Source organism: Strongylocentrotus purpuratus, unplaced genomic scaffold (assembly GCF_000002235.5).
Source record: "Strongylocentrotus purpuratus isolate Spur 01 unplaced genomic scaffold, Spur_5.0 spur5_scaffold_4, whole genome shotgun sequence".
Lineage (NCBI taxonomy): Eukaryota > Metazoa > Echinodermata > Echinoidea > Camarodonta > Strongylocentrotidae > Strongylocentrotus > Strongylocentrotus purpuratus.
The window spans coordinates 34,855,689-34,927,777 of NW_022145610.1; the positions used below are offsets into that span (position 1 = coordinate 34,855,689).

The 72,089-nt window shown below is 37.0% G+C and overlaps 1 protein-coding gene across 3 annotated transcripts; it reads left to right on the top strand.

Annotated features, from left to right (window-relative positions):
- The first annotated feature begins 15,269 nt into the window (after nt 1-15,269).
- LOC579018 (retinoic X receptor-like) lies at nt 15,270-52,008 on the top strand. 3 transcript variants are annotated; one of them, XM_030997392.1, is made up of 9 exons: nt 15,270-15,400; nt 16,397-16,444; nt 17,215-17,374; nt 18,129-18,276; nt 47,120-47,299; nt 47,705-47,856; nt 48,870-48,996; nt 50,122-50,346; nt 51,621-52,008. In XM_030997392.1, exons 4-9 carry the CDS (start codon nt 18,219-18,221, stop codon nt 51,869-51,871), a joined length of 993 nt encoding a protein of 330 aa, XP_030853252.1. In that variant the 5' UTR covers nt 15,270-15,400; nt 16,397-16,444; nt 17,215-17,374; nt 18,129-18,218; the 3' UTR covers nt 51,872-52,008. The 3 variants fall into 3 exon arrangements, with proteins under 3 accessions (XP_030853252.1, XP_030853250.1, XP_030853251.1); XM_030997390.1 differs by lacking the exon at nt 16,397-16,444 and having other exon boundaries at nt 15,295-15,400; nt 47,687-47,856; XM_030997391.1 differs by lacking the exon at nt 16,397-16,444 and having other exon boundaries at nt 15,295-15,400; nt 18,162-18,276; nt 47,687-47,856.
- Nucleotides 52,009-72,089: the final 20,081 nt, after the last annotated feature.

The following is a 72,089-nucleotide window of genomic DNA, read 5'->3' on the forward strand; positions in this document are numbered from 1 at the left end:
ATGTTGAGCTGAGGTGTATGTTATGTAATCGTTTCTATTAATAACTGTAGGGTGGACGGCGATGCAGAGGCCTAGATTTTAATAATTACATATATAAATGAGTCATGACAATTGAAGGAAAGAATGGCAGGGACCTATAATGAAGGAGTCTGAGAAAAAATTCTGTTCTGATCAACATCCAAATCATTACCAACATTACACCAAAAAAATATAAAAAAATAATGATCTCTGGGGACTTGGTAAGTCTGGTGAAAAAATATGCGAGTGTGGTGAACATTTTAGCTCTGGAAACAACTTCAAGGGACATCAACTTTAGGTGTACTAATTCTTGCTTTGATCTGTTATGTTTGAGACATAAATTCAAATATGACCAGAAGTTAGAGGCTGGAATGACTTTGTTTACATGAGAAAGACCTTGTGCAAGTTCAGCTACATGTGTCAATGGGCCTATTTATTTGAGAAAAGTACTTAGAAAAGTACACACCATCTGTTGTGACCACACACATCATTCATACACATGCAGGGCATTTACACTGCAAGGGAAAACCGGGGGTCATTCTCATTATTCAATGTTTTGTTGGAAGTTGAAAAGCGCCACAGATTTATTCAACTGGCATTCAGAATGCCGCCAGAATGCCCTCGTTAAGCTTTCTGGAATGGTTCCGGAATGCCCTAATTCTAGAAGCATTCTAAAAAAATTGATGCGATCGGCGCCTATTGTGTAGAGAACAATAAGGGAATTCCAAGACCATTCCAGAATGGGGTCATTCTGGAATGGTCTCGGAATGGGGGGATTAAAAAACACGCCCGTGACTGCTGGCGATTGATCAGATATGCATGCTGTCTTAAGTTCCGATAGCGCAGCACATTTTTAGAAGGAGTTAGAGCTATTTTTATTTCTCTTTTTAACCAAGGTATAAGAAAAAACTATAAAATGCCTTCTCTCAACTTCTGATCTTCAGAAGTTGATAATGGTGGAAACACATTGTCGCCTTCTTGAAGGAAATAAACATTTTGGGATTACATTTTAATTTTTAAGATCCAGATCTAACAACAATAATTATCTGCAAGACTTTGTTGCTCGTACAGAGGTTTAAAAACAATAATTACCGGCAAGACTTCGTTGCCCGTACAGAGATCTAAAATAAAATATTATGGCAAGACTTCGTTGCCCGTACGGAGTTCTTAAAACAATAATTATCGTCAAGACTTTGTTGCCCTTACTGAGATTTAAAAACAATAATTATTGGCAAGACTTCATTGCCCTTACTGAGATTTAAAAACAATAATTATCGGTAAGACGTCGTTGCCCTTACTGAGATTAAAAAACATAATTATCCGCAAGACTTTGTTTGCCCTTACTGAGATTTAAAAACAATAATTATCGGCAAGACTATGTTGCCCGTTCCGGAAGTAGCGAGTCGTTACGTACCGCATTCTAGCACCATTCCGGAATGCGGATTAACAGAACAATGGATTCTGAGTGGGGCATTTTGGCGGCATTCCGAATGCAAGTTGAATAAATCCGTGACGCCTAAGAAACTACCCATTAACCCTTTGTTTGGATGGCCCATTCATGGAGCCTTCCAGAATGCTACCATTCCGACACCATTCTGGAAGTAGCGAGTCGTTAAGTACCGCATTCTAGCACCATTCTGGAATGCGGATTAACAGAACAATGGATTTTGAGTAGTGCTGTAAGTCAGACGCTATGTTCGTGTTAGATTTGGTTCGGCAGAGTTCAGCAATTTTTCACCCGAACTTGGTTCGGTTATAGCCACGTCGGTCGGCACTGGGCGGGCGGGCTGGGCGGCCAGGCCCGACCAGCACGGAGGACTTCTGCCCACTCCTAATGAAAAAACACTGCTTCCGACCAGCACGAATTTCACATTAAAAAACTGCTCTAAACGTAAACATTTGTGAAGGAAAGTACTACTTACATTCGTATTTCTGTCTTGAATCATGTTTTATTTTCAATTTTAAAAGAATCATGTTTTCAATGTGTCAATAAATGATATTTTTTAAAGATTTTCTGAGACTGTTGTTGAATAATGTTAGAGTCATGAAAGCTGCCATCTTGAATAGCAAATCAGGCTCGTCAATAACTGTTTTTTATAAGTTTTATTTTCAATAGGAAAAATATAAAATCCCTATTTTTCCTAAATAAATAATTACCATACTATAATATATATTTATTTCATTATTTATATTGTAAAATTTGTCCGATATTGTTACAATTAAAATATTATTATTTTTTTCGAATGGGTTTGAGCTGAACTTGTTTTGATCACGCACATGTATACGTGTTAATGGCTTACGATCGCGACGTAGTGTGGTCAGGATTTGGGATTTAAATGGCGCCAGTGAAGTCGCGCCCACCACTGGATAGGCATAAATCACAAAGGCGGAAAATGGGAAAAAAGTAAATATAAAATGAGCAATCATGACATGAAAATTAGGTACAAAATGACAAGTTTATTAGCTTGCGAAAACGTTAACATTTTTCTGCCGAACATCTGAACCAGGCCTTTGAGTTCGGTTCGGTTCGGTTCAGAACTTCCGTTCGCTTCGGCGGTTCGGCTACAGCGCTAATTTTGAGTGGGGCATTCTGGCGGCATTCCGAACGCCAATTGAATAAATCTGTGACGCTGTGAGAAACTATACCCATAAACCAAAACAAAAAAATTTATGTAATCCCCCCCCCCCCCCCCCCTTCATCTACATGTATAGAGTGTTTCTAAACTTTGCTTATCTCTGCCAAATGTTGCTTTGGTAGGTGCTGAAAGAATCCACAGGGAAAACAAATCCACAAAATCCCACAAAATGTGAGAAAATTGCCTTGAAAATCATTCACCTTTAAGAAAATTCTGAAAGTTTTTGCCATGTAGTTGGTTTAACAGTATAGCTCTATACAGGAGCTCCTAAAGAGCTCTGGAAAGTGTTTTACCTACCATTCCCCCCCCCCCCCCCCCTCCTTAAAAAAAAGAGAGAAAAATGAAATAAATGAAATAAAATACCGTAAATCGGTTTTTAACGTTCTAAAAGACCAATGTTGCTTTATCTGAACTAGGAGACTGGCTCATCATTCTAAGTGAATGCTCTTTGACATTTTGAAAAAGCAGGGTAGTTCTCAGGAGATTCTTTTTTTGATGGAACTCATTCATCTTCAAATCTTAATTACGCTTTACATGTAGGAGAAAAATGAGCGGATAGTTGTAATGGTTCCAGGGGAATGTCACCAAAGTTCATGCTCGGGACAGTGATATAGGATTATTGCAGTACCGGAAATAATTTATTTCACAGCGTTTCTTTCTCTAATACTTGCCCGACATTGCAGCGAGTGATGTTTCCAAGTAGATTGAACAAGATGCATTCCTCATTTCTTTCTGCATGCTTTTTTTTTAATGAGATGTTTCTTATAATTTGATGATAAATCATTAAACACTTTTCAAGATAGGCATTTCATGGAAACTTACCAAACACATGTTCTACCTATATTCAAACCATCTGGTACTGCAGGGAATTCCAGACTTTGAAATTAGATAATTTTTTTGAATTTTTCATTTTGGCTTGATAAATAATCTGTTCAGTATCCTCTCTGGACTGACTTGTATTTTTAATTGTTATGGATTTTAACAAAATTTAAGACATCGTTTGCCAATGGCAAAAGTATTGTCAATTTGTCATCCTATCTGCAATTAAATTTATGTAACAAATGTACCCCGTAGAGTGTCGTGTAACAGCCAGACATGCAAACACACACCAGGGACTTGGGAGACACACACCTTAGTAATAGTACGCTCTCTCAGCTCTCAGCTGTGAGCATACACACACAGGCCTCACTTGTAGGTCACATGCATTAGCCTTGCAAGTTCCATGCAATTACTGCTTGCCTTTGGTGAATGCAGGTCAAATATCCAAATTCCTTGCAGGTACATTTTGGCCTACAGTATTGTCTTGCCACTTAGATTAGTACGGGTGATTGCACTTTGCTCAGTCCCATTAGATATACTTACATGTAGTGCTCCCCAAATGTAGATCAGTCTTATTTACTGAGCAATTCACTCAATTATTCTGTAAGTTTGATTTTTTCTTCTTCTAAGAATGAAATGTGGATTAGTTGAATTAGGGCCTTTGTTGAGTACTTTTACATGTAGATTTAAGCTTTACTATGTCACATTCTGAAGAAATATAGATTGGGACAAATCAATTTTTCACCTTAAAAAAAGTTACAAACTTGGTAAAGATGTGAATAATTTAGTTGTTAACTGTACATGTACAATGTACATGTACAACTTTATACAAGGTTAGAGTACACCTGTACATTGTAGGTTAGACTTTACACTGATGTTGAAGGAAAAAATGGCATAAAATTAAAGCTGTGTTGTAGAGGGGACACATGAAGTTGAGCTTGAGACTTTGATTTTAAAAAGTTCATCTGCCGTCTATAAAAATTAATGTCCCCAGTATTAATAAGCCTAACGATGAAAAGAGCTCTGGTAAACTGAAAAAAAGATCTTTGATAAAAAACTAACATGCATAGATTTGGCTGTGAGAAAATGGCACTTTACAATACCAAGTAACCAAATCCTGACCAACCTCCTGCGAACAGAAAAGTATGTTTTGCACTGCTTGGCTCACTCCCATAGGCCTACATGTATTGCTTTCCAAATGTAGATCTGTCTATGTTGTTGAGTAACATACATGATAGACACATTTATGCATGCCACTAAGCCTACAACTGTAAGTACAAGGTTCGTGTAGGTTTGAGTTCACTCCTCAAAAAATAAATGGCGTCAGCTGTGTTGTAGGGGCACATGAAGTTGAGTTTGAGAGTTTGGTTTTTAAAAGTTCGTCTATCGCCTAGGCTAGAAATGGATGTTCCCTGTAAAAGGCCTTTTGGAATAAGAGAATTTGGTAGTTGAAGGTTAGACAATATTCCTTAATGAAAGCTATAATGCCCTTGCCTATGTATCCTTAAGGCCACTTAAAAAAATATACATGTTTAGCGTCCCCGCCCGCTTCCTTTTTTGGGGCCGCCTCCTTTTTTGTTGTTGAATTTTTAAGAAAAAAAACATGAAAAACACTGCTAAAATGGATCTTTTTCTAATTAAAAAATTAAATAAAATAGCCCGACTGTCAGGGAAAATGTACCGAGCGGCCATTTTGAGCGGCAATTTTGAAGAAAAAAAAAAGCGGCCTCCTTCCTATATTTAAAAAAAAAACGGAACGCTAAACATGTTTTTTTTTTTTTTTTTAGCCTAATGCAGGTGTGAGAAGATGTCAGTGTAGGCTTACAAATATACATTGTACATCGGAATTTACAGGTGAGCATAACAAATGTGTAGTAACCTGGTAAACAGTTGACCCATGTAGTCAATTTCACTTTGAAATTGACTACAGAATGGAACCTTTTCCAGTGCCATAGTGGAACTACATGTAGATGGTCCTTGGTCTACGGTTAGATTAATTTAAGCTTTTATGACTTAAATTTGTGGGCAAAGCAGTCTACATGTGGGATAAAAGAGAGAACGCTTGAGGAAGACTAGTCCTCATTTGCGTACATGTACCTAGTACACCTACATGTGGGCCTACATTGTGCATGTACTTGTTGGCTTGCGAATTTGATATGTACATGTACACTTCAATCTTCATGCTTTTGATTTAGAGGAATTTACCCTTCCAAATCATTTCCATCAGCAAAAGCAGAGTTCTCTTACCGACCAAGTTAACGGTTCCCAGACACAAGCTTCATACTCGAAACATGCCCATTGACAGTTCAACAATATATGTGCATGCATGCATGCCCGTAGAAGTACAGAAGCCCCTGTTGGTGGTAGAGCCATAGTACAACTACTCTCCTCCAACTAGTCCGCAAGCAAAGACACTAATTTGATACTTTACCGCAATTCCTAAAGCCTTGAGCAGAGCCTAGATCTGTTTCTGGCTATCAGGAGCGGCTAAAGTACAGATAAGAGGCTATTGTAGTCTCACATTGCAGACACTACAACGCACAATGACTGTCAAGGGTATGCGCCTGCACGTAGTTCAACTACCCTCCTCCAACCATCGAGACCCGGTCCTGAGGAGAGCAGCAAGTTTGCTCTTTGCTCTTTGCCCCAGGCTGGAAGTTGACCCCTGACAGAGAGGTCAGGATTTGTACCCTCCATTCACTCGCATGCTTACTCCTGATGTAGTACTGTGGATGCCTAGGCAGTGTTTGTTAGCCATGCTCTATTATTCACCTTTTCAGTTGACTGCTGAGTATTGGAGCATAGAGGTAGAGGATGATGAAGACGTCTACATGTATACACACCTGTAGATTTACATGTGCAATTTGTTCATGTTCATGAACTGTACAGGAATAAATACATGTAAGGTGCTCCATCACATGTACCCTAAATCACTGTGTATAAGATGCACCTGTGTTGCCTAAGACGTACCCCTACTTTTGGGGCAAAGAATTTGTTGTTGTTGTACCTGTGTATAAGACTTTTTTTTGCGGCAAAAAGTGCGTCTTATACACAGAGATTTACGGTATGCTGAATTTTTTCAGGATCTAAAAAAATCGGGCAACATAAACCAGTAAGTTGCAGTTTGTCATACCAAATTTTGATGGGGTACGTCTTTGTAAATTCTTAGTGGCTGTGTTGAGCATGTTCATGTACATGCTGGCCTACTTGCAACCAAACTCCAAAGTCTGAGTATTAATGGTTGAAGTCTACACACAAGGCCTTCTTTTGTGAAATTGTCATAAATTCAAGTTCACCGTCATCCCATTGAAAAGTGTTAAATTATTACACGTTACTGTGAGTTGTCAGCGACCTTTTGATGGTTTTGTGAAACATTGCTCTGTAGCGGAATTATGCGTGTTGAAATTAGATCAATATAACATGCATGTATTTGCTTAAAAGTTCTCAGGAGGGCATGAACTTATGAGGTATTTTCATGCTTCGTGTCTTCTGTTGGGGTACAACCGTACACTGAAATTACATATTGTTATCAGGCTTACAAAGACATACCGGTACATGTACAGTAGTTGTTTCAATAACTGCTTTATAATCCAAGATGGCGGCTCGCATGTTTTGCCTCTTCTCTTAGACCAATATTATCAATTGCAAAGTCATGAAAAGGCCCTCAATATCAACAAACATGGTCTACAACGACTCTGAATGACAAAATAATCCCAGCTATGCATGTGTTTTTAGCATTTGATAGCCCAAAACTTGAAAATTTTGGGTTTTAAAAAAAACAAATTCTGCCGATTTTTTTTCTGATCATTTTTATTGATCGGCAATCAGAATTATTATCCGATTTCACCTGATCGGCTCCCGATCCAATGATCGGTTACAGGGTCACTTTTTAATGTATTTAAAAAATGATATATATGATTTTCTGTAATTCTGTTACCTATTTAGAATGTTTAGCACGAAACTGTCAGGGCCTGGTCCAATGATTGTCATTCAAGTTTAATTAAAAAAAAATATTAGTTGGAAAACTATTTTTTCTGTTTATTGCTGAATTGTTTGTAGCTTTTACAATTTTTAGTTTCTTTAGTTTGCTCCATAGGAGCAGATGTTGCTCATGACATCACATAGGACTCCTTCTACAGAATGGTCTGCCTCTGGTCTATTCAATATTTTTTGTATTAAAATTTATATTATTTCTAGAATTGTAGAGCTCATTTTGAGTTCACAAGGGCTGAATCACTCTTTACTTGAACACATTTTGATGTTACTGTTTGATGTCTTTGGTGCGATATGACTTTAGAAGCAGACATTGCTCAGGGCTGTTTGTGTATCTCCTACAGTTGTACATACTGGCTCAGCCAGGCTGGAACTGTCATCTCTCGCTCTGATGAATGTTTGCTTTCATGGCAAATTTGTATTTTCATTTTTGTCTGATAGCCCTCTTTTTAGGACATCTTAGCATTAATTTGCATGTAGCTCACTTAGGTAATCTATATGAAGCGAAATCAACTCTTACATCAGTATTTTTTCACTGGTTGATGACATCTTCAGTGCACTGTGCAAGCAGACGTTGGTCCTGCATGTAAAGGTGCGTTCAAGCGATTTTTTTTTTTTAAAGCTAGAATCACAAATCAAAGCGGCATTTAAAAAAACACTGTTACTGCGAGAGAGCGTTCAAGCGATTTTTCATCAGCGCTGATTCTTGCTCAAGTCTAGCTACTGCTCATAATACTGTGTAGTTTGACCCATGAAGTATAGGTCACCTATGCTGCATGCTTTCTGTCTGTGTTTACAGTCGACTGTCGATCGAACCAGAAACGAATCACGATACAAAACGTGTCTTTTTCAGCGTTTCATGTATGTGTTGAAACACACGTTTATTTTTACGACTGATGAAAAATCACTTGACCGAAACCGTGTTTTAAACTAAACGTCTTTTCAAACCGTGATTCTAGGGCGAAATGGTGTCCATTGAACACACCCCTAAGTCTTCTACACGCTGGAACTGTCAGCTCCTGCTCCAATGAATGTTTGTCTTGATGGCACTGTTTCCTCGCCCTCTTCCCGTTCTGGAGTAGGCGGCCTTGGACTCAGGATGACCAAACGGCTTTCTACTTCTGTTCACCTGCTTCCGAGAAAGTTCCGCGTTTCCTCCTGATAACTTTTCCATACCCGTTTGGCAATTGTTATCTGTCACAGGAAACCGAAACAGGGAACAGCAGAGTAAAGTTTGGAGGTTTGGAGTGAGCGAGAAAGATGATTATAGGCCATTTACCTCTCGAGTCTACAGCTACACATGTGTACATACACTGTATATGTTGTTTGGTAGAGTTTAAATTAAAACAACAGAAAAAAAATAGAAACAAAATATACCAAATACATATCAGAATTTGCCTGTAGACAGCTATAAAGCTTGTTTTGATTGATTGTATTCCAGTGTCAACAACAACATATTGGTGCATGACTAATACAATGTAGAATAGTGGCGAAAGTGTCTCATAGCAAAATCCAAACAAATATAATTGTAGCCAATACAATACATTTGCAGCCCACTCATTTCAGATTTAAAAAAAAGAAATGCCTACATGTACTGTACATGTACAGTTAACACCTACATGTATATCGTTCATATCCCTTGTAAATTTGCTGATCTTTGTGTTTTTTGTAACTCAAGAATGAAAGGTATACTGGTAAGCTGTATGTATGTCATATTCTTATGAAATTTAAATTGGGACAAATCATTTTTTTGACCTGCTTGAAAAATGACAGAACTTAGTAAGTTAGTTGTTAACTGTATACTAGTATGTCAATTGAAAGACAGAGAGAGATAGAGAGAGATAGAGAGAGAGAGAGAGAGAGAGAGAGAGATAGAGAGAGAGATAGAGAGAGATAGAGAGAGAGAGTGAGAGAGAGAGAAAGAGATAGAGAGAGATAGAGAGAGAGAGAGATAGATAGAGAGAGAGAGATAGAGGGAGAGAGAGATAGAGAGAGAGAAAGAGAGAGATAGAGAGAGATAGAGAGAGAGAAAGAGAGAGATAGAGAGAGATAGAGAGAGATAGAGAGAGAAAGAGAGAGAGAGATAGAGAGAGAGAGAAAGAGAGAGACAAGTGTGACACATAATTGTAAAAATGATTAATAGATTTATTTATAGATAGGAAATGGGAGGAAATATGACAAAATCATCTGCTACTAATAATATGAATGCACACGATAGATACTGACTGCATGTAGAAATGATCATAAGTAGTGAGAAAAGAGAAGCCTAATAGAGAGCAGTACATCCGACTGTATCATGCCAACTAGAATGGCCCAATGTGTCCCAGAAAGAGATATATGCATAATGATGACATGCGATCTCCATCTTGAAAATGGGAAACGCATCTGCGGAAATAGCATCTCCCATCTCGTTCCCATCGAATGTTTTTGACTAGAGGCTGACATGAATTTGATCCGGGCGGAAGCGGGGAAAAAGAGGAGCATTGCAATTAATTATGTACGATGTGGAGTTGTGGACTTGGGCTTCTGTCTGGCATTTTTAGTAGATCTGTATGAGATTATTAATTTCATGTGGTTAGAATATAATTTCTTTGTCTTTCTTCCTTTTTCTTGTGTGTATAATGTCTGTGTGTGTGTGTGTGTGTGTGTCTCTCTCTATCTCATCAGCCCTGGGTCTGTTTTTCTACCTCTTTCTGTCTTTGTTTTGTTTTTGTTTTTTCTGTTTCTCTTTCTGTTTTATATGTTGTTATGTCTTTCTCTCCCTCTCTTTCCGTTTCTCTCTCTGTCTCTGTCTTTCTCTTTCACCTTTCTGCTTCTCCAGTTCTCTCTTTATCTCTTTCTCTCTCTCTCTCTTTCCTTTTGACTAGATCTTTCTCTTCATCTGTAAAGATTTAAAATAAATAAGATGAATGCAAATTTGATATTTGAATTCATGCAAGTATGAAATGTAGGGCTCAAAAAGGGTATCAAAACACACTTTTTTTCTACATTTCAATATACACACATACAATGTATATAAAGTCGTATGAAAACGTGCTTGCGTTTATCAACATGCAAATTTGCCCGAATCATGTTTGAAAACACTGATTATAGGCTAGAAAATAGTTGATAAACGCACTCCTAGTCTACTACACAAATGTTAGGCACATACAATATACATACATGTATAGGCCTACTAGTATTATAGAGAACTTGGCTTGGCATACTTTGCTACTCTCAGTATGACCTTTCCTTTCCTGCTATTTTTAGTCCAGCTGTGGCTCATAGTTTCTTGAACCCTGTAAAGCGGCTGATGGTCTAATGAAATGTCAATCAGTTTAAAGCTCCACACATACAATGTACATGTTATTTGTATGTATTTGACATTTACATACATGTAAGTACATGTTCCCTGTCCATACAGGGCCTAGATACACCTGTTTGTACATGTACATTACAATTATATGTGAAGTTAGTACATTGTATGTTTACAAAGTGTTATGACATTTCTCCTGCATGAAGTTGGCATGCAAACACTGGAAGACTCGCCTTTAATCATCCCCAAAAATAATATGCATATTTTAGATTTTGGTAAATGATGATTTTAAATCTATGATTTGCTTCAGTAGATTAGTCAGTTGTGCAATTGAGGGAAACTCGTGAATCTGAAATAATAAATAAGGGTCAACAAATTGCAATTGTATGACATTAAATTTGATTGTAAAGGGGGCTTACATGTACACATGCAGCTTGATATATCAGCTTTATACTTTATATCTGAATTACATGTATGTACTTTCTGCATGATGGAATTTTAACACTTTAAACTTCTCAATTTCAACATGTAATCTTTTAGAAGTTATTTAGTTTGTTAAAATATGAAATCAAATAAATTTATGATTAATTGTATTTTTATTGAAAGTAAAACAATATTTTAGTACATCATGTGCCTTCTTGGTAATGGAACTTTAATGCTTTAAAACTGAAATGGAACACACTTTATCCAAAGTAATAAAAAATTAAAACAAAAAAAATCTTTGCTGCTTAGTAATAGAACATGATCACTTTGACCTATCCATTTTCTACTTCAGCAAGCATTAGAGGAAACAAGATCTAAAATCTGACATTTTTAAGACTACATTACAGGTTCATTCACTTTTATTCATAACACTTGTCTAATATCTTGATAATGAAACACAAATCATCTAAACTTCTCAATTTCTAACATATCACCTAGTACTTGAGGAAATAAAAATGCATATATTAATTAGTAAAAGTTAAGTACTATTCATTTTTATCCCAGTTTCTAGAGAAAATACATTGAACTTTATCGTCTCATAATCCCAAGAAGAAAAACAGTGGAACCATAGTGGTAGATGATTACATTTTGATCTCAGTTTTTGAGAAAATACATGTATCATTTTACAATCCAGGAAAATAACACCCAACAGTTGAACCTAAATCTTACTACAGTTCATTCAGTTTTGGCAGCAAACAGACAGTTTGGACACTGCGCGAGTTGGAGAGAAATCAATAAGACCATTTGTACAGGTGTCAATACAGATAAATCAGCTATGAATTATCTCTGCATACATTTTCCCTATTTGCAGGACAGTACATTATTATTCAACCATATGCACACTCATCACTCGTTTGCGTTGGACTTGCTCATGTATGCAGGCATATCATGCATGGATGTACTTTGATGGCGATACAGGCATAACATGAGCGCGGTTAGCATACAGAATGAGCATCAATAGCAATTTCACATTAGAGCAGTTATAGGCTTACCCTTGCAGTGTACATACATAAGGTACATCCCTCATATATGCAAATGTATGCATAGGCATCTACTGTATGCCTCGCTGCAATGTACATGACATGTCCTCATACATTCTATGTATGTTCATAATTAACAGTAATCTACATGTATACATGTATTAAAGTAGATCCATGTAAATGAACAATGAGGCATCCAGGAGGCAGTGCAAGGATATCCTCAGTAATTCTCCATATCTTTGATTTACAGTATGCAGATTTTATAAAATCATATCAGAATAACCCCATGTTGTCTTTTTTAAAACTCGTAAGTAGGAATCAGGTGCCAATTAAAAAAAAAAACACAGTTGTTTTTAATTATTTGTGTCATCAGTAATATAAATGAAATCATTGAAACAAACATTATGAAATGAATTGTCCTGCTGCCTTTTAGTTACTTTAAAATCTGCTTTAGCCGTAAGACGACACAGCTGAATTCAGCTCCAAAACACAGAAGGCCAGCTAACAAAGTCTAAATGCTCAAGTTTTTAAAAGGTGACTCAGTTTGAAATAATATATTCAAATTTTACTGAATATTCGCAGCCTTAGACAGACTACGATGGTGTTGTTTAATATATTTTCCTAGATATGTTCATGTCGAGGTTAAAGGTTAAGCCGTCGTCTAGTCTCCAATGGTTTACGCTCACTCGCACCAAACATGGTCTCCTATAGGTACATTCTTTGACAATTGATCGAAATGTTGCATGTTGAACCGGATAAATTCATGCTGATTTACTTAAAGAATTTTTTTCCTTGATTCAGCAAGAGCAGGGGAAAAAAAATATTTGATTGGACTTTTACGTATCCAGTATGTCTAGTGTTGACCATGGGCCGAAGTAGGGGAAGAAAAATATCACTAACAAGGTTTAAAGGTTGTTGAAATGATTTTAAGAAAGCGTGGTGTGTCTTACTTCAAGTATGTTTGTAAACTTTATAGGTAAAGGCTAAGATTCATATGCCGTTCACTCATACACAAGTCAATGCGTGTACACGTGTATGAGAAACAGTACATGTACAAAAAGATTACAGAGAGTTCTTTTTCAGGACTTCTCAATCCTCCCTCTCTCCTACATGGTGCACCCGCAAGCCTAGTAGTACATGGAACATCCTTGCACACGTTGCAGCCTCTCTACATTTAGTTATGGACAAGATTCCTACATGTAGTAGAGAACAAGTCTGTCATGCTGAATTGCTGATTACTGAGAAATAAGGCTGACAATGATTTGAATGAGGTTTGTTTACTGCATTATCCATATACATGTAACATTGAAATTGCTTCATCAGCAGCTGATCTTTCCTGAAGCAAGTAACACGTAACATGGCTTTTATACACTTGCTTGAACTTGTCTCTGTTGCTAGGTAACCAGATTCATTTTCAGAGCACTAGAAAATGGTAGAATGTACATTCAGCTTCGGTTTCTATTTGTCTCGTGAATAAACGAATGAATCATTGCATGAAGCCTGGCTCTTTGTGCAGCAGTTCGCCAATATCTAGTCTGGTTTGCAGGGGATAAGTTTTATTTCATCATCATCATTTAGTTAAATCGTCATTTTCCATCTTACAAGAGGTTGCAGACTTAAATGACACTCCCTCCCTCCCTCCACTTCTTTTTTTCCTCAATCACCCTCATCTACAGTATAGAGTGGTGAAGTGTGACATCATCAAAAATCTATTTTTAGAATTTCTCAATTTTTTCTTCATTTCCGAAAGAGCATAAAAAATAATGTCCAAATGTTGAAAACCAATTTAATATGTTAAGTATTGGCTGAGATATAACCATCTGAATAAATATATGTCCTATGGGAACTCAGTGTTATATGCTCTGGCTCCTAATGGTTTATGACGTCACAGCTTCGGTACTCTATATATCCAATATATATGTTCACTATTATTATTATTTTATGATGTCGTAATACTTGGCATACTTGCTGCTGTACTAGCTGTGTGCTATATCAGGGTCGGAGCACCATTTGGTTTTTTATGGCTTCCCTGAAGATTTGATGATAATTATTTATTCATGGAGATTTGCTGGTATTTTAAATTATTCAAAGAGCTATGTGACATGTACCGGTACATGTCGTAGCAAATTTGATAAAAAAGAATAATAAATCATTTTGTGATGCAGGTGGTGTACAATTATTTTATATTGTGAAAGTGTTAAGAATCTGTATCACATGTGAATTTGCAAGTTCCTTGTATGCAAATCTCTGGTCTATTCAATATTGTATAATCAACCCTGGACCCAACAATATACATGTACCTTACCCTAACCCTAACCATGGGGGTGTTTCACAAAGATCCTAAGTAGAACTTAACACTAAGTTGGACTTAAAAATTATGGACAGCCATTGGAGCCTTAAAATGAAATATATTCAAAAGCAGAAATTCAAGTATTTTAGACTTTTTTTTATAAATTCTACATCAAGAAAATGAAATCTCCTTGATGATAAAAAAATATGAATGATTTGAATCAACATTTTATGCCTTTCAAAATAACTTTTACAAAATATTTTCAAAGATGCTAATGGCTTTCCATAATTTTTAAGTCCAACTTAGAGATAAGTTCGACTTAGGATCTTTGTGAAACACCCCCCATATCTTGTTGTTGTCGAGTTTGGAACAAGGAAAGGCAGAAGCACTTTTTCTGGAGCGAATGTCAAGTCATTGTTTGAGTCAATAGAAGTGTCTAATAGTCCAGTGGTTTAAGCACTTGACTTTAAATTCAAAGGTCGTGGTTTGATCTCCGACACAGCACCAATGTCCTTTGGTAAGGCATTAATCTTTATTTGCCACACTCGACCCAGGTGAGGTAAATGGGTACCTGGCAAAAATTAATGAAATGCTGGAGCGCTGTAATGGGCTGAGCTAGGCTAAAGCCGGGGTAATAATACATGCGCATCGGAATAGAATTCTAGATGGACGGCGCTATAGAAATGCCTATTATTATTATTACCAGTATTAATGAAACAATATTCATTTTTAAAATTTGCCACTCTTCTCTTCCTTTTAGACGCTATGAAGTCCCTCGGTATGCAGTTACCAACCAGCACCATGGGTTCCCCTTCCATGGTGAATCAGGGTCTCGGCTCACCCACACTCTCCTCACCTGGTCTACACTCAGGAATCACAGATTACCGTAAGTCACAATCACTATCTCGTATTGAACCTCTGCCATGCTACTAAATTGGCAACCCATTGTCAAACATGAGCAGCTGTCTGTCTCAAGAGTCTGATGTTCCCACTTTTATTCATTGTTATTCAGTAAAACTATTTTTTTTTTTTTTCATTCATTCATTTCGGTTTATTGAATTAAAATTCCATGTTAAAACAGTCAGGAGACTGATACAAACAAAGATTACAAAGTTCAAAGATATAAAGAAAAATTACAAAAACATGAATATGGAAAAGAATCAACAATTAGTTGAAGGAAAGAATAACCATAATAATAATGGATAATAATTGTATTAATAATAATAATTGTATTTACCTAACCGACTTTTGGTATTCCTAGCTCACAATGGCATAAATATTCTCTAACAGGATTTATAGTGAAGAAGATGATTAGAAATTCCTGTATCGAAAACGGTCAACTTAAGCTTTCTGTGATAAATTTGTCATTGAAGGTGACTAGCGGTCCATAGATTTGACTGGTAGCAGAATCCTCAAGTTATTTAATCCTTTGGATATTGTTATACATAGAGGTAGAGATGTTGTGGCGTAGTGGATAAGTCACCGGACTGTAAATCACAGGGTCCGCAGTTCGAGTCCCGCCGCGGCTCTAATGTCCTTTGGCAAGACATTAATCTACACTTGCCACTCTCCACTCAGGTGTTAAATGAGTAGGAAGTGAAGGAATTCCTAAAATGCTGTGGGCGTCGAAATCTGCAGCCTAGCATAGCCGGGTAATGTTGGAGCGCCTTGAGGACCTTGCAAGGTCGATACGTGGTCCGCTATATAAGAATCCAATATTATTATTATTATTATATGTCGCTGTAAAGTCTTTGCTTCTGATGCATTTAAAAGCACACCATTTTTGTGCCCATCTGTTTCTTTTATATATATATATGTGATCTGATCATTTTTTTTTATAAACTAATGTTTTGCTGTCTATTCCTTCTGATTTAATGTACAGATTTGGATAGAGTTGACAGGGTGTGGGACAGAAGACCTGAGGGTCATGGTAATTAGTTCACCTTTTCTTGTCCCAGGCAGCTCTGTCTACTTTATAATCAAAATCTCTTAACCTTTTTTGTATCATGATCAATCTATTGTTTTGTTATTTATTTCATCTGTTGTACATGTAGGTACTGTATATACTTTTTTCTTCTGAATTGCTGAATAAATAATAATAATAATGATAATAATAATAAGAGTATTATGGTATTATAAACATGAATCCACATCTAAAGTATAATTTCACTGGATCCAAGTCTATTAGGGCTTGCAAATAAAGCAGTAACCAAATAACCTATAATATTGGATATGGTTGGCAATGTATGGGACTAAATTGTTTGGACTTGCGTCACTTACATGAACAAATGTAATAAGCCAGTTCACGGTTGCAGTCTGAGCATGAGCAGATACAGGTAATTGCAGAACAAATTGTGAAATACCTGGAGACCAAATACTGAATACACGTGCTCATGAAAGTTATGTAATCATTATTTATTCGAGCACAAGCAGTACACTCCATGATACACAGGTGGAAGTATTCTTTGAAAAGGGGAAACAAAGGCTATTTATGTACATGTAGCACCTCCATCACTGTAGGAGTGATTATTTCAAAATGTACAAAGTGGGACCTCTTCATGTTTTGAAGATCTGTGGATATTAGGGGTCATTGCAGAGATGTGCTAACCGTGAACTGGTCTATTGTAAAAAAAATTGTAAATGAATCAAATGGGATTGAAGAGTGTGATGCAATCTCATCTTGATTTGATTTGATTTCAGGTCTACACTCTCCGCCCATGCAGTCACCAACCCTGAGCAGCCAGGGCTCAATGGAAGATATCAAACCAATCATCACCTCTCAACCAGGATCCTTACCCCTCTCACAATCACAGGTGTCCAGTATGACGGGCATGCACTCCCCCTCAACATCAACGTCCAGGTAAGTTAGACTCCAGGCCAGGACAATCATTTCCCTCTAAACTGCTGTCCCAGGGAGGTGTTTCACAAAGAATCTAAGTTTAACTTATCTAAGTTGGAATTAAAAATGATGGAAAGCCATTAGCATCTATGAAAATATTTTATAAAAATTATTTTTAAAGGCATGAACAGTCGATTCAAATCATTCATATTTTCTATTATCAAAGAAATTTCATGTTTTTGATGTGGAATTTATAAAAAGTCTTTTGAATATATTTTATTTTAAGGCTACAAATGGCTCTCCATAATTTTTAAGTCCAATTTAGAGTTAAGTTCGACTTAGCATCTTTGTGAAACAACCTCAAGGAGTAATATCCCCTGTAGTACGATCATCACCTGGAAAGTTGGGCCTAGTGCACATGAGGCATTATTTTAACTGTGCAATGCAAGGACATTGAGGGGAATTTCAGGCATATAATGGCACAGAACAGGGTCATGTTTCATACACAATACTGATCAGTAAAATATAGTAATGATAATAATGAATTTTATTCATATAGGGCATTATGTGAATATCTCAAAGCGCTCTACAATTTCATCACCACCCCTGGTTACTGGATTTTAAGTCCGCACACAAGTGTGCACCATCTACACTCCTTTTATGAGTATTCCTACCAGTGTATTTCTTAATTTCATGCAAGAGACCACAGAACATTTCTTCTGTAGTGAAATGGTAAAAATTGATTTCATAGCCACGTCTTGTTATTAATCCGTAGTTTCCCCGGGACATTTTACATCTCAACGTGCAGGGCCACTTACACAACCCCTTCTCACAGCCAGCGCAGTCGTCAATAAGCCCTGGCTCCATGCCCGGCACATCCATCAACAAGAGCATCTGTGCAGTGTGCGGAGACAGAGCATCAGGTAAACCCCCTATCTGTAGGGATATGTGTGGGTGTGTGTGTGTGTGGGTGTGTACATGTATGTGGGTGTGTGTGACTTATATGAAATACAAAAAAAGTTTGTGTAGTTATGTGTACCGGTATGTGTTGGTGTGCATTCAGGTATGTGTACATTTGTATCATTGTGTACTTCTGTCTACCGTAACAAACCGAGGACACTTCTATGTACTGTACCTTCACTGTGACGTCCACTCGCAAAACGAGGATATCCTCTGTTTGAGAACCTTGTAAATTGTTTAAAATTTGATGCTCTTTTGAATAAGTGTACGTTTATTTAGGTGCTCTATTTGCACACAAAAGTAGGTTCTTGGTTACGCAGTAAATTTACAGATTCTCCTTACGATGGCTTATTCCTGCAAACATGTGTTTCCTTGAAGAAGAAGAAAATGACAGAAAGGGAGAAAGGGGTTAAGGATGAGAAAAAAGATAAGATCCCTTCCCACATCCTTCCCTGAGGGGCTGGGGCACAGAATAAGACCACCCCCCTCCTCCTCTTTTCCCATGATGTCATTGCCTCCTCAGTGGACTCCTGCTCCACACCACTAGTTGCTTGTATGCCAAAGATTTTAGCCTGCCTGTTGTTCAAAATAGTAATGCATATAAATTTGACCAATGTTGACAAAAGTATAAAGTGGTATCAGTCAAACGAGTCGGAGAGCAAAGGGGGGGGGGGGGCTGTTATTTTCTTTGGATAGTAATACAAACTTCAGGGGGGCGGTGCAGAGCTGCCAACCATTCTGTTTTTGCCGGAATTACTCCCTTTTTCCCTCCAATTTACGGTATTACGTTTTTTTCTTCGTAAAATACAGTTTTTTTTTAGTTTAAATTTTTTTTTTTTTTACATACCACACGTCAAACAACTGCCCTAAAATGGTGATTTGATCACAAATTCAACAGAAAACTAGATATAAAACATACTTGAAAAGAAAAATATTTTCAAAAGGAATGAAATACCGAAAAATTCCTGCTTGTATGGAAAAAAAAAGCATGATGAACGAACATTTCTGCATTGGAAGTGTGTCGCGCGTGGTTGTAAGTTTCGTTTTTATGAATTCCTTTTTTTTGCTTGAAATTTCTTTTTTTTGGTCGCACAAGGTTGGCAGCTCTGCGGTTGTTTCTAGAGAGAGCCAGACTGCTATCAAACAGTATGGTTTTTTTTTATCTGTTGTTCCGAAAGGGCAATCTACTTAACCATAAGCTGATATGAAAACGATTTGAACCATCAAATTAATTATAAAGAATTGCTAGAGTGTATATCAAGTGGCAATGCCAAGTACTTGAACCTGACCCATTTGAATGCTGATCTGTCGTATTCACTTCCGTGTAAATGTACAGGATGTTACATTGCTAGATAAAGAAGATAGATATACATTCATGCTCATTTTTACAATGGTAGTTCTTTATTTTAGGGACTTGCATAAGGCATGACTGACCTATCACCATCTGTTTTTATCAAAGATAAGGGCAGACAATGGTCGGTTAAGTGCATTTTAAAAGTTAATTGTAAGACTATTCCAAACAAAAGCCAACCCATCTTTAAACATCTGGAGTCCATGACCATGTGCATGGCCATGTGATAAATCAGGCAACGCACAGTTACATGTACTGTAGGTAGATTTTTAATTGAAAATTGGCTCTGTGAAAACTTATCTTTCAAAGCAGCGAAATTCAGGAAAAGAGTAAAAACTGCATCGTCATTGACAAGAAGTTGCTAGATATAGTTTTATCAAAAAAGGAAATGCAAAAAATGAAGCAGGAAAACCTGGCCCAAATCCCCAAAACGTCAAGGGTGTTCTTGTTCAAGAGAAGGATAGCAATGCGTACTGTTTGCAAAAGTTCTAGTTGACAGTGCACCAGGACTGCACGAATCATCTTTGCAGTGGCTCACTGAGCTGAAGGGCGATTGCTCTAGGAACTCCACTGGGATCTTCAGTGAGCGGTGTCATCTTACCAATAAGGTATTCCATGGAGCATGAATTGGCGTTGAACTCCTCGGCTGGCTGGCTGGCTGGTTCATGTGCTAGAGAGAGAGAGGGAGAGAGAGAGAGGGAGGGAGGATGAGAGAGAGAGAGAGGGAGGATGAGAGGGAGAGGGAGAGGGAGGAAGAAAGAGAGAGAGGGGGAGGATGAGAGGGAGAGGGAGGAAGAAAGACAGAGACAGACAGATAGAGGGGGTGGATGGATGGATGGAGGGAGGGAGGGAGAGCATGATAGTGATCGATCAAGAGAAGGAGAAAGAGAAGGATATAGAGTAAGGAGGGAGAGAAAACAAGAGGGAGAGAATATAGTAAAAGGGAAGGAAAGAGAAATGGAGGAGAGAGAGATAGAAGAGAGAGACAGAGGGAGAAGGGAAGAGTGAGACAGACGGAGAGAGTGAGGAGGATAGGGAGAACGATACCGAGAGGGTGAGAGAGAGAGAGAGAGAGAGAGAAAGAGAGGGTTCAGGGAGAAAGCCTACAGGAGGATCTGTTTATCAATACCGTGCAGGAGTCAAGGACCTTTTGGCCGGTTGAGGGTAGAAACCGGAATTTGGCTCAGGGTTCATAGAGAATGCCTTGTTTACATTCACACAGCCAATGTATGTTTGTTATACCACCATATGCTAGTATTTGACCCGTTTCATTTTAAATAGATCTTGTTAATCTTTTATAGATTAAGTACATAGCAAAATATATTGAATTCATAAAATGAAACAAAATGTGGTCGAAAGTGGAAATCTCTGGTATTCCACATTACTCATTACATTTTTTCCTTGATGAGTTTTTAGCAGATTAATGTGTAACTATGCCCTGGGGACATTACAGTTATGCTAACTATCAATCCAGTTTTTAAAATGTTATTGATCCAAGAAAAATCAGAGATGAAGGCTTATTTGAATAAATCAAGCAAATATTCTGTGTCCAATGACTTTTCTATCTAGATTTTTATAGTTATCATACTTATTGGTGATGCATTACAAACCCTCAAAGCAGGCAGGCTTTCGTGCTTAGCGTACTTGAAGTAGTGTAAGGCAGCGTGAGTTGATTTAACAGAACTGTGTTGATAGCAAGGCATTGAACTTGATATATCAGCAGTTGACCTGTGCAAAGATCCTAGTCTACAAATACAAACTCTTTTGTTGAAACCCTGCTTCGTTATCATTCATATTTGTGTGGCAATGTGAAATCTTCATGTTTACATGTACGGACTGAAGTATACTGTATACAGATATACTAGTCTGTGGATACAATCTCTGAATTGAAATTCTGCTGATTTTCATGCAGAGACAAACACAAGTAACAGGATATTACCGTTCATCAAGTGAACTGCAACACTGATCTTGGTCTTTAATAGACTCTCTTGGAATCCTGCTTCATTTTCATGCATAAATGTATCCTGGCTTCATGATCAAGGCAGTAAGCTGTAATGCTGTACATGTAAACGGTGAAGTAAACCATGCAATAAGAGTCTGCAAATGCAGATTTCGTTGTGAGATCTTGTTTCATTTTCATACGGAACTGTGCTGCAACAAAGGCATTGAACTTGTCGTCAAGTGTATTGTACGCAGATCCCATCATAGTCTGCAAATACAGACTTTATTCAGAGTTTCCATTATGCCCGCAAAATTCAGATACTGTACAGGCCTGTAAGAAGTGTGCCACTCAGATACATTGTTCAGTTCTGTTAATTTGCTCACATTCTGATGTTTAGTTGGTAGTTGCCTACTACCAGCAAACAAAACTAAAAAACAAAAATGAAAATCCCTCTCTGGCTGTTTTTGTTTAAAATTTTACTGATTTTTGCAATGTAAATGCCTACTCGCTAAACTTTGGTGCAATTCAGTTATTTTGTCACTTGACTTTCCTTGCTTTCGTGAGATTGCATGCAGAGCAGCGACAAGTCACACATATTGGAATGAGCAAACACGAATGTTTTTTAAAGGGTTTTTCAAGAAGTGTAAATGGCTGTCCCCCAAATCAATGATTTTTCAAAATGTTTGGCCTACTTTCCCAGAATGAAGACAATTGTAATTGATATGTGATTAAGAACAGCTGAATTATGAATTACCGACTAGATTACATCAGTATCAATTCCAATAATATACAACCAAAATTATGCAGGCATAACATTCTTTAAATGTGATTATTTTGCTGGCATCATTTTTATTGATTGGCAGTACTAAAGGGGGAGATATACGCATCGTACAAGTCTTGGTGTGTCTTTGAGCGCGTTTATCTAGGCTTGCCACTAGATATGTACATATCGTACCCCACTATCGAACCCCACTATCGTACCCCACTATATGATCGTGATTTGCGGGATGTCGCGTTTATCGCCCCTTCACGATTCAAAATAAAGGCCTTGTGTCTGCCCAGCTGTTTTGACCCGGGAAGCAGACAGTTTCTCGGAGGTCAACTTCACTCGTATGCTTGTACACAACACCTGGGTGGTCATATTTGTATGTGAGGCTCAAAACAGCTTTGCGTTTATCGATCTCTCAGAAACGTGATTCTGGCTGTATGTCACATTCAAAACGCACCTTTTTGCGTCTTTAGATATGCCCATATCTAAAGACGTTTGAAAAAGGCTTTGCGTTTATCTACTTCTAAATTTGCCTGAAAGACGTTTGAGAAACCTGATTCTAGCCAAAAATTTGCTAGATAAACGCAACCTTTGTCCGACTCCGAAGTGTGTGTGTCTCGAGCTCTCTATCTCTCCTTTCGTTTTTGTCTGTTTCTCTTGCTCCCTATTCTTTTGTCTGTCTTCATCCATTAGCCTGCATATCTCTTTCTCTCTCTTCCTCCTTTTTTTCTCTCTTTCTCTTTCTCTTTCTCTCTCTCTCTCTCTCTTTCTCTCTCTCTCCCCCTCTCTCCCCCCCTCTTTCTCTCTCTCTCCCCCTCATCCCTTTGTAACTGACTTTAAGCTACATGTATGTAATTGGTTTCTATTGCTTTAATCCAACTTGGCCCACTGCATGAAAAGGTGACTGAACAGGGAAAAAAATACTATAAAAATTTGGCGGGCTACTTTTCAAGCTTGCTTGCATGAAAATAACACTCTTTATTTTGTTTTCGCATTGAACTCTATGCAATTTTGGGGGGCTCTTTTGGGCATTTCGGGGGCTAATTCGCCCGAGCCCCTGTGTATTTTTCGCTGTGAATGAATACAATCTCTTCTATGGAGAGAAGATGTTCCTCCCACCAACATTGTACATGTCCAGTGTACATGGCCATGCTTGAATGACTTCATGTTTCTAAATATAGTTACAGGAATATAGATACATGTATACGATGCAGTACTAAAGGCCACATTGAAATGATTGCTTTGTGTACGTACATGATGGAGAATATGAAAGCCACATTTATGCGAGGGAATACATCTTCTCATTCCTTCCCCCAATCTGACAGGCCGAACAGGGAGCAAATATTTTTACATATAAGCATTACATTACTGTAGAGCGAGGCAATTCATTTGATTAGTAAGAAATGACTTGCACATGTACTTGGAAATGTGGCTTGTATACGGCAGCTCATTAATCCAACTCCTTACTGCACTTCCGCCCCTTCCCCATGAGGTGCATTTCCACTAGCCATTCTATAAAGCTCGACAGGGAAAAAATATTTAAAACATTTTGGGGGCTACTTTTCAAGCTTGCTTGCATGAAAGTAACACCCTTTATTTTTTTTGCATTGAACTCTATGCACATTTTGGGGGGCTCTTTTATGACTTTCGAGGGCTCTTTTAGGCATTTCGGGGGCTAATTCGCCCTGAGCCCCTGTGTATTTATTTCCCTGAAGCTAGAGCAAGAGAAAGTAGATTGATCAGTGCTTCAGAAAAAGAAGATATAATATTTTGAATTGCTTTGAAGTAACATGGTGGTTTACCAAATAACGGGCTAGTTTAACAATTTTGCAGAACAAGCCCAGGTGTACTTGGGATGAATCTTGGGCTACTATCCCACATGTTAGAGGGAAATTGCCTGATCTCATTTTGATCGGGCTGTTTTCTTTGGATCTGAATTAGGAGCATATTTTGACATTTCTGGCTAATGAGGACATACCCATACAGTCAGAAGCCAGGCAGGATAATAACCCTAATCCTCGGCAACGATCTCATCTCCAGTTACTGTGAGGGGGGTAGCAGCTAGTGGCCCTGTTCGGACTATCAGAAATTACAGAAAACTTGCGTAAGGAAACATCGCATTAATAATGATAATAACAATAAAGTATGATGTCTTTTATACCCAGGGTAGCCTCATCAGTATGAATACTGTTCTCACTGAGCTGAGAGACCTGCAATCACATTATTACCTCGGCTTTAACCGAGCTCTCATGATATGGCGCTCAAGCATTCAAGGAATTTCTTCCTACCTGGTACCCATTTACTACACTAGGGTGGAGAGTGGCAAGTGTAGATTAATATGTTACATTACTATAGTGTCGCAGTTGGACTCAACAGTGAATCGTGTGATTCGATTTCCAGCGACATTATCCATATTTTATAAATGGGCATACGCACTGGATCATAGAATGAAGAAATGTATGAAGAAAACCAGTTTTGATGAGGCAGGTTGATATGGCAGTTCGCCAATCATCGATGTTCACTCACATTATACAGTTATCCTACATGATGATTGGACTAGAGTAGGACCCCCCGATTCTTTATCAAGTTTTCATTCAAAATGATGCTCAAACATGCGTTTTATAATAGTGTTTTTCCTACTACATGTACATTCAGACTAGAAAAAAGTGAGTTACTTATCGTACAGCAATACAGGTTTAGCCATATGATAAATATTGATAGTGTGAACAGGGGGCTAACATTCATGAACCTGTCCAAATGTCATGTTGGATTACTTCAGGTTTATTACCAGTGTGCAGCGCAGGGACGGGAGAGGAATGAAAATTAATTGGAGTCCCTTTATCCGGGGAATATACTGTATGTATCGTATTGACTTTGTATGTGTGCAGGGTGTATCCTCATTGCCATTAATCATCAATGTGAAATATGACGTCTCGTAGATGCAGATGATAAGTAATGTCGGGTTGAAGAGGGGAGCTTTAAATGTCTCAGTTTATTTGTTGTCTTCATACATGTACATATACACGATGCATGTACATAATAATAATATTCGGTTCTTTTATAGCGCATATATTATACAATGTCTATATGCGCTTCCAAAGAGCTTTGGAAATATATCCCTACACTGTAGCTTTAGCTCCGGCAGCCGTAATTGGCGCAAAGTGCATCTCAAGGAATAATCCCATTTACCTCACCTGGGTCGAGTGTGGCAAATGTAGATTAATATGCCTTGGTTCTTATGTGGGGTGCTGCAGACCCACTTGCCCATCCCATTGTTCTACGATTACTGAAATGGGCTTCTGAATCTACATGTGTATATCACTTGCCTTTTTGGGCAAATGAATGCTCAATTCAACATTTAGGAAAACCATTGACTAACAGTAATTGTGAACCCATATGATCAGGTACATGAACGTACATGTATATGTAGGTCACAAGAAGAGTTGGTTTAAAAAGATATTTTAACTGTAACTGATAAAGTTGGGACTAGTAAAATTGTATTTCTAATCAAGTAATGTTATGCCTGCAATGTTTTTTAATCATCCTGTTTGGTAAATTCTTTTTTTATCTTCTGTCAAAAAATAAAAATAATTCAAAAGCTTTTCAATGAAGCAACCAAATATTAAACTTTTGTTGAGTCCTTTCGTAAATTTCTGGATTAGTTAGTTTCTGCACTTTTTAAATTCAGTTTGATCTATTGCTAGTGATGATATGAAGTCATGTTCATCAGCACTTTAAAGGTACTATGTCCCTTTTGCAGCCAACCTCAAATTCTGTAGAACTTTGCAGGAATTATGAATATGTCATGTAGAACCCTATCTATGAAATTTTAACGTTAGCAGTGTCCTCATATTCAAATTATGCAAGGAAACCTGTTTACTTGTTAGACTTCACTGTCAGACACTATTGAGTGACTGACTGGCTTTTTTTCTTCTTTGGTAATAATATACATGACAAGAGTTGTAAAGGGTACATGAGCATTTGTCTACATCAATAACCCACTTCTTGTGATGGCCAAGATTAAACTGATTGAATCTTTGCGCAGCATAAAACGTATGACCATTCGGTACAATTGTCTGAAAATCAAGACTATTACTTTTGGGCTCTATAGTCCTAAAGTCGATTTGACAACTAATAGTCGTTATTTTCCCACTTGAAGACATTTTCAAGCCCCACCTTTTTTAGGGAAGTTCTAAATTAGTATTATCTTTCAAATGCAGTTGGAATTTAACTTTTTCATTTTTTTGGCCTGCAAATGGGACATAGTACCTTTAACATTCTGATCATATAAACTTTTTCAGTGTTATTTTGTCTGTTGGGAGCCTGAGGGGTGTGAACTCTGTGTAAAATGATATGAGTTCAAGCTCTTCAGGCTCCAAGTCCAAACAAATCATGATATTAGTAAGGTTTACACAACAGTTTGTTAAAGGGATAGTTGAGTTCTGTTTTCAGACCGCAAATGTTATAGCTCTTTTTCTTACCTGTGACATTTCTAGTGCCCTTTTAGAACTTAAAAGTGCTATGAAGGTCATTTTAGACCCCAAAATGTAGCTATTTAGTTTTTTCAACAGCTTTTTAAAATTATTTGTGGTGGTACACAAGTATTAGAAATCGTTATATTTATGGATATTTCAGCCGTCTCTGAACCGATTTTGATCAAACAAAGATGATTTTGTCATTTAAATTGTATGTTCTTTCAAATTTGACACTCAGTTTTTTATTATCTCACAAAAAAAATATTTTGTGTAGCGCCCTGTGCAACAGAACTCAACTATCCCTTTAACTTAAAGTTAAGGCCGTGGTTATAAGCTTCAGAGTTATGTTGCGGTAAGGAACGATGCAGATGCTAGTTACTAGTTACAAACCACAGCAGATCTAAAGGTTAGCATGATAACTAGGAGCATAATCTATATTTATTTCTGACATTTATAAAGGGTAGCACATATTTACCAATAGTGGTTTTCATCGTATTTGATTTGTTATGATTTTGGTGATTCCAAAATTTCACTTTTGTCACGTATTCACTAGAATAACTATGAGAGGGTTAATTCAAAATTGAAATTCTACCACCTAAACATAGGGAAATCTCATATTTTCAGGAGGTGGGGGGTTTTATCGGGAAATTCTTAAAGAGAATCCAAAACCATTAGGATTTTATCCGATAATCAGATGTATACATGTAATCTGTCAAATGCATCTAGAAATCTTTAGTAAGAAGAATATAAGTAATTTTCTTCTATTAGCACTCTGACCGATAATCATGTTGCTTGAAAATCTGAGTTAGTATTATGGGCTTTCAGAATATATGTGTACATGCTCAAATGAAGCCCTACTTTTCATTTGAAAATTCTGTTTATGGTTTTTTAAATTTCATAATGTTAATCATCTGTTTTTTTTCTTTCTGTTTCTCCAATGTATAGGACAGTGTTAAAATGATATTTCTGTTCATGGGTGCTCCTTTTGGATATTATATTTGCTCTCCGCTCCAGTGTATTTTTTTGCTGGTACAACATCATACATTAATCCCAAATTATGTGAAATTAAAACCTTCCACTGTTTTCCACATGTCTTCATGCATTTTCGTAAACAACTCCGTTCATTGAACTGCAGTACTCACACTATAAGATATTCCAACACTCCCTTTTCTACCCATATGAATGATCAGATTGTTATGTAAGTTTGTGTTCTTCTGTATATCCCGTGGGCCATATCACATGTTTTTTTATCCATCATTATGCCAGCCACTTTAAAGATAAAGGTGAGTTCTGGTAAAAAAAGAAAAAAAAGAAAATGAATTCTCACATAATCAAACGAAACTTACACTGAATGTTCAAGATTACAAATAAATGTCATGTGCCAAACAATTTGGAATAAAATGTATACTGGCTGAGTAATGATCATAGAAGGATTAGGAAATCAAGGTTACATGTAGTAGCCCCGACACCATTGGTGTAGTCCCATATACATCTTTCTGTGTACAGTGCTTGTTACTTTACCAAGACTGGGCCAAATTTTGCAGTACACACCAATACTTACATGCTACATGATCAACTTTTTCTGATCCATTCCACACCTTTTCTTTCACAATGCAATCGCATGACCAGAACTCACCTTTATCTTTAAAAGTACTGAATTTTTATTTCGTGTTTTGATCATTACACAAATTTTTGATTGTCAAATGTGAGCAAAGCCAATGTGCATTTGACATTAAAATTTGAATAGAAATTGAAGTTGAAATGTTTTCCTTTTTAAAGATTTAAGTTGCTGGATGCAGATAGACAGTGTAGAGCTTGGATAAAATATTATTTGTGTATATCATGAGGAAACAATTAATCAGCCAAAATAGTGCATGGCATATTGAAATGAGTTATGATTATTAGAGCATAGAATGGGGCAAAATGGAAGGACAAAAATGTGGCCCATTGCCCACATGGAAGTTCACTTTGAGTTGACCTTTTGTGAATCTCATTGAGTGTGAGTGCTAGTCTAGCTTCAAGTAACTTTTACCTTTATACTGTAAATGCATGTATAGACTTGAGAGTTTGATTGTGGTAATCAAACTTGCAATAACTCATGTCATGACTTATACTTGAAGCTCATATTTTGAATGTGTGATGCTAACATGAAACCCCAAAATACAGCACCCCAAAAAAATATTTAAAAAAAAAAAAGGAAAGAAGAATCTGATGAATTGCCCCTGTAAAGATAAGTTGAGTTATGGTCATTTGATTACATTATGTATGAAACTGTCTGGAAGCAGGTTGGAAAGCCGGGTTGATTAAATTGTCCAGAAGGATACATGTGGACTGTGAGGTTTTGGAATGATCAAAATGAAGAAAAAAATATTAATTTCGTAAATATGGCTTAGGTTCTCATTATCAGCTATTTTTCATCATATATGCCCCGATTATTACCCTGGCTTTAGCAAGGCTGCCATTATGGTGCTCTAGCATTTCAAGGAGTTCATTCCTGCCAGGTACCCATTTACGTTGCCTGGGTTGAGTGTGGCAAATGTACATGTAGATCAATGTCTTGCTAGAACTCAACCTGTTCTTGAAATGTCAGAACAAAATAGGAGAATGTCTCTCGTTGAAAATACATGGTAGGAGCGGATGTCAAAGCAGGTCATGACCTTGTCTTGTACATTCAGAAAAGTTGCTGTGCATTTCGTTAGGAAATGTGTTAGAACATGGGATAGGAAAAATAATTCAATTTTTTTCCTTCTCACTCTTGTGTCCTTGTTGACACTGTCAACCACAGTGATGACTAAGTAGAATTGTTTCTCCCTCTGCCCAGTTCGTACGTACTAAAGATGTGTCTGCAAGTTGAAATATGCCATCACAAGTGATTATTAATAGGTTAAAACAGTCCATATGCTGTATTTGTTCTATTTACTTTGGTGGAAAATCAATAATACAAAACAAACAGCATGACAGCTAATACATGTAATTGATATAATACAAGCCTACTACGTTAGTGTGAAATGGGTTTGTGTCAGTCAGATGTGATTTATCAGGTGCTTCCAAAAACATGTTTACAATGTGGCCTAAAGTTATCCCAAGTTTAGCCTCCTAGAATACGGTCCAATAAGCGTATTTTGTTAGTGCAAACGGGGCCAGTGTCAGACATGATTTATGATGTGCTTCCCCAAATATGTTTACAATGTGGCATTGGGTAGTCAATAAGTGTAAGAGTCGTGATTTACTACCCAGCCTCCTTAGGAAGTCACCCAGTGATTCAGTTCTCAATGAACTTTCCTCACAACCATGGTGCTCTCCATCAGTACATGTACATGTATGTAGCGTTTGTTTTCTAAAAATTGGAATATACAATTGTAAAAGACATTGTCTAATTAAAAGTTATCTCCATAAAGTAAAACTGTAATTTTTGAGTGCCTTTTCTAGTCTCCATCATACAAGACCTTTGTGTGGATTGTATTCCTGCAGTATAAAGTAGTCTTTTATATATTAAAGGTAATACAAAGTTTTGGTATGGGGTCATGAATTTGGTTCAAATGAACATATTGGAAGCATATCCTACAATATTCAGTTATCGTTGTCGCAGTTGAAATCTAATCTAAAGTTATGAAATTGTCAATAATAAACTCTTTAGGTTATATAGCTCTCTCTCAAGGTCAAGATGTTAATTAAGCTATGAAACAATGTTTCTTGACTAAAATCGACCGATTAGCTATTCCCGTTTGGAAATTATATATCACAATTACATATTCTGAGATTTTCATGCTCACAGCTACCATTGTACGGCCGTAGGCGCTATTTAAAATTTATCAAAATTTACCGGGAGCACCGGTAAATTTTGATATTAAAATTTTTCTCAAAAGCAGAAGTGTTTTAGGGGCTAAATTTTCTAGTGCTTTTAATATACATCCACAGGGGCATCCAATTGTAAAGAATCGCTATCCATCCAATTTTCAAAATTTCCCAAAACTTTGTATTACAGTTTTGATTTATTTTAATGATTTAGAGACTTTTTCTGTGCCCCCCCCCCCCCATGTACATTTCAAGCTCCACATGTAGCCCATGTGTTCAGCTTTTTAAAGAGCTTTATCATGTCTTTGAGCCAAAGATATTACACCTTTTTACTTGAAGTTGTAAATAAATGTAAATTGCTGAAGCTGTAAATAGTAATCACTGCACCCATAAAGTAAGATAATAAAGTGAGTGTTTCAATAGTGCCCCTGGAGCCCTTGTTATGTGTTGCTGTGTATTTTAATGAGCTCCCTGAACAGCCTAGCATGTGCTGGATTAGAAGATGCCAGCTTGCAATTAGCACCTCTAAGCCAATTAGCACCTTTGAATTACCTTTATAAGTAGTGTAAGAAGATTAAGGCCCTATGACACCCCCTTAATTGTACCTGTAGATCTTATTGATCTGGGTAAAGAGCCTTATTATGTGGTAAAGAAAAGGAAATGGAAGAGTGATTAGCTCCTTTAATCTGCTAAACTGTTTAAAGCTGTTTTCAATGATCCTCTATGTCCATATCAGCAGTTTAGCAGATTGTTTAATCTGTAAGTGATCCTCCTGGTATATGTGAACAGCTCTATCATATGCCAGAGTAAAGATTTTCAGAATGGGATTAGCACGTTTAAAATGAGGAGGCCATGGCTGTGTTGTCCCACTTTGGTTGTAGCTGTAAACAGCTCTATTATTATTATATCTCAAAGTAAAGAATGCCTGTGTGTAATTAACACCTCTGCAGTGATTAAAACTTTAACATTTTGAATGTCATAGCCATTGTCAATGATCAGTGCTATTAATGCCATTAAATTGTTAATTGTTTAATAATAATAGAAATAAAGTCATTTTTATATAGCGCATAATAATAAATTCTCTATGCGCTTTGCAACAATCAATTATACAATCAATTACATGATTAATCTTAAGATTGAATTATGCATGAATTAACAGAAATAAATATCGTTTACCGGTAAGCTGTTGTCAATAGCTGTGTCAAATGCTGCAACAGAGATTTTCAGAATGTGATTAGCCCCTTTAAATTGTCATTAGAAGAAGTTGACCTCAGTAAGGTCAGACAAGAAAACAACACAGGTAATGAATGTCAGGGAGAGAAAAAGAGGCCAGATATTAGTTTGCAGGCACAGACCCTTGTCATTGCTAATGTGTTGCAGAGTGTCTGAACAGTGATACTATGTAGACTACATAGTCCACTGCGCTGTCTACTGGACTCCATAGACTTTGTACATAGCTGCTCCAGAAACTAGGCTAGGCTCGAGGCTTGTGGCATCGTGTTTAATAGAGTGTGTGTGTATTGGGTTTTTACAGACGTGTATCAATCAGATATGATTATTTACGTCTGGGGGCCGACTTTTAACGTCACCATCCGAAAGACGTGACTCAGTTTCGAACCTGCGTCCTCGGCTGAATCAGTTTGTAACTTCCACTTTTTAGCTGGATTACAGGCACACGCCACAACGCCTAGACCCTGTCTGTCCCTACAGACTACATAGGTATGTCCAAGGGCGCGTTCATGCTTGATTTTGACGGCCAGAATCAGGCATCTGTTACGCGTTTAGTTTAAAACACGGTTGCGTCTTAGCTCACTTTTGTAGAATCACCGAAAAACGGCGATCACGATCGCCGATCGTAAACTCACAAAAAGATGCGTTTACAATTTGTAAACGCGTTTAAATGGGGTCAACGCACTGACCTCTAGTGGGTCTACGTAGCATGCACAGTGAAGGTTTGCGAATCCAGCTGGAAGACCAATTAAGGCCACACACGGAGAATTGCCTGGGGAGCCAGAGAAGTAAGCATGAACACTACATCGTGGAACTGCGATCACGATGAGCGTTTACGATGAGCGTTTCAGATCGCTCATTCTGCCTTCAAAATTTAAGCATGAACGCAGCCTAAGCTGATGAAAGTTACTTGTGCATTGTTTATTTCACGTTCATTAAACTAGCCTAGACACAGAGGGTGTGAACTGTTAGACTAGATAGATATTACACTTGCAAGTTGCAACTACAAAATCTGCATGGTTGATTTTGGCATAGTCCGAGGCTGATGATTGAACTTTATAGTCCAGGCTCAAGGCTTTATAAAATTATGTTAAAATGTCAATTAGAGTCTGTACGTTTAGACTACTATTCAATGTGTGAAGTATTTTAATGTGTCATGTAGAGAAGAGATGTGCTGTCATTATCACTATCAACTGTCAAATAAGAGAGAGAGGTGTATTTTATTTTGTTTTGAATATTTAAATTCTATACAAAAAGAAAGAAAAAATTGTACATACAATACCGGTAGGCAGTTGTCTCTGCAAATTGCTACATGTATTACATGTACAGAACATCAAGGCATTTAGGCTACTGCTTACAGGTCAATTTTCTATGTGAACTGTGTGAGTATAAAGTTGATTTTGCGATTTTCTCATTTTCCTACAAATTTTGATATTCTTGTTGAAACCTGTTTTTCGATCATCTATATGGCTGGTACAGGTAATCTAATAAGCTCTTGAATAAACAGGTTTGTGAATATCTCAGACAGGGCAAAAATCACTTTAGATAGTAAATGGGTCAGTGTGAATTACAGAGGCCCCACTGACCTTTGTTTGGTTCACAATACATGTAGGCCTGTTTTCATCAGCTCCAGATTGCCAAATTTCCCGTATTTGAACTATCCCGATTGCAAATTATCCAGTCAATTTGCGTCTTCATCCAGTTAATTTGCGTCTTCATCAGCCTGAAGTTGCAATTAGCGGGATATTTGGTCGAGATAATCATCCCAAGATATCTTGGGTTTCAAGGTCAAGTCTCGAGCCGATGAAGACGTGATTTGTAACTGCAGGATTATTTCCCAAATCAGATATATCGGGCTATTTAGCAATCTCGAGCTGATGAGGACAGGCCTTGTATTCATTCTTGATACAGTTCCAACTGGTCTGATAGCCTGTTCACACTATAGACAATTGTAAGAAGATTTTGGGTAAAAGAAACATTGTATTGTGAAAGAGGCATTCATATGGATGACACCATCATATCAACAAAAAGAATTGTTGTAACAATGTATTTTAACAAAGAAACTAGTTTTTGAGAGGCTGGTTGACACGACAGCTGGGCTAATCATTTGTGTGAGCTTACAATAAGCCCTAACTAGTTCAAGTGTTAGAAACGACATTCAGACCAGCCAAAAAAATACACGGGGGCTCGGGGCGAATTACCCCCCGAAATGCCCAAAAGAGCCCCCGAAAGTCATAAAAGAGCCCCCACAAATTTGCATAGAGTTCAATGCAAAACAAATTAAAGAGTGTTATTTTCATGCAAGTAAGCTTGAAAAGTAGCCTCCGAAATTTTTAAAGTATTTTTTTCCCTGATTCAGACAGACAAGAATATTTGACTCTGATTCTTTGTTGACAGCAAGTTTTTTTTTCTTCATGTCCTAAATAAAAGAAGATATATTTCACAGATTAATTTTTAGTCAGACAAAACTATTGAAAATGTCTCGATTTGAATGGTTTAACATGGAATTGTCATATAATGTTAGACAAACACAATTGATCATTGCAATACGCTATTTACATGTAATTAGGATTATGTTTACCTGAAATAAAAAACAAATTTGTTCAAAACATTATGCTGTAGGGCAATTTGAGCTTATTTGGATTGAAAGTCGTGTCTTTTGGTTTTTATTTGATATTGTATTATGGTACAGTTTATGTCTGCTTATATAATAACTAAATCTGTAGTGATGCATTTTATGATCATGTATGCACAGTTTTTAATTGCAGATCACTTTCCGATTTTCATTTTCAAAATAAGGATTACAATGGTAACAAGGCAGTATAAAGCTTATTTGGTTTGAAAATTACATAGACCTGTCTGTGCAATTTTTATGCAGATCCCTTTTTAAATAGTTTGCGTGCAGATGGGAATAGAGAAAACAGCTTTGGCATTTGAAAAGCACATCCTTAATCATGCTGAGCGATTCTTGTGGCTTCATTTAGATTGAATATACGCTTGATGTATGTACCATGCATTAATGCATGCATGTCTGTCCAACTCTAGAGGCCTCTTCACATCGAGTATTTAACATGGAACATTCACATTGGATGGGTGGGATTTATATTTTTCTTTATGTTACATTTGAGAAAAATCAGTATTTTGTTATTCTCTCTGAATTATCCTTATTCCGGCCCCCCCAAAAAAGATATCTATCCCATGATGTGGTTTCATATTGCTGGAGAATATGGTAAATCTATTAGAATGTGAATGGGATCATGAAGAAATGCTTGGTTTGGAATTTTGTTTTTCCCATTATAAGCATAAGAAGAATGTCATGCTGTCTTTTTCTCTGATGCCCCCCTCCCCTAAAAAAAAAAGAAGAAGATAATATGTTAGCTAAATCAAAAGAAAATGGTGAATGGTGAGCATTTTTTTTGGGGGGGGGGGGGGTGGTTAGAAAAATGTAAATATCTTTTTTAAAGTGTGAATAGGGCCATCCACAAATGCTTGAGTACATTGTACATGTATCATTCTCAATCTCTGTTGAATGATTGCTGCAAGATAAAAACCACAATATGCACTCTCTAGATACTTTCAATACCATGCTTTCATGGATTATCAGCGAGTAAAGCAACTGTGGTCAAATTCGGTGAAGTAGAGTGCTGTAAATAGTTTAAATATATGATTCGGCAGCAAAACAGCTACTTACTTCTTAAGATGACATAAAGTGTAATATGCTTCACCTATCTGTATCATATAACACAGTGCTTAGTGAATTGGGTGCGGTTGCCATTCATTTAACATATCAAACTGTTGTAGTTTATGGTGTCACGTTTGAAGGAGCCGTATTAAAGATTAAGTTGAGTTCTGGTCATGCGATTGCATTGTGAAACAAACGGTGTGGAATCGATCAAAAAAGGTTGATCATCCAGCATATAAGTATTTGTGTGAATCATCAAAGTGATAAGAAATTTGGCCAAGTTACAAGCACTGTACACAGAATGATGTATATGGGACTACACGAACACGTGGCGTAAAAATCCGTCCCGATTTTTTACGATGTTACATGCCATATTTAGAATCTGAAGGCATTTGAAGAGCCATGCTTTTCAGGGAACATGATATCTGATAATATTCTTCCACCCTTGCATATTTACAATGATAACGCTCACAAAGTATTTGTCACCTCTTCCCAGAACTCAACCTTCTCTTTTTAAACACTTGAGATTATTAAAATTTGCTGATTGAGATTGATGAGAAATCTTTAACTGTGAACATGCCAATTGAGTCTACCTGATACGCCATATACCAATGTTCAGTGGAGTATTAATTTCAGTACATCCTCTTTGTTACAAAAAGACATGGTATTTGAGAACATAATTTGACAAGCTCTCTATGAGGAAAGCATGTAATTCTCAATATATATATTTCTTGATAGTATGAGAAAATAATTTTTTTGATATTTCAAGAAAATTAATGTTTGTAATCTTTTACATTTTTCTTTAATGTCTTGATTTAAAAAATATATATTTTCATCTATTTGTTGCTGATTTTTTTCCTGATGGCAGATCATATGTAGATATTATTACATATTTTACTAGATGAATAAGTCAAACTCAAGTTTATGTTGTTGTTTTGAGATAGTATTCAGAGGTGAATAGTCTACTGCGTATAAGATGTGAGAGAGAGAGAGGAAACAAAATTAATCAGTCTCAAATCTTCATTGAATGATATATTCTCAGGTAGATTTAATATCAAGCTACTTGTATTCTCAAATCTGATTTGGTACGAATACTCCTTTATTCTCTCACTCCTTCTCTCATGAATAAGCAAATATAGCAAAAGTGACAAGATGCGCTAAGCAATGGACCATGTAAGTACATGATGTACATGTACATGTAGAATTATAATAAAATATATTGGTGATTGTCACAAAGTATGTCATGGTATCAACTCACAAAGTGAAATGGGGAAAACACCGAAGAAATATAGCAGGGCACCCAGCGCTTCTGTGGTACTCTCAGGGATTATGTGCACTGGGGAAGAAATTAATTTGTGATGAATAATGCAAGAACTCCCTCTGTTTGCGATATATTAGGGATATCTGTAGTTTAGCTGCAGTTGTTTTCTATGAATCGGTAATGAAGTTGATGCTGTTTTCTCCTTCTTTTGGATAAGATTATGGGGATAACTTTGTGATCAACCAGGTAAATTCTAGGCGCCTGGTAGTGTTAATCATGTGCGTAGATGTGTGTCTTGATTGACGTGTGTGATTACGTCAGAATATCCAGGTCTTCGCTAAAATAAACCGGAACTTTTCGTTTCCTCCTCCCTATCATTCTTCTGCGCTCTCTCTCTCCCTCCCTCCCTATTTCCTTCTCTCTCTCCTTCTCTCTCTCCTTCTCTCTCCTTCTCTCTCCTTCTCTCTCCTTCTCTCTCCTGTAGTGTGTACAGTTATTGTATGTACATGTATATTATAATCATTTTCAACATGTTGTTACACTCTTTGTAAAATGAGATATTGTGGAAACCAATAAACTATCTATCTATCTATCTATTTATCTTTACTGTTCTCTCTTCCCCTCTCCCCCTCTCCCTCTTCTCTCTCCCCCTCTTCCTCTTCTCTCTCCCTCCCTATTTCCTTCCCTCCCCATCTCTCTCCTATAGTCCTGTTTACTGTTCTCTCTCCTCTTCCCCTTCTCTCTCCCTCCCTTTCTCTTCCATCTCTTCATCTTAATCCCTTTCTTTCTCTTCCCCTCCTTGCTTTGTCCCTCTCCCTCTTTCTTCCATCTCCCCCTCTTTCTCCCACTCTCTCTCTCTCTCTCTCTCTCTCTCTCATGCTTTCTCCCACTCTCTCTCTCTCTCTCATGCTTTCTCTCTTCCGTCTCTTTTCCCTCCATCTCTTTTTGTCTCTTCCTCCATCTCTTATCCCTCAATCTCCCTTAACTCTTCCCCACACTTGCTTTCTCTCATTAAAAAAAAAAGGGGGTGGGGGGAATACATACATTGAGGGGATATAATGTACATGTAGGTGTGAAAATAGATGCCTCATGGTCTATAGCAGTCTATAGAATTTCCCCAGAGAAGGTTTCCAAGCTCAGCAGTTGGACGAATTCTGGAAACATGGATTGTAAGAATTAATGAGGGAAATTACTTGCATCATTCCAACGTCAAGTCTGCATCAGCATGCAGGCATAGGAGAAAGGCATTATTGCATACATGCAGATGTCTCCCACAAGCATTCTTACATTCTTGCATTCTCTTTCCACTCGGGTTTTTATCGTTTTCCCCAGTGGTTAATTGGATCATAAACATAAGTCTGTCATTTTGCAGGATATCACTATTTGAAAGGTGTTTAGGGAAATTACTTTGAAAGTACCGTATGAAAAGAGATGATGTAAGCCTTACAAAGCGAATGCATCTCAACAATTGTACACCCCCCCCCCCTCCCCTTTTTTTCTTTTGAATTGCTGAATATAGAAATACCCACTGTTTGTTTACCTATGGTCCCTATGAGGTACTGTAAGCTGTTATTTTCACGAATTTTACGAATTGCATATTATCACGATCACAACAATTTTGACACCTCATCATTCCGGAGCGCGAAAATATCAGCATAAACGTATGCGCTTACGATGTTCATAATACAATGCTGTCGCCTTACGCCCCACATGTTCCTTCTCTTCCTGCACATATATTGCACAGCTTGCACGGCGCACGCAATCCGTATGGTACTCGGTTGTATGTGGTGCGATGGGCTGCCGAAACTTGTGTGTGTACTATACGTGACCGTGACCGAGTCTGTGTGTGTATGTGTTAGCGCTAGAAAGTTTGTGAATATTTCATGCCCATTCATTAATTCTGCTGTGTGCTTTTTACGAAAGCAGCGACTCGCGAAAATGTCTCTTAGCCTATCATTCGCAAAATATCAGCTTAGGCCATTAAAAAAAATAAACGTGTTTAGCGTCCCCGCCCGCTTCCTTTTTGGGGGCGGCCTTACATGAGAAACACTACTAAAATGATCTATTTCTGATTTATAAAATAAATAAATAAAAAATCACGGCGGCCATCTTGAAACAAAGACCGACTGTCGGTGAAAATGTACTGAGCAGCCATTTAGAGAGGCCATTTTGAGAGGCCATTTTGAGAAAAAAATAGAAAAAACCTCCTCCTTCCTATTTTTCAAAAAATCAGGACGCTTAACATGTTTGTGTGTTTTTTTTTTTTTTTTGTGGGGGGACCTTAAACAGTAATAGAAATATGTATCTCTGTGGTTTCTAAAAGGTCACCATGTAGTTTTGAATTAGCATCACAGCTTCATATATTCAAGCAGTATAAAATCATGCATAACATGATTCCATTAAAATGGGGTTGGATTATCCATGCATATTATCTTAGTAAAGGTCACATCATCCTACTGCTGCCAAGATGGCATTTACTTGTTTGTTAAGAGCCATAAGGGCGCAACTGTTATACATGTAAAAATGAATAGGAGTTAACGCCCTTCTGGCTCTCTGTAGATAAATGCATGCCTAGCTTGGCCCAGTCTTATAAAGAGTTGATAATAATCGCAACTTATTTGCGATTGATTGATATTAATAGCAAGTGTACATAAGAGATAAAGTGTAGGAGACTGCAAACTTGCGATTGATTGGAGGACTTGAGATTGATTTGGATCAACGGCAACTCTTTATAAGACAGGACCTTGTGTTACAATGTCTGTCTTTGTGTAATACACTGCATGGATCCTACAGTTGTATTTTACTGTACACGGCCTGTTTCCTAATACAAATGAATTACACTTTGACATATATGAGGTTACATGTTCAAGTCATCTTGTGAGAGCTGTAAGGGCATTGACTCCTGTAAAACGATGGGGAGTTACGCCTTTCTAGGGCTTAGAAGATGAAGTATTAACATACACGTTTTTGTTCGAACATAATATGTACCAAACACATGGACCCCACAGTTACAGCTTACTTGACACAACATCTTGCCTGTCCAGAGCCAGGAGGGCATTAACTCATATACTTCAACACAGAGTGAATGCCTTTCTGGCTCTGGTCATATGCATCCTAATGTGAATGAATTACCCCATGACATATTGTCTACGTGAGGTCAGCTGTAGATTCGTGAGAGAATATAGCAACGTAGCCTTGTCTAGTAAATTAGTTCAACTTCATGAGGGAAGAAGAATGAATTTGGAATTCCACTCGAGTACAAATGTTTCGGGTCAGTAGAGAAACTCTGCAGAATGAGAGGTTGTCAAAAGCAGGGATGAATACTCAGTTGTGATTCATCGCAAATAGTCGTTATTCCAGGAATTGAAGTTATTTGCTCTTGCAGTTCCTAATTTTTGTAGCTTTTTTGTTATAAATTCAAGTTGATTTTTAATATAGGTTTGATACAGAAATTAATTTGTACGGTCACTTATTGACCAGCCATGCATCTTTAGATATGTCTGTTCTGTGTCTGAACAGTATTAACTCACATGCATGTATTGTAATACAGAGTTAACAGAGTTTTAGCTTTAAACAGAAATAAATAGGATATAACAGATTTATACATTTGTAATATGTTGCATTGCTTTGATATACATGTACAGCTAAGAATGACAAGATTCATAGCTACTTGATGTACAGCACATATGCATTGAACAAAAATATTTAAAATTATAGTGCAAAGAATGAATTAATAGTAATTCATGCAAAACATTTGAAATAGTTCATCAGTACATGCAGGTAATGTGAAAATTTATGCATACAGTATGTATGTCCTCTTTATGAGGAGCTACAATGCACAGTACCACATATTCGTGCCTGTGTAGTTGATCTTGAAGATGAATATGTCGGTTGTTAAAAAAAAATTATATTGTGAATAGTAGATGAGAAGAAAGTCTCACCAAATAATGGTTTTTTTTCGTCTTCTTGGCATAGCAAAGGTTAATTTCTTTTTCTCACGTTGATCTTTCAAATTTCAGACTCTAAGATAATCTAGAAAAACAAATGTAATGAAGTCTTGTCACAATATTGATTTTTTAGGTATAATAATAATAATACCGGTAATACATTTATAGAGCGCAGAAACTTTCTAACATTAAGTACATATTCTACTGCGCTACAAGAGCTCCTGATATGTGTCATACTGTACAGGTATTAAAATCATTTGAGCAAGTTTTTGTAAACACATTTAGAAAATGATGCAATACGACAATGCATCTTCTATTTTTTCACACTGCATCATAATCAGGCAATTTGTGTTTCTTAGACATTGAAATAGGTTGGTGCTAAAATAATCCATTTTATATTTTCTCGTGCAAAATGTTAAAAAGAACCCCCAGTCCAATAATAGCAATGAACACAATGTACATCCAGGTTTTGCTACATCAATGTACATATTAAAAGGATGGGGAAAACATCCAATTACAATGCCTTCTTTCTTCATTTAGTTACTGTATCCATGTACAGTATGACACATGCATACAGCGAGCCTCCTCTACTTCATTGTGCAATTTGAAATGCATGCATGTGCACATTTAATCAAGAAAGAAAGCGTGTATGGAGAAGGAGAGGAGGGAGAGAGGTGGGGAGGGGGGGGGGGGGGGGGGGGGGGGGCTGGTGGGGGCTCATTAACATGAAGCTCATGTATATATGTTGTGTGTGCGTATGAGTACAGTCAAATTCCCATTGGAACATGAATGCATGCATAGTGTATAGTATGATTCCTTTCTTGCATTCATTATGCATTCATTCGTACATGTACAGTAGGTAGGTGTACTAGAGCGCTCATTCATCCAGTCCGTCCGTCCGCTCCTCCCAGTCTGCCTTGCTTGCATGCATGCGTCTGGCTGTGTGGGCCAATAATGCAGCATTGTTCGGTTCGGCGGAGACGGCCGGCTGCCAAGTAGAAGCCAGCCAGCAAATGACCTTGACATTATAGAGGCCAAGTGCTGCCAGTTTTGGGAGCAGGTTGGGTTGCACTGATCACTCTCATTCATACCATACACTGATTATTGAGTTGTGGTCTTGAAATTGGGGATGAATGACGTAGTCATGAAGTGGAATCAAGATATTAAAAAACTTCCATTGGACATGCATTTAAAAACTTGATTGTATATTTGAAAATATCCATTCTTTGGATCGTCATCCCTCAGGCTCATGCTTCCATTACTTCACCTAATCACAATGAAAGGAGCAAATGTCTGCAGTTTGTACATGTGCACTGGTGATACTGCCAAGTCTGTCCAATGGGGTGTACTGTACATGCAGTAGGAAAAATAGAATAAATGAAATTGTATACCAAGATGTCAATTTGTTGAAAGGGATATAATTTGTGTGAACTATTACTTTTTAGGCAGAGTCAGGACTGATTCATTTTAGTTATATAAATAACAAGTAGGTTAGAAAATGGATAAATGGATAAATGAGACCTTTGAAGTTCATCAATGAACAAGGAACATTTTATTACTATTTTCATTATGTTTATATTAACATGTTTTCAGATATGGATTTGCTATAGGGTTCTCCTATTAAAGTGGGAAATCATCTCTGCATTTAATTCATATGGATTAGTTGAAGCCATATGAGATGACATTAGTTAGGTTCATATGGCAGTCTGTTAACATTAAGTGTGAGGTCGTGGATTTGACCTTTGAAGTCATCTTGTAGTTTGGGATATTTCTGATGCCCTTTTGCTTATGAAACTTCAACTTTACCCGAAGTTACAAACCGCATGCGATCTTAAGTTTAGTGTGAGGTAACACGTTTAATACAAGCCGGAAGGGGGAGGGGAGGAGGGGGGGGGGGGGGGGGGGGAACTTTCTCAAAGTTATGTGCCATGCAGACTCAATTAACTATGAGGTAATATGCCAGTTCAAATGTATGCTCCCCAAGCTTGTATTTTAAAACGTCTAGCCCTTGTTGTTTCCGTCCCTTGTGAACCCTCGTTGTTAGTGGATCGTTGTTCATAACTTTAAGGTTTCGCAAACTTAAAGGTAAAGATCAGTTTTGGAAAGGCCCCCCTCTCAAGAAATTGAAGCTCTCATTACCAATCATGTGAAAGAATATGTTTTGATTAATATGTGATGATACAAATTTTGCCAAGAAACCGCCTACTAATTGATCTATTTGGTAAATTATTATATCTATTTGGACCTGATAGATATCGCGCACGTGTCACATAGTCCCATATACGTCTTTCTGTGTACAGTGCTTGTAACTTTACCAAGACTGGGCCAAATTTCTGATAATTTTTATGATTTCTAGAACCTTAGAGTACACACCAATACTTATATACTAGATGATCAACCTTTTCTGATCGATTCAACAACGTTTCTTTCACATTGCAATCGCATGACCCAAACTGGTCTTTAAGGTTTTGCAAACTTAAAGTTTAAAACTACAACATCACCATGTGAACCTAGCTGTTCTAGTATTATACCCAGCCTACATGCTGTGTCACTGCTGGTGTTCTAACAGCTGTTTACTGCTCTGACATTTACACCACCTTTATACTAGTTTTGCGGCAAGGAGAGGGGAAATAAACGTCTGTCCTTAACCCATTCACTCCACCAAGTTATGCAACGATAGAAACCTGTTTACTAATTCCATGCATGCTTCTTGAACAAAAGTTTTTCTTGACAACTCAAGGCGTTGCAAGGAAGTTGCAATCAATTGCAAATCCCCAAAATCAAGCGTAAGTCTTGCGATTAATTGCAAATTTGCAATTGATCGCAAGTTAACTTTCTTGCGATGCCCCATTAGTAAGAGAGAAAGAGAGATACCTTTGATTAAAGGGTTGTTTGTATGTTAATAGGATGATTTTGCCATTAGTGAACAATAACATGAATTCCATCTCATTTGTTTTCTTCTCCTGAAGTTGAAAACTCTTGTGAAAATTGTGTGCCGGCCGGGTAACCTGATCTGAATTAGACTGCCTCAGGAGGAGGCCTTTATCGGCCTCAGCAATAGAGCCAACTGGGGATGCCTGCATCATGAATGGCCGCCAACCCCGCTAGGAGCTCACCTAGAAACATTGCAGGGATAGTCGCACCACGTTCCAGTCGGAAACATGCACTGTTTTCTGTATTAGTCCTGACGAGGTTCCGGTGTGAACAATAAGGGGACATCATAGATTGGCTGGAAATATGCGCTGTTTCCGCTCTCTCGGTCCAGTTCCAATGTGAACCTCATAAACTTTTGATTTACAATAATTCTTTGGAAATGTTCGCAGTTTCCTATCCTTACCGGTAATCACGATTAAGGTTTAGGTGTGAACACCATGTGGACATCAGTAACCGTTTTAATAAACGTTTCTTTTTTTTAACGGAAATGTGCGGCGTTTCCTCTCCTTAGTCCCGATTTAGGTTCTACTGTGAACAGTATGCAGGCATTGTTACCTTTTGATTTAGGATTATTCATAAAAAATGTGCCCCATTCTTTATGAGTATGTGAACATCATTTCCAAAAATGCAAAACAAATTTTAAGAGTGTTATTTTTATGCAGGCAAGCTTGAAAAGTAGCCCCCTAAAAATAAATATTTAATATTTTTCCCTGATCATTTATTTCTAGTTTCCTACACACTTGTGAAACAGAAATAAGTGCTGTTTCTGTTTTCTCAGTTTGGGTTTAGATAGCGGTGTGAAGTGCACATGGGCATCATTAATGATGTATGGTTGGTTGTTCAGGGCCCCCGTCTTACAAAGAGTTGATATCCATCACATCTTATTTGTGATTGATATCAATCGTAACTATGTACATAAGAGATAGGAGACTGCAAACTTGCGATTGATTAGAGGACTTACGATTGATTCGGAACGATTACAGCTCTTTGTAAGGCGGGGGCCCAGGTGTCGATATCCAATACTTACCAAACTAGTAATTTCTCAACCCTGTACAAAACACTACTATACCATACATCTAACCCTAACCCTGTATCATTGAGGAAGAAAGCCCAGAGCTATTGTCTCCGGAGCATACAGTATGTCAAAGCACTTACATGTACATGTACAGTATGTAGACATTACCATTTACCGACCATTGATGATTGATTATGAAACAAACATATGCATCATGTCCTTATTCACAGTGAAGGCATGGCAACAAGCTAAGTGATCAATGATACACGTATAATAATGGGAATATTTTCTTTGAAAGCAACTGTTCAGAGCCTTACTTTGTAAAATGGCATATGGAATAGAAAGCCCTGGTATAAATATCGCTGCCAGAAATTCACATTTTTAGAAAGGCAGTATTGGTTGTATTCCTACAATCATCTGTGTAGGAACTTCACCTTATAGCCAGTTACACATACATTTATCTTACCAATGATGGCAGACAGTTGATGATTGTGCAAGACTTAAGGCCCTTAAGGTTTTTTTTGTAATGTCTTTATTAATATTCAATTAAGTACCTCTTTATTTCTCAGTAAATCACACCTAGGCGCCTCCTTCAAGTATCAAGTGTTTGTCATATGTTAGCATTATGGCTCAACCACAGCTGTCTGGGTAGCTGTACAATTGTGCAAGAAAAATAATGACCCAGCCGTCTGCTAATTGCCATTCCTATTTCCCTCCCCTTCAATAGCAATTAATACTGCTTTATACCACTGTTTTTCACAACCACTCAGTTTTAAAGACTGTGCTTAAAAGAATCTGAATGATAACGTTTGCGTCATTAAGATTACATCCCACCTCTTGCAATCCACTTGAGGCTAGGAATTTCTCTTTTTTTGTTTCTTAGTTCTCACATACTGTACAAGAATACTTCAGCTAAATTAGTATCTTAAAACCAATTGTTATTTGTTTTTAACTTAACTTTTCCCACATCATTCATCATTATAATAAATAGGTATTATATATTTTGACATAAATTTGTAGTGTTGTTGTTCATTGCTTTAAAGGTATAATACAAAGTTTGGGTATGGGATCATGAATTTGGTTCAAATGAACATATTGGAAGCATATGCGATTTAATAATATTCAATGATCGTAATCACGGTTGAAATTAAGTCTAAAGTGATGTAATTGTTATAGCTCCCTCTCAAGGCTGGTATTACTTTAGCTTTAATACACTGTTTCTTGACTACAATCAACCAATTTGCTATTCCCGTTTGGAAATGATATATCAGAACTGCATGTTCTGAGATTTTCATGGTCGCAGTTACCATGGAATGGCCTTGGGCGCTATTTGAAATAAATTGAAATTTACAGGGAGCACCAGTAAATTTTTTATCCAATTTCTTGAATGCAGAAGTGTTTTAGGGGATTATTATACATCCACAGGGGCATCCAAATATATCAAAATTTTAAAGAATTACTATCCATCCAATTTTCAAAAATTCCCAAAACTTTGCATTACCTTTAATATAGTAGTCTACAAAACTATTAAGGTAGACACTTCATACACAATTCTTAGTGCGCCATGTACAGTGTGCCTCAAAAAAAGTGGACAGTTGGAAAAAGTCTCTCCAAATAGATATTCTCCTTTTATTCAGAGTTGATTTTGAATCTTGTTAGTTAAATTGTCTCATGAGCACCTCCCTCCTACAGTATTTAATGTTGTTTATCAATCTTTTATCTCTTTCATTATTCTGTATTGGGTGCATAAAATATAAAAAATGGATGCGAGATGAGTGGCTGAATTGCTATGAAGGTTGTGATGATGGTTTTGCGCATGTTCGTTTGTATAGGAATTAGTCTGACAATAATTATCTACTGTGACAGTTTGTTAATGACCTTAAGATCAAACCAAAGCAGGAAATCTTTTAAAAAACATACTTATTGGCGCCCTTTGTTAGGTGAAGAAATAGCCATCATTATGAACATTTATTATTGAACCTGCACTCTCATACGTGAATACATTAATATTTAATAAAGCTATTCGTGTTTAGAATCTACTCACAGAGTGCATAGTGGTTTTTGTAAACTAGATTATATTCCTAAATTCCTAAATTATATTTTATGAAGGAAGTTTCATGCATGATCAAAATACTTTTCTAGTGCATTTATTTATTTCAAGCTTGAAACTGATATTTAAAGTAACCAAATTTCCTTTGTTGTTTTCTTTTCTCCTCATTTTACCTATTCCTATCTCTTTTTCTCTTCTCCTTCAATTTATTCCTGATCATTTCCTGGCTTCTTTCCTTCCACAACCTTTTACTTCTTTTCCACAACCCTTTTTGCTTCTTTTTCACCAATCTTGGCTTCTTTTCCACCACCCTTGGCTTATTTCCCACTCTTTCCATCTTACATCCGATCTACAGGCAAGCATTATGGAGTCTACAGTTGTGAAGGCTGCAAAGGGTTCTTCAAGAGGACAGTACGGAAAGACCTCACGTATACCTGTCGGGACGATCGTAACTGTATGGTCGACAAGAGACAGAGAAATCGGTGCCAATATTGCCGCTATCAGAAGTGCCTGGGCATGGGCATGCGCAGAGAAGGTAGGAAAAGGGGGGAATTTATAAAGATAATTATTCAAAATAGCTGTCTAAAGGTTATTAAAAGCCTTACATATCACAAACGACTTCATGATATTTCACTTACTTGACTTGTGATTAGTGCTTGCTGCAAAAACTGCCATTATCAGCAATTCGCATAAAAGTTTTGGACCCTTTTTCTTAAAACTTGTTATCAATAACAATTGTGAGAATTCATGTGACAAATTGCTGTCAGCCAATTAATTGAATTGATTTCAGTAGCTTATTTATTGTAATGTGTTATTGATAAAAAAGGGTTTTATGAAACAAGAACCTAGTTTTACTAGCAATCACTTCTCCAGATTTCCTTCGGTAGGGTTGGTAGACAGTTTTATATGTAATGCTCTACAGGTGTTTCTTTTACTTCAGCTGTACAAGAGGAGCGGCAACGCAAAGACAAGCCCACAGGTGACAGTCAGGTAGAGAGCACAAGTGGAACAAGTAATGACATGCCTGTGGAAAAGATCTTGGATGCCGAACTAGCAGTAGAACCTAACAATGGCCCCTACGTAGACACCCCGGTAAGTCTCCAAGAAGGAAATCACAGATTAGTTAGATTTCTTGTAGCCATTGGTTAGGTCTATCTCTAATCCTCAGACCAAAAGTTTACATATCTGCCTCCTTTCGTGAGTATGAACATCCAAATTATTTTTGTTGTTGAATCCCAGTCTGTTAATTTGTGATTAGTAAGTAGGTGAGTCCAAGGTGATGTACACCCTTAATGTTACCAAGTATTATTGACTTGAATTCTGGAACTGTGAGCATAAAGTCACATAAGAGCTCAAGCATGGCTGTGAGCTTGAGACGGTCATCAAATAATGAAATCGTAGATGCGATTGGTAACATATATAGGAAAGCTTGAGTTAACAACTAAATCATTCATACCCTACACAGTGTTGTAATTTTTAAAGTATATGAAACATTGACTTGTACAGATTTATGTTTCTTGAGAATGTGACGTATTAAAGCCTGTCTGCACTAGTTTGGCCAAGGGGATTAGACCTCCCTGCAAGGTCACTGACAGGTGGTTATGTCATCAAATCTGCTCTTAATTAACATAAGAAAATGAGGATCATGGGGGACCAACAGGCACCGATTAGGCATTGTTTGCTATATAGAGGGCGCAAGTAGCTATAAGTAGTGCAGTGGGGCTTCAAAGCTGACATCTAAAAGTATTCAACAAAAGCCCAAATCCAACCGGTCCACCTAACATTCTTGAGTTACGAAAAACAAGGGGTATAGATAATTTAGTTGTTAACTGTACATTTAAGATAAGCATGAACTGCTCCATGGCTGTGCATCCTCTATTAATTCGAGAGTATCAAATTCTGAAAATGACCTTTTGCTGTTCAGATAAAACAAAATAATGAAATGCATTATCATTTGCTGATAAGGGAGGTGAGAATGAACCACTACACATGAGTACATCCTTATGTAAAGTAATGGTGAGTATTGCTCTGTCACCTAATGCTCAAATTAATACTCTTCTTTACTTCTTTAACATAAATGTAATCTGTTATCTCTTCAAACGTAGCGTGACCCTGTGACAAACATTTGCCAAGCTGCCGACAAACAACTCTTTACCCTGGTAGAATGGGCCAAGCGAATCCCACACTTCACAGAACTGCCACTGGATGATCAGGTCACGCTCCTCAGGGCAGGTCAGTTACACCTCTTGGCTTTGCGTCCGTATCATTGCTTTGTATTCAAACTGGGGATGCATGATCGTTAGCGGAGTAAAAAATAACCTCCTCGTTGTGAATTTACAAGAACTGTTTTCTCTCAGTATGACCCCTTTTTGCCTAAACCAGGTACAAAATATGCTCTATATATGTCTATTGTGTGGCTTATTGAGTATAAATTCACAAAAAAGTACCCTCTTTTTGCAGTATTTGCCTTACACTATTTGAGTCACAGGTTTCTCCTTTAAAAAGATTAAATAAATAGTGTCCTCTTTTTCAAATCTGCCGAAATGACCCAAATTTTTGAGAAAAATTTCTAACCAACACAAGTACACAAACTCCATATGAAGTGACACCGCTGGGGGCTCTTGCCAGTGCCTAACATACTTGGTTCTAACACAAAATCTTGGGGCTTCTCAAAAATAAAAAGCCCTGAGAAAAGTTCTTCCCCATAAAGGGCACTTTCATAGTGGCCACCTCTCCATAAAGGCCACCTGTGTTTAGTGGCCAAGTAGTTTGTCTCCCTTGAGAAAGAAATATGTGTTGTAGAACCGATCTAGAGAGAGAGACCACCTGCCTACGGTGACAGGTCTTTCTGTTTCCCTTGGGAGACCTTGATAGACAGGTTTGACTGTGTTTCAAATCATACTTTCAACCTGCAAGTCCTGATCTGATACCACAAGGTTGTACTTTATTCGATTTGGACTCTCTCACTCACTCATAATAATAATATAATAATATTCAGCTTTTATATAGCCCTTAATACATCTCGGACGTCTCTAAGCGCTTTACAGATATACTATTACCTCGGTCATTGGATTCAGTGCTTGCCCTGCACACACTGTGTGCACAATCTCCACTCCCTGGGGAGAATTCCAACCAGGCATAACTTGACGCTCAAAAACTGTTTGACCAACAATGACGGTCGCATCGTACCGGGTACCCATTTTAACACCTGGGTGGAGAGTGGCAAATGTAGATGTCATTGTCAATGTCTTGCCAAAGGACATCAGTGCCGCGTCGGGACTTGAACCGCGGACTTTATGATCCACTCGACCACGACACATTCTCTCACTCACTCTCTCTCACTCATTCTCTCTGCAGGGTGGAACGAGCTGTTGATTGCAGCCTTCTCACATCGCTCCATCCAAGTGAAGGATGGCATCCTCCTTGCCACCGGCCTCCACGTCCACCGTAACAGCGCCCACAGTGCAGGGGTGGGCACAATCTTTGACAGGGTCCTCACCGAGCTGGTGGCTAAGATGAGAGAAATGAAGATGGATAAGACAGAGCTTGGCTGTCTCAGAGCAATCGTGCTTTTCAACCCAGGTAAGACACAGGCTGCAATAATCTATTGTACAGTCACAGTAAAAACTTAATCATAACTTAATCATAATTATGATTAATAAATGACACATGGCTCAGAGTTGACAAAAGACTATGTTTCGTTGACAATCAGCCATGCAACGAAAGACTTGATGCATGGCTGATCGTCTACGAAACGGAGTTAAAGTCATTTGTCTATTTTGATTGTTGCTACGACAGGCAGCCAGTGAAAACGAATTTGTTTAATCAAATTATGAAAATGAAAACCTTACTATTAACCAACAGAACTTTGTTATTCCTTGCTCAATTTGCTTGATTGAGGTGTCATATGAAAGGGCAGAAAATGAAGTTTCTAGAAATGTGATTTTCTCTTTGAAATTCAGATACCGCCCGCCAAATGACTTTTTGGTTCCCTCTCTTAAAATTGTTTTTAATCACTCATGTGTGAAGTATGCATCATATGAGTTGCATCAAATGAAAGAGGAGGATCTAAGCTTTACAAATATGTGTCATTTATTAATTATAGTTGTCATTAAGTTATGATAAAACATCGATAATTCTTGGTTTTGTTTTTTCTTGGACGCACAGTATAAGCTGTTATTTTTTGATGAATTCTGCAAGGTTGCTAATATAACTTGTATAAATGTCTTGGACAAATGTCGGGCAAAAATGATTAATAAACAACAACTGAGATCCCTGTATACTATAAAACCAGAAACTCTTCTGACATGAAACTTCATGAACTTTAAACAGCCGCTATTGTCAAGGCAAGAATGCACTCTACGAAAAGCAGATATTAGTGTTGTGTGGCTGTTTTGGTTCTTTGGCAGCATGAAACTTTCTTAGATCTTAACCACTCACAAATCTGGTGACTATCTCATGTAATAGTATTGGGTTCTTGTATAGCGCTCATGTCTGTCACACGTGACACTCCTGGTGCTCCCTATTAATACCCTGGCTTTAGCATGGTTGCCATTACAGCGCTCTAGCATCAAGGAATAAATGCCTGCCCGGTACCCATTTATATCACCTGGGTTGAGTGTGGTCAAATGTAGATCAATACCTTGCCAAATGTACATGAAATTTTGTGGTTTAACAGTTAGCTGTTATTTTCATGTGAGTTTTTTTGTGTGAATTTTTCAAATTTTGAGGGTCCCAATTTTAAATGCAATAACATTTGAGCTCACTTATAAAAATGATTTGGAAAGAAACAGAAAGCTCGCAATCGGGACTCAACCTTCTTTCTTATTTTCTTTCTTATTTTCTTTGTACCACAGATGCCAAGAACTTGACCTCGGTACAGAAAGTGGAGGAGCTACGGGAGAAGGTGTACGCCTCTCTTGAGGAATACTGCCGCAACCAGTACACGGACGAACCCGGCCGCTTCGCCAAGCTGCTCCTCAGACTGCCTGCCCTGCGCTCCATCGGTCTCAAATGCCTGGAGCATCTCTTCTTCTTTAAGCTCATCGGAGACACGCCCATCGACACGTTCCTCATGGAGATGCTGGAGGCACCCAACAACAGTTGAGAGATCGGTCGGCCCAACGTCTCTCTCTCTCAAGACGGACGCAAGTAACCTGACATGGGAGATCATGAACTCTTTGAAAACTTCAATGGACTCTTTATTGTGATGGTTTTATCCATGTGTTTGTTCAGGTTCACGTCCCTATGGGTGTCCCTACCTGCCTGTCCACGTCTCATCACGTACGCATTTAAGAGTGCATCGCAGGCAGCCCTTTGTGTATTAAAAGCACCAGCCAATAGTCACTGGACCTCATACTTTAAAAAACTGAACTGTGTCGAGATCAAGTCTGCACAAACTAAAAAATGAGGTCTTTGCTATGGTGTCTATGATCTATGTACAGGCAATTATCATATGGAATCTCCTCTGGGAGATGATCGAATCAAGTTGATTTCTGATAAGCTCTATGATAATGTAAAGTTAATGTGGTGTTGAAAAGCAGTTCCAATGAAGATGTGGTCTTATATATGAATTTATATATATATCATTTTGTTGAGCTTGTCCCGAGAGCTGACGTCTATGAATCTAACTTGAGATTGCTTTCGCATCATCGCTTGCTGGTATGATCAGCCTATTTCGTGCATTAAAAACAAGAGTAGACTTTACTCTTAACCCGTCGACTACTGCACTTTCCTATCCCCCATAGTCTCATTACAGGGACCGCCTGATTCATGCAGGCAAATGGTTAAGTGATACTGCTAGCTCGGCTGGGATTTCTAAAGCGTTATTTCTAAGAAAATCAACTTGTTACAGGTATTCCTTTGGGGTTTTCATTTCATTCTGGATAGATCGATACATCAGTGTAGCAAATGCTTTATCTCCTGAGGATTCCTCAGCTGGGCTATCTGGGGGTGTTTCACAAAGGTCCTAAGCTGAATTTATTTCAAAGTGGGACTTAACAATTATAGAAAGCTGTTAGCATCTTTGAAAATATTTTGTAAAATTTATTTCAAAAGGCCTAAAATGTTGCTTCAAATCATTCATATTTTCTATTTTCATGGGAGATTTCATGTTCTTGATGTGGAATTTATGAAAAGTTTAAAATACTTGAATTTTGCTAATGAATATTTTTCATTATAAGGTTACAAATGGCCCTCCATAATTTTGAAGTCCAACTTAGAGATAAGTTCAACTTTGGATCTTTGTGAAACACCCCCTGGTGCATTGATGTCTGTCCAGAGCCATCCCATCTTACCCACAGTGAGGACTAAACTCCGTTCCTTTATGACACGCTTATCTGAAATTAAACTTTATTTTTTTAGTAGTCAGTGAAAAGCAAGAGAGGATGAAAATCAGTAACTGCTCTCAAGAAAGGTCCTCTGCATTCTCACTTACCCAGTTATAAGATACAGAATTGTGAAACGCACACTGCTAATATGATCTTAAAGCAGGGATGCCAGTTTTCAGGCAATAACCTGAATTCAGGCCCTGGTGAGTTATTTTCAGACCTTAATTTAAGCTTTTTTGTGTTCAAAATAGCTCATTCTAGGTGATTTTCAGGCCCTCTGATCAATTATAACTGGCATCCCTGATAAAGAAACCACCTGTGTTTACCATGACTTATGTGAACGACCCCTTAAAGGGATGTGTCTTGTCCCACTTCTAAACCAGAGAGGTACATGTGGCTCTCTCTCTCTCTCTCTCTCTCTACCCCCATCTACCTTTTCCCCCATCCTCTAAAATTGTACCGTTCTACAGCATTGGGGGCGTTGCTGAATAAAGCTATTCAGAGCGATCTTTCTATCCATGGAGTTTGGCCAACTTGGTCACATCATGGCATATGATCTTTTGTTTAGTCCTTGCCCAACATAGCAGTATTCGTCATATTGTGCCCAACTCGAACAGTGTTGGCCAAGCTCCCCTAATCAGTGGCAGTGCAGCTAGTACAGGTTGAAAGCTAGTGTTAGGAATAACCATAGTATGTCAATTGAACTTTCAAAATAAACTGCTCTTAATAGTGATACATGTAACCCAATCTTATCAGACAGAGTATACCAATTATCATGGACAACCTTCCAGAATTTGTTACTGGTTTATATTAGGGAGGGATGACTTATACAATGGCATAAAGCAATGTCTTAAGTTGATAGTTACATCATAACCATAATAGGTACTGTATCCTAAATTATTTATAGATAAATTCGAATTTTAATCGGTTTCATTGGCAATTTTTAAGTGACTTATTAGTAACTTTAGTGATGGAAATGTCCACTTCTCAAGGGTTTGTGAATTGTGATACTAATAGAAATTACTATTCCCCTTCTTCATGTCACAGCTATTCCCAAGCATCATGTTGCCCTCAGCCCCTCTTGGCAAATTGAAAAATAAAGTTGAATTTAATTTAAATATATAATATAATATATTATATAATAACAATAATAATCTGGATTTATGAAGCGCTTAATACAGAATACGCTTTGAGATATTATAGAAAGGGTCATTCAAATCACCATGCATCATATAAATTTATCAGGTTGAGTTTTGATTATAAACATTATGTATGGGATTTTGATTATGAACATTAGGTACTTTCTTTTTAGTGCTTTTTAATCATCTATTTAGTTTTAAAAGTTTAAGCCTACTTGATTTCAACCTTTTTTTTAAATAGATGTTTATGATATATATCTGCTTATATTTTTTTTATTTGGCAGGAGGCTATGAAATATGATAGATTGTGTGGTAATCTATTAGGGATTTGGGGGTGTTTTTTTATGAAGAAAAAAAAATTATCTTAGAAAAAAATAAAATTGATGGAATAAAATAAAAAAAATAAAAAGATGGTGGAAAGGAGAATTTCCACACAATGTTTCTTATGAAATTAGATTGTGCAATAGACAAGGAATTGACAGTGGATAAAGCAAACAGAGTTGCTTAAAAGGGAGGGGGGCAAAAAAGAAACAAAAGAAAAATGGCTTAAAATTGACAATCTTCCATTATTGATACAGGGTGTATATTATCAATCTCATTCTTTTTTAGCCTTTTAGATGTTTTTTGTTTTTTGTTTTGCTTCTTACATGCAAAATTGATAATATATTCAGAATCAATAATAACATGTTCAGTAGGCTAAAACTTTCCTTCAGATTTTTTGGTGATACATGGGAGAATGTATTGATGAATAACAGGTAATTGTCAATCCTGCTGCCTGATGTAGTGATGTACTCTCCCTCATCCCCCCTCCCCCTCCCCCTCCCCCTTTCCCCTCTCCCTCTCTCTCTCTCTCTCTCTCTCTCTCTTTCCTCTCTCTTTCTCTCTCCTCTCTCTCCTCTCTTTTTCTCTCTTTCTTTCTCTCTCTCTTTCTCTCTCTCTCCTCTCTCTTTCTCTCTTCTCTCTCTCCTCTCTTTTTCTCTCTCTTTCTCTCTCTCTCTTTCTCTCTCTCTCTCTCTCTCTCTCTTCTCTCTCTCTCTCTCTCTCTTTCTCTCTCTCTCTCTCTCTCTCTCTCTTCCCTCCTGCCTTCTCTTTCATTGTCGCTCTTTATCTTTACAGGATACCGTCTTTTTATATCCCATTTGTTTCTCCCCAGCTTCACACATTGTTAGCAATTAATCCTCCCGTAGGTGAAACCTGCAGACTTTCAAGACTCAAGAATTTGAAGTCCTAATGGCCTGTTTTTTTAAGGAGCTGCATGCAACAAAAGTCCTCACTGATATGTTTAAAAGGTAGAGAAATGTGTAGCCCATTCACACTACGCTTATTTTGGCTCTGCGGTTAACCACGGTTGTTTTCGTAACCACATGTGAATGAGGCTCAAAAGCTTGCATAAGAAGTTGCTGTTGCGTACTAAATTCAGAATTTCATATGAAATCGTATGGAAACCATAACTTTATATTTGTGTATGTGCAAAAATTTTATGAATATATGGTTGTAAATGTTATTAGTAATCAAATGCTTGTCTCTTTTTATTTCTTTTTAATTTCTTTTCTCTTTTTGTTTGTGTCCTATGAATCTGTCTCTGTAAATATGCTTGTAATTTACTCTTTGGACCTTTAGAATTGGGCATAAGATTAAAGTATGAGGGAGAGATATTTGTGTAGTGTATATCTGTATATGCTCACTTAATGCTGCGTAGTTGAAAACAGAAATAAAAGGGTAGTAAACTGGAGATATTTGAGGTTTGATAGGCCAGTGTTCAGGGAGGATTTCATGTACATATAATGCAATCTTGTATCATTTTGTTATTGCTGGAGTTGTCATGCCGACAAACAGTGCACTTATATAAAGATGAATTCGTGAGGAAATGTTTGTGGGGAAAAGGGCCCTTTTCACGTAGTCACTGTGCACCACATACAGTCAAACCTGTCTATGACGGCCACCCAAGGCAAACAGAGAATGGCCACTTTAGACAGGTGGCCTTTATAAAGAGGTGGCAGCAAAGACACATTTGATTGTGCATCCTACATTACATGTTTGACATATTGAATTGTATGATAAAGATACATTGTAGCATTTGACAAAAGCCTTCACAATTCTGATTTTGATGATTAAACTCACTGGAAAGAACACAAGGTCTACTGTAAGACACATCAGCATGTAGACTGCAATTCCAACTTGCAAGATCATGGGACGCTGTGAAACCGACACCTATAGTTATATTATGAACCCTTTTTCACATGTCGTGACTAATTGAACCAAATAGACACTATGAATATGACGGACAAAGAAAGAGGACAAAATATACAGTTCCTCAGGTAGACAAAAGAACATCCCTTCACTGCTATTATGTAAAAATGTGTAGAACAGGTGAATATGCTTGTGACACCTGTTCTACACATTTTTACATAATAGCAGTGAAGGGATGTTTCTTTGTCTACCTGAGGAACTGTATAATTTGTCCTCTTTCTTTGTCCATCATGTTCATGGTGAGAATTAGGCCCTGTTTCATAAAGCTTGTTTTTCAATAGTAATTGCCATTATTCAATGACAGATTTGCTAACAGCTAATCAGATGCTCTTATATGAGTAGCTTGTAACAGTAATTGTAATTTGTTGTTGATGACCAGTTTTATGAAACAGGGACCGAGTTCAAATAATTTATTTTTTACAAACCTGTTATGTACGAATGTGTCTTCTCGTCTTTAATATTAGAAGTGGGATTCCTCGCGTTCACTCAAGTCTTAAATGAAATCATTGGACTCGGAACAAGACTAGAATCAGTAATAAACTCCTCCCATTTGTAATGATTATGCAACCATGGACAATGAAGTATACCTGAATATAGGGCCAAGTAATAGGTTTAAATGTCGCAAAATGCATTGTTATTCCTTCAAAACAAATAAAGAATTCACTATTGACAACAGCAATACATTTTGCACATTTCCCTTTTCACTAGACTTCACATTCAGGTGTACATCATATTCCAAGATAACATAATGAGTACAAATGGAGCATTATTGCAAAGGGGAATTAAACGGGCTTTTCAATGATAATAAACTCAAGTACGATAATGTACTAACAAGATAGATATCATTGCTAAAATATGAATTGAAAAAACATTTTTGAGGGTTTAATTCAATGCAATGCATCCTAAATGACACATATAGTCCACTTAATCTGTCTGTAAAGGGGCACGTTCCCGCCAGTGTAGTTATCGGAACATGCCATCTGCGTAAGAGCCGTATTCTGTTAGTGTCAATAGGCAGCTATCGCGACGTCCGCCAGCGCGTACGTATTTTGAGCGCCCTCTGGAATACGGGGAACATGCCTCTTTAAAGCACACCTTCTGTGCCAATGTACTCTAAACATCTCCTTTACCTTGAGGAAAACTAAGGCAAAGTCATTTCATGATCAAGTAATGTAAATCAAGACGTACAGGTATCTGGTTGAAAGCTAACATTGGCATTGTGCAGAAAACAGAATATATCCTTTGCACCTGATGAACATCTTTTTGTTTCAACTTATATTGTCATGTCTGGAATGAAATTGTGCAGTTAATTTTGTAAATATACAAAAATGTGCACGATCACGTCGTACCCTAACAACGTAAAAAGAAGATCATTTGAAAATTTAGCAAAAAAATGCACCGAATGCTTCTCTCAGACATTTCCATATTGTATTGTCATTATGTATCAAGTGTATTTTTTTCTTCTTTTGGTTTTTATTGTTATCTGAAATAGCGGATCATAGATCTCCATTTTTCTGTTTTTTTACTCATTTTATTGTTTTTATTTCTTCACATGAATTATTTTGATGTATATGAGATCGTGTACTTTACACTGCAGATATGAGTTTTGATCCGTAACACCATTTAAATATGAATTATTATTTTTAGAGGTTAACACAAAGTGGTTTAGACATCTTGTGTTTTTACTTTAGAAATTTTAGTGTGTCTGCTTATAGAAAAGTCAAGTTATTTCATGGTAGATGCGTAGGTATGTAGTGAGAAATAGACTGTGTTTTCTCTACAAACTGTATAATGTATTAAATGTAATATTCAGGTAACAAGTACGTGGAGAAATCTGACACAATTGTAATTACTGATTCCTTGTTACAAATTGCTGTAAATAATAAACATAAAGCTCATATTCAACATGTTTACAAGAAATTTGAAGGTCTATTTCATCAGAATTGTCTATAAGTGTCGATAAAAAGAAATGTGTTTATTTTTAATGTGAAATGTAAGCTCTGGTTTTGAATGTAGCTTGTGGGTAAAGTTAATGAGAAGGTGTTGGGATTTTGTTGTATTTCCATAGTGTAACCAGGGCTGGGCACTAGCGAGCATCTGAAGCTCACAAACCCCCAATCAACAAAATATATAATCAGGGGGTCGCACATGTACCCCAAGTATTTTTCACCTGATCACCCCCACTCAATCTCCTAAATAATATAGTTATTGTAAAGTCCTGGCCTTAGTTAGTAGGGCAAGGGGAAACTGAAAGCACATGTTATGAATTTGTACAATTATTCAAAATTTACATCCCTTCTAATTAAGAGACCTGCACGCACACGTAAACAAGCTACTCATATATTATGATTCATATTCTTTGTACAAACAGCTCCAGAGAATGAAATCCGTTCAGTTAAATTTTCTGATGCATTAATCTCAGCGAACTGCCCCTCTTTAAGTATCCTCAAATTGTAAAATATTTGGTTTCTTGCTTTTTAGTTAGGTGTATATTAATCACATACAGTAAGACGGAAAGAAAAACAGAATATTATCTACCTCTTCAACAAATTTTGGGTGAGAACCAAGCCAATAGCCTGTGTACATATCTACAAAAGCAGCATTCAAAAGAAAATTTGTCTGCAGAAAAAAGCTCAGTGGGAGTGTGCTCTCTTCATATTCAATTTTTCTGTTTCATGTACATTTTTATTTTACACTAGGATTTGTCAGACAAATTTCGTTATTACAACTCTGATTGATATTATATTCCTCAATCAAAGATTTAAAGAATAAGATTTTAAAAAAAAGATTTACTGATCTTTATGCTCTTTATTCATCGTTTAAAATTTTACGTTGGAGGAAATTGTTGAAAATTAATATTTAATTTTTCTTTTGGAACAATGGGAATAAATCACTTGTTATGCTAAAACAGCATTGAATATGAAATCAGATTGTTGACGGATTCGTCTTTATTTTCTTCGAAGAAAATGCTGTTGCTCCTTCTTTTCTGTCCATTAAAGCTTGTTATATTCCAGTTTCCTTCATGTATTCAATTTTGTCTAATGCTGTGGTACATGTATGTACTTGTTCGGTGCATTTAGGTTTATGAACATTATAAATAACCCAATCACTTACAGTCATAATTTGTTGAGTAAAGAATGTACCTTGAATGGTAATACTGTGTGTGTGTGGCACAACCAGTATTGCATACAAGGTTTTCAAAGTGTTTCTGGTATGTTGAATGCCTTCAGTCAAATGTTTGAAAACAAAAGAGACTCACTGAATTTTCACAATTTATGTCTGCACATAATATATACATGATCAGCTTATGTATATGACTATTTCATTATGGCTTAGTTGTATTTATATCTTCAAAGTAAAAGTATTTATTAGGTTATTAATTTCTTGGTTAACGTTTATTAGTACTAATGCAATTTTTTCCCTTTGTATGATAATGCCCCACCTTAAATGGAATGTTTTGAAAGGTTTAAGGGAAAATATTTTCTAAAGAGCAGGGATGAAAATTTGTAAACCGATTCATGAAATGGAATAGTACTGAGCAAACGTTTAGGTGGTCAATTTTTTTTGTGGCATGTTAAAACTAGAAGTAGTCTTTTTTTATGACTACTATTTTCAGGTGAAACTGTATTTGTACAAAAGAGAGCAGAAGATTGGAGCAAGGGTCTTTATTGATTTCAAGATATTTGCCATTTTGTCAATAAAGAGAGGGTTACTAATATGGTCTGACCAGTGTGTTAATATATAGTGATATTTTGATAAATGCATGTTATCGGTATGTGTTTTTCTCTCTCTGTTATTCTACCCACTAATCCATCATTGTACAGCGCTCATACAAGAGAGGGACAATTCCGGAACAGGAATCTACCAGATATCCTCCTTGTTTTCTCAGTTTGTAAATGAAATAGAAGAGAAAGATTAATTGACTGTGGTTTAATGGATGAGTGATGAAGCACCCATTATGATGTAACATGCTTATTTCCCCCTCCTTGTTATGATGTTATTATTTTTTGAGAAAAAAAAATCTATATTTCTAAGTGGCTCCCATTATCTGCTTGTCATATCTTAAGAGAAATGTATACATACCAAGTGAGATTTGGTCGCATAATGAAAATACACTGTGTGTAAGTTTAAATCTGTGTGTTGCTGTCATTCTTGTGTCCTGTGCGTCGATATACAGACCTTCGAACTGAAAATCAACCTAAGACAATTTTCAAAGCCCTGAGCGTCACGTTTTCAAAATGTGTGAACATGAGAATGACGTATTAATTCAAACATGATTTGAATCTAGTATGGGGCATACAATGGGGTATTGAAACTGCCCTTGGCCGGGTCGATCTTTTGAAATATTTGTGATCATTCTTCTTTGCCATTATATTGGATGTTTTAAAGTTAAAGACAAGTTCTGGTCATGCGATTGCATTGTGAAAGAAACGGTGTGGAATCGATCAGAAAAGGTTGATCATCTGGTGTATTGGTGCATACTGCAAGGTTCTGGAATCATCAAAATGATAAGAAATTTGGCCCAGTCTTGGTAAAGTTACAAGCACTGTTCACAGAAAGATGTATATGGGACTACGCGACACGTGCGCGATATCTCAAATATATCAATTAGTAGGCGGTTTCCCGGCAAAATTTGTATGATCACGTATTAGCCAAAACATATTCTTTCACCTGATTGGTAATAAGAGCTTCCATTTCATTTTTTTGAGAGGGGGGCGTTTCCAAAACTGGTCTTTACCTTTTAGGGATTATGTTGTGTTAAAGTGTACCAATCATCCAACACAATGTTTAGTTCTGTTTGTTTGTAGTTCCATGTGGTAATGCTATACTCAAAATATGAGCTTCAAACATTACTTCTGAAAAGAGATGTTTGCAAGTTTTAGATAAAAATATCAACATAAAAACGAAAAGCAAGAGTAGACAACTTGAAGCACAGTACATGCTCGCATAATATAGAGCCTGCATGGAAACGAAGTCTGACTTCCGCCATCTCCACCTTCCCATTAGATGCTACAGACTTCTAACACACTGATGTAGATAGTCCTACATATTCTGTTTTATCCGGGACGTATATCATAAGGGTGTCAATTTATTTATTTATTCATTTAATTCTGATATTTATACAGGATGACACATATCTCCAATTTGGTGGTCTTCCATGAGGCCCTGTTTGGTATTTATAAAACAAATAACAGTAGCAAAAACAAAATAGATAAATACACAAGCATATAAACAGGTAAAATACAAATTAATTGGTATCCTCATCAAATAAATGATCATTCAGGAATTATCCTTGATCATTTACCAAAATATGTGAATGGAATTTTCAATTTAAATAGAAAATTCATTTTAAGAAAATGAAAATTAAAGGTATTACAAAGTTTTGTTAAATTTTGAAAATTGGCTAGCCAGTGATTCTTTACAATTTTGATATACTTGGATGCCCCTATGGATGTATTATAAGCTCTTAAAAATTTAGCCCCTAAAACTCTTCCGCTTTTGAGAAAAATTGAATATAAAAATTTACCGGTGCTCCCGGTAAATTTTGATAAATTTCAAATGGCGCCTACGGCCAGACGATGGTAGCTGCGACTATAAAAATCTCAGAATATGCAGATCTGATATATATTCCAAACGGTTATAGCAAATCGGTCGATTTTAGTCAAATAACATTGTTTTATAGTAAATTAATATCTTGACTTTGAGAGGGCGCTATACAAAATAAAGAGTTTATTATTTACAATTTCATCACTTTGGACTCGATTTCAACCGCTACAACGATCACTGAATATTGTAGGATTGCATATGCTTCCAATATGTTCATTTGAACCAAATTCATGACCCCATACCAAAACTTTGTTACCTTTACATAAAGAATAGATGATAACTACGTATTTAAAAGGGAAAAATAAAATCAATGCATGCATATCGTTTTAATATTATTGCAATTCTAGTGTTATTCTTTAATTTCTTCATAATCCAATATAATATTAGGCCATAGAATACGCCGGGGTGAAGTTTTTTAGGTGGAATTTATACATCGGGCCAACGTCCCCCCCCCCCCCCCCCCGACGTATGACTAACGTCATGTTAACCCCTATCCCACCATATGCCGACATAGGACAAACGTAATGCCAACCCCTTTTCCACCATGTGCCGACGTCTCCCTGACGTAGGACCAACATAATGCCAACCACTTTTACACTATGTTCCGACGTCTCCCCGACGTTGTCCTAACATAATGCCAACCCTTTTCCCACCAAGTGCCGACCCCTCCTTCCACCATGTGCCAATGCTAGACCAACGTTATGCCAACCTCTTCTCCACCATTTGCCGACGTAGAAGCAACGTTATGCCAACCCCTATCCCATCATGTGCCGACGTCGTACCTCCCCTTTCCAGTTCATGCACACATCCTTCTGACATTACCAACACCAACTCAACAACATATTCACACCAACATCAGTCGTCCGTTCATAAGAACATCGTCAAGATGATAGATCATACTACATCGGACATGTACAATCATTCAAACACATGCATCACAACGTGACAAGGAAAATCCAGGTAGTTTAAGATTGGATTAAATAAATAAACAGAGCAAAATCCACAAAATGAAATAGTAACAATTCCATCAAAATTAGACTGAATTTGAGAAAAGTTCATTATAGAACTCGACTGGATATGTATAATAACAATATTGCAGCAAGAGGGACATGTTATTTTAATTTCGTCATGTCTATTATCTGGTACATTTTAATCACTATCAAAACTTGATAACAACTTATTTGTCCAATTTTAATGAAAAGTTCACCATCTTGCTTCTTAGAAGTTGCTCTGAATACATCCCCCTCCCTCCAAAACAAAAGAACAAGGAAAATAAACTGATTTAATGATAAAACATACTTTATTTTATGTGTAATAAACAAACTGTTGTAAATGTGAATACAATTATTGTACATCTTTCTTTGGTATTTTCGTTTGAATTAAAAAAAGATGTAAACATAGTTTCAAGTTCAAGGTATCTCAATGCGTCACAATATAGGCCTACACTCAAAAAAAAAAGTGCTAAATTTAGCACTTAAAGATTCAATTTTAGCACTTTTTAGGAGCTCGCATAGTGACTGCACTCGAAGTGCTGAGTTAGCACTTGCACCCGGGCTACTTTGCTAGCACCCAAAGGAGCTGACTGTTGTGCTAAATTTAGCACTTAAAGATTCAATTTTAGCACTTTTTAGGAGCTCGCATAGTGACTGCACTCGAAGTGCTGAGTTAGCACTTGCACCCGGGCTACTTTGCTAGCATCCAAAGGAGCTGACTGTTGTGCACTTAAAGTGCCAAGTTTTGCTCTCTTTTGGGTGCTAGCAGAATAGCCCTTGTGCAAGTGCTAACTCATGCGTTGTTTGACATGCCCCATCTACATTTGGTATGTGGTCAAGGTGGATGTCCTTCGTCATTTACCACTTTCAACTCTTACAGGAAACATTTATTAAACCAACATCCACAAGAAGAACCTGAACCTGAAGTTGTACAGGGTATGGAGGGTCTAGTTGATGCTGATTTGGGTGTTGCTGTTGGTGAAGTGCATAATCCTGCAGCAGATGATGCATTTGATGATGATGATGATAGGATAGGCCTACTACAAGAACAAGATGGAGCAATGCATAATGACAGTACAAGACACTATGAATATGACAGACAATGAAAGCGGACAAAATATACAGTTCCTTAGGTAGACAAAGGAACATCCCTTCACTGCTATTATGTAAAAATGTGTAGAACAGGTGTCACATGCATATTCACCTGTTCTACACATTTTACATAATAGCAGTCAAGGGATGTTCCTTTGTCTACCTGAGGAACTGTATATTTTGTCTGTCATGTTCATAGTGAGACCAGCTGCATTTTTCATTGGTTCTCTTTTATCAAACACCAACATGACCCATGCTATGACAAACAGAGTGTTATCTGCTGCAACAGCTTTGAATACTGATGTTGTTGACAGTTTAAGGAGCAAAGTTATTCAGACTTTTGAGGCCTTGGGTATTGACCTGGAGAATGAAGAATGTAAGAATCTCTTAGCTGAATTTGATTCAAAAACAAATATTCACAAGGTAACAGCTATTATACTAACCGACCAATCAGATCAGGTTATGCAGTCAGCACTCGATGTTAAGTGCTGCATATTGTTATAGCACTCGTTTTCTGCACTCAAATATTCAGCACGTTTCGGTTTCCTTGTTAAAGTTAACCCGTCAAGTGCTGATTTTGGCACTTCAAGTGCAGAATCTCACTCAGCACCCAACATTTAGCACCTCAGTTTTTTGCGTGTACTATCAATGAATGCTAGGACGATATGAGCTGTTATAAAATGAAGTGTCGCAACACGTAACACAACATAACATACTGAAATTCATTGTACGAATATAATAAACAATCCTCACAACTTCCCGAGTAAAACAAAACAAACTTTCTGGCAGACGAACACGATTGCTTATGACAAGATTCCTCTACATATGTACAGCACAAAAATATAAAGAAATAAATAAAGTGTCCACCATATGCATACCAAGAACTAGGCAATTAATGTAAACAATTTTCCATAAAAAATAAAAAATAAAATTCAGAGAAATTGCCACTATTTTTGTTGCTTAGGCATTTCAGAGATGCTGATACATTTCGTCGCCATATCTATTGTTAACACATCTACAAACTGTTTTTTTTAGGAGGGATAGGTTACATTGCTTGAATGTGTGAAGTAAAGCAATTGCTAAATGTTTATATAACAAGAGAGGAAATTTGAAAGAGAAAATAAGAAAGAGCAGAGCTTGTAAAGGGAAAAACACAAGTTTCTTCACTCTAATATACCACTTTCAATATTTCTTTAAATTGAGAAGAAGGTATTACGAAAAACATTCAGTCACTTAGATATATGAAATATTTTTTTCTTACCTTTGAAATTCTTTATAGCATGCATTTAGTTGACACATTATACAGGCATTCAAATCAATTACGACCTTCTTCGGCTCATGGTATAGCTCTCTTTTTAAAAAAGGGGCCATTAGTGAAATTTCACCACAACAAATAACAAGTAAAGATGCATAGCACACTATTTAATAACAAAAGTTATTGTTTATGTTGTGTACAAAATATATGCCTGCAGAGTTGGATAGCAAGCACCATAGCTTGCCTAAGCGGAGATCGTTCTTGATATAACATCACTAATCCTTTGGTCAATCATTCCGAGGAACTCTGAGATTTTTATTGTAAGGGGCGGGGTCCACCATTAGACGAGCAACTTGGAGAGGTTTTCAAAAATTTGTAAAAAATATAAGGAGGCATTTATTTATGAAACAATTGTTATCATGTTGCTTTAAAAGGGTCTTGATACAAGACATAAAAGTTTTAATTTCCTAAGGCAGTGGACCTTTAAAGAATGGGTTAGTCGGAATCAAAATCTTGTCTAGCTTGTGGTAGTACAACTTCAGCATCTGCGGCAAAAAAAAAAAGAAGAAGAAAGAAACCAAACAAGATTTAAAAGCAGATCATGGAAACATCACCTTGAAATAGTACGGATATTAATCAAATAGTACGGCATTCAAGGGAAGTAGTCCTGAGTGGCACATCCTCCCTAGTTTTGATTAAATTTCATGGATAGAAGTACTCTGTCATGAAAATAACTTCGTTCAAACTTTAGAGCGAATGACCCAGTAGTATGGAAATTAGAAAGGAATGGATTTCTTTTATTTTTGTCTTGTTTAATTAGAATAGCATCAAACACTCTTCTTAACAAAGGAAATATACAATTAAGTAAAATGGCAGTGATATTCTTCAATAGAAAGAACCAATTTATAGTATCTGCTTGCTCAGTGTTGAGATGCTTGATTGATAGCAGTTTAAAGCCCCTCTTTAAGTGTTGGATCCCAAAATTAGCCAAAGAATAGATGGCACAATCTCACTTAAATGGTATGATGTAAAAGAGGATGCCATTAACACCCGGACACTTCTGCAAATAGAATATTGCCCTAACAAATGTGTTTGAAGTAGAATATGGATGAAAGAATATAAAATTTGCGTTTTCTGCATACAACACAAAACCCTAAGTTAGTAAGTTTGTATTCTTTCTTATTTTAGGACAAATGTTTGAAGAAGAGTGGCATTCTCTTTCACATCATTATAAAATTGAAGTGAAATGTGAAGCTCCCAATACTTGAGGAGCTCGAGAGGCTTCAAAGTAGAAACAAAAACACAAAGCTATATCATTGGTTGCTTATACAAGAAACAAATCAATTGACTGTGTTTTGTTTTTTGTGGCACCCTGCATTCAGAATTGTTTCCCAAAAAATACTGCTAAAAGCAGTATTTCATGATTTGTTGCTGTTGAATAGTTTTGTAAGTGATCACAATGCAGTTTCTCAATATAATCAGGAAAAAGATACTTGCATCCGTTAGCAGCTATGTCATACACAAACGTACATTAATCCAGTACATTTGTACTTTGTGTGCAGGGCACAACTATAACGAATACTACGAAGTGCATTAGCTATCCTGTCTACATGTATAACTAAATACAAAATGAATAAAATGCCAAATGACATACCCATATTTCTGAATGTTGAGGTCAATGGGGTCGTTGGGGTCGACAGTGTTCTGGAGGTTGATGGGGTCGATGTCGAAGGGGTCCTTGGTGCTGTTGATGCTGTTCCGGATGATCGAGGTAGGGGTAACTGGATCTGGAATTTGTTGTGAAGTTGACGATATGAAATGCAGGATTTAATATTTAAATTTCAGAATTGTAGGGATTATAGGAGAAAAAAGTATTGGGATTTGGAAGAGCTATATAGATTTGAATGTATTAATAAAGAACGTCAGAATTTAAAAATAAATAATTAGAATATTTACCTTAAGTTCAAATTATAGCAATTTAATATACATGTGAATAAATAATAAAAACTGATTTGAAAATGAGAATAAAAATGCAGCAATAATCAAATTTGTGAATGAAAATTTTGAATGAAAATTATGGGATCGATCAGTGTTACCCCCGCCCCCAATAGTTTTTCCTATTTACTATTCGATCAAATTGAGGTTCTTGGCCAATTGCGACTTTAAATGATTGCAAATGCCAAAATGAGGGTAATTCCCACCAGCTACCTCTTTCACATCACACTCACAATCCACTAAATGTGTTGATACAAAGTTCTTGCATATTTTGGCAGACTTAGCACACTCTCTTGTAAGATTTCAGGAGGCTAGAAACATGTACTAGCGGGATATCTGAATTCACAGCCCAATCTCGTAATTCATTCCTTTTCGAACTGAATCATCATCAGCATTATCTATATTGAGCTACTACAGAGTATAGTAGACCTACTTCTAAATCTGAAAGTATCAGAGACTATAATATCATTTAGATATGCATAAAAAAATGATGCGTCTTCCCATTCAGCTCTATATATCAAGATCAGTATTTGATTCAATCGGTCTTTCAAACAATGCATCAGCACCTTCAACACTTGAAACACCAACAGATTCACAATCATTTGATTCATGGTCGATATTGCATATTGCGATGAACATCATCACTGTCACGGACGCTGTAACATGGTGCATCAATACATCACCTAGGTCTAACTCTAAGTCAGGAACATATTAACATTTTTCACGGCAAACACTCAATGCATCTGATGCCGACACTTCGGCCCCCATCATAGCCATCATAATAGCCAGGCGCGGATCCAGGGGGGGGGGGCCGAGCGGGCCTTGCCCCCCCCCCCCGCAAAAAAAAAAAAAAAAAAAGGAGAGAGAGAGAAGGAAAGAAGGGAAAGGGAAAGTTTCAAGTTTCAAGTTTCAAGTTTATTTGTCTTCCAGAAAACACATGTGACAAAATATAATAGAGTATAATCATAACAGTACAATGTAGAACAAAGGAAGACGAGGAGACCTTGGTTGAAGCACAGCTTGTTAAGTTAAGGCCCCCTCATATGATGTGACAAAGATAACTTATTTATGAATACAACAACAAATATGGAATATATAAAACTATTTACAAAATACTCTCAGAGAACAACTACCCAACGTTGCATCTAATATGATCTAATATGGACAAACCCAAGCCGACACCAAGTCGAGACATCAATGAGTTATTGCTCTCTGAGTGCAGAGGTCAAGTAGGAATATATGGTATATGTAGTATGTACAGATGAGAAAGAAGAAGAAAAAAGAAAAGGGATAAAGGGGGTTATATGTCAAAGTCAAGAATTAACGAAAAAAAGATCAAGAGTAGAGTTAAATATGCTACAGTACACTAACAATAAAGCTTGATAACACATTCATGTGTCATCGACATACTTGTCAAGAAAATATGACTTAAGTCTACGTTTAAAAACTGAGATACTTGAAGCATTTGTTATGGTAGTATCAAGTGAATTCCAGAACCTGGGGCCAGTGGACATTAGTGTATTCAAAGTGAAGGTTGTCCTTGCATATGGTAAATGGAGAGCAGAAGCCTGTCTAGTATTATAGCTGTGAATTTGGTTATTTCTTCTAAAGATTTGAGCAAGGGCAGGAGGGAGGTCTCCAGAGTGAATGCTAAACATGAGCATTCCAAGTTGCATTGAATAGAGATCTTCTAGTTTTAGAATACTGTTTTCATAATAAAGTAGATTTGTATGTGCACGATAATTTGCTTTACAAATTATTCTAATAACCCGCTTCTGCACAACAAAAAGCCTGTGGATTTGAGTTTTGGATGATTTGCCCCATGCCAACATACCATAATTGATATATGATAAAATAAGAGTAGAGTACAAAATGAACAATACCTCTTGAGGTATACATGATCTCAACTTATAAATAACACCAGTATTTTTTGACACCACTTTACTTAATTTGTCCACATGAGTTTTCCAATTCAGTTTCTCGTCTATGTATATTCCAAGAAATTTCGTTGAAGTTACTCTCTCAATTGGGTTATTATTGAATGCCACTTCGCCTGGCAAAATATTAACTGAATTACTGAACAGTATATAATTAGTTTTCTGAAGATTCAAGGATAACTTATTAGCATTAATCCACTTCATTACTTTTCGAAACTCTTCATTAACAGTTTTCAACAATGTTTGTGGACATCTATGAGAAAAAAATACACTTGAGTCATCAGCAAAAAATATGAATGATAATACACTTGATGAGCGTTGAAAATCATTAATATACAAAATGAATAAAAGTGGTCCCAAAATGGATCCCTGGGGAACACCACATGTTACTTTTTGGGGACTAGAGTCAATTCCATTTAAGGACACATATTGCTTTCTATCAGTTAGATAACTTCTAAACCAATCCAAGGCGACTCCCCTGACACCATAATGACATAATTTACTTAAGAGAATTTCATGGTCTACAGTATCAAAGGCCTTGGAAAAGTCTAAAAATGTACCAATGGTGTGTAAGCGACTATCTAAGGCAGAAGCAAGTTTATCTATAAGGTGTAAGATTGCATGTGTTGTTGTATGCTTCTCCCGAAAACCAAACTGATAATTACTGAAGACACATGTTTTGTTTAAAAATGTTATAGTTCTTACATAAATAATTTTTTCCAGAATTTTTGAAAAACAGGTTAACAAAGAAATCGGACGATAATTTGTCAGTAATTGAGAGTCACCTTTTTTAAAAATTGGTACAACTTTTGCGATCTTCATGTTTATCGGTACAACTCCGCTTGACATAGACAAATTAAAAATATGAACTAGTGGTCGAAGGATACCGACAATAACTTGCTTAATAAGTTCGTTCCCAATATGATCATACCCAGGACTTTTCTTGTTCTTGAGGGCTCTAACAATACCAAGCAATTCTTCTTCATTTGTGGGCACCAGAAATAAACTTTGCATGTTAGGTTCTACTAAGTAATCATGAAAATCAGTTTGACTGTTAGGAATATTTTTTTTCAGATTCGGACCAATATTACAAAAATATTCATTAAACTTTTCCACTATAATATTTTTATCTTCAACCATTTGGTCATCTATATTCATTTGTATTATACTTGTTACTTTAGATGCTTTTTGAAATACATTTCTTATCACCTTCCACGTGCCCTTGATATTATTGTAAGTTGCTTTAAACTGTGCTAAATAGTATTGTTTTTTGGCTGCACGCAGCACAGAAGTCAGAGTATTTCTGTAAACGGAATATTTCCTTTTTAGAGCTACCGTCCCTGCTTTCTTATACTTATAAAACAGCTCATTTTTCTTATTTATTGATTTCAGCATAGCATTGGTGACCCACGGCATACGTGGAGTTCTTCTACGGTTGTTTTTACTCTTTACTACTGGAATATTAGCATCATACAACAATAAAAACCTATTCATGAAAATATCGAAGGCACTCTCATCACACTGATTCAAAAGAACATCACTCCAGTTTGTCGCCAATAACGCCTCTCTAAACTGATTAATATTTTCTGAGGTGTTTCTTCTAACATAAATGTTCTTATGGGTGACTACAAGTTTTTTTCCCAAAGGAATTACAGTATACACAGGAAAATGGTCAGACAAGTCCGACACAACAATAGTAGATAAGGGAAAAGGTTGTAAGTTACTAAAGATATTGTCAATTAGAGTAGCAGAGGATTCAGTTACTCTTGTTGGTTTTGTTATCAAGGGCAACAAAGAAAACGACAACATCAAATTCAGGAAATCATCAACATGAGCATCAACATTGTGCTGTAAAAGGTTTATATTATAATCTCCAACCAAAAATAAGGATTTACAGTTAAGTGACTGGCTTTCCAAAACTCTCTGCATTTCGTCCAAAAAAATGTTCAAAATACCATTGGGAGGTCTGTACACGACTCCAATTACGATATTATTTTTACCAGAAATAAAGACTTCAACAAATAAAGCTTCTAGATTTTCAGTCATAACATTAAGCTCGTGACATACTCGATAATCGAGCCCAGACGGAACATAAAGGGCAACACCACCACCACGTCTGCCTACTCTACTATTGCTTAACAAGTTATAACCTGGAATAACAAACAAATTTGCATCATTTTCATTGGTGAACCAAGTTTCAGTGACACCAATGGCAGTTAAGCCTGAGCTGATTTTGTTCACAAATGATGTCACATGTTCAAAATTTCTACTCATGCTGAAAGAGGAGAGAAAGGGAAAAAAAGAGAGGAAGAAGAAAAGAAAAGAAAAGAGGGAAGAAGTAGATCGGGGGGGGGGGGGGCAAAAGGACTTGCCTCCCAGGCTGTTGCCCCCCCCCCCCCCATCAACAAATAAAAGAGAAGGAAGGAAAGGGAAAGAAAAAGGAAAAGAGGAGATACAAGAAAGGAAAAAAGAGGAAGAAGAAAAGAAAAAAAAGGGGATAACGACACAACAAATCGTCTTCTTTCTCTAATGATTTAATGAAACGTAAGCTTCCGCTTAGCGCGGGAGGGGGAAAACTCAATTCAGACGAGGTCTATTTTTTGGGAACGGTACAACAAATCGTCTTCTTTCTCTAATAATTTATTGAAATGTCAAAGCTTCCGCGTTTCGCGGAGGAGGGAGGGGGAAACTCGCCCCTCCCTGCACCCACCCACCCCCAATACGTCACT

What these genes read in the sequence shown, in the direction of transcription:
- LOC579018 (XM_030997390.1), top strand. Translation starts at nt 18,219, where the DNA reads ATGCCCGGCACATCCATCAACAAGAGCATCTGTGCAGTGTGCGGAGAC. An exon ending in GCCCCTACGTAGACACCCCG is followed by an intron (nt 47,857 to 48,869) that starts GTAAGTCTCCAA and finishes CTTCAAACGTAG; the next exon opens with CGTGACCCTGTGACAAACAT. An exon ending in GGTCACGCTCCTCAGGGCAG is followed by an intron (nt 48,997 to 50,121) that starts GTCAGTTACACC and finishes TTCTCTCTGCAG; the next exon opens with GGTGGAACGAGCTGTTGATT.